Source organism: Engraulis encrasicolus, chromosome 21, assembly GCF_034702125.1.
Source record: "Engraulis encrasicolus isolate BLACKSEA-1 chromosome 21, IST_EnEncr_1.0, whole genome shotgun sequence".
In the NCBI taxonomy this organism is placed as follows: domain Eukaryota; kingdom Metazoa; phylum Chordata; class Actinopteri; order Clupeiformes; family Engraulidae; genus Engraulis; species Engraulis encrasicolus.
In genome coordinates this window covers 29140558-29212646 of record NC_085877.1, presented here as the reverse complement: position 1 = coordinate 29212646, position 72089 = coordinate 29140558, and the positions used below count along the sequence as shown (strand labels likewise).

General features: G+C 43.0%; 3 protein-coding genes and 2 long non-coding RNA genes across 6 annotated transcripts in view; 3 read left to right on the top strand and 2 right to left on the bottom strand.

The window, feature by feature from the left end:
• Positions 1–8359: 8359 nt before the first annotated feature.
• On the bottom strand, positions 8360–12134 carry LOC134437783 (uncharacterized). Its single transcript, XR_010032481.1, has 2 exons — positions 11708–12134; positions 8360–8694 (listed from the first exon to the last, which is right to left on the bottom strand). It is a non-coding gene; the product is annotated as an uncharacterized LOC134437783 (long non-coding RNA).
• A 9594-nt stretch (positions 12135–21728) lies between these two features.
• On the top strand, positions 21729–30479 carry LOC134437781 (uncharacterized). 2 transcript variants are annotated; one of them, XR_010032480.1, is made up of 2 exons: positions 21729–22052; positions 30314–30479. It is a non-coding gene; the product is annotated as an uncharacterized LOC134437781 (long non-coding RNA). The 2 variants fall into 2 exon arrangements; XR_010032479.1 differs by lacking the exon at positions 30314–30479 and adding an exon at positions 22185–22355 and having other exon boundaries at positions 21731–22052.
• A 4162-nt stretch (positions 30480–34641) lies between these two features.
• On the top strand, positions 34642–53960 carry LOC134437780 (serum amyloid P-component-like). The gene is made up of 7 exons (XM_063187311.1): positions 34642–34832; positions 35421–35447; positions 37668–37718; positions 39277–39477; positions 50201–50379; positions 51639–51864; positions 52359–53960. Exons 1-7 carry the CDS (start codon positions 34748–34750, stop codon positions 52514–52516), a joined length of 927 nt encoding a protein of 308 aa, XP_063043381.1. The 5' UTR covers positions 34642–34747; the 3' UTR covers positions 52517–53960.
• On the bottom strand, positions 43795–47352 carry LOC134437997 (uncharacterized). Its single transcript, XM_063187583.1, has 3 exons — positions 46456–47352; positions 44968–45955; positions 43795–44549 (listed from the first exon to the last, which is right to left on the bottom strand). Exons 1-3 carry the CDS (start codon positions 47350–47352, stop codon positions 44440–44442), a joined length of 1995 nt encoding a protein of 664 aa, XP_063043653.1. The 3' UTR covers positions 43795–44439.
• Positions 53961–67497: 13537 nt separating the features above from the next.
• LOC134437091 (serum amyloid P-component-like) overlaps positions 67498–72089 on the top strand; it is a 4815-nt gene continuing 223 nt past the window's right edge. The window contains exons 1-5 of the mRNA XM_063186539.1: positions 67498–67543; positions 68227–68433; positions 69110–69288; positions 70294–70519; positions 70709–72089. The exon at positions 70709–72089 is cut by the window's right edge and continues 223 nt beyond it. Of these exons, the coding sequence (XP_063042609.1) occupies positions 68241–68433; positions 69110–69288; positions 70294–70519; positions 70709–70866 (756 nt within the window). The 5' untranslated portion in view covers positions 67498–67543; positions 68227–68240 and the 3' untranslated portion in view covers positions 70867–72089. The remainder of the gene's footprint in view (positions 67544–68226; positions 68434–69109; positions 69289–70293; positions 70520–70708) is intronic.

The window sequence follows — 72089 nt, the reverse complement described above, 5'->3', positions numbered from 1 at the left end:
ACTATGACAGAATCTTTTTGATGACAATAACAGTGTTCCACTGGTTGAACGGTGTGCATGAAAGGGCTACATGTAGGCCTAACTAATTCAAACTTTCCATGTACAACCTACCATCTTGTATTGGGGTAGTGGACTGCTCATCAACACTATGCCTAGGCTGCTGGCTTGTGTGGGCATCTGCACTGGTGCTGGTACTGGCTGTAGCTGACTCTGACTCTTTTTTTTTCTTGATAAAGAAGCTCTCAATATCGTTTCTTCTCTTCATCTTAATGTCACTCACTGGAGGAAATGTAATCAAATCAATGCAACCAATTAATCATAATTTAAGCATAGTAACTGGCTACAATATCAGAGGGATTATTGTCGAATTGGCAGAGTACACATGTTGTGTTCATGAGTTTTGTGTTCGTGGTTGTGGTTCCCCTTAGAGTAACAACTTTGACTTCATTCAACAATGTCAGAATAAAATAAAAAAAACCTATATTATTGATGTTGACAGTGTCAGATGTCAAAGCAGTGGCATATGGTTTTAACAAAGAAATTACATGACGTGAATTTCAAGTCTGAGGCGCCGTCGGCCTGCAAGGCAATTACAGCTGTGAGCAGTGGCTGATTCTAAAGCCGTGGCTGCAGGGTTTTAGCAAAGAAATTACATGACGTGAATTTCGTTGGTGAACAAACTCACATCTGTACCATGATTTTGTGTGCGTGACGATTTATTTTCGCTACGTTTGAACAAAAGGATTACGATATTGACACATTTGAGGTCAAATATGTTCCGCAAATTTAGCTATTGGGGGGGAGTCATACTCTGAAGTGGACTAGCGCTGTGGGTTTAGGCAACACATCTGTGACTGATGTGAACTTGCTTACTCTAAAGAGGCAGAGGTGCTCTTTACTATGACTTACTCCGACTTTATTTAAGTTTGATTTAAACTCCAAGAAAAGTCAAGACAATCGAAGAAGCAAAGGAGAAGCTTCTCACTGAGAGAAGGCATCACAACAATCATAGTCCAGCTTAGCATTAGTTCATTTCACATGCTAGGTTTCGAGCTAGGTACTGACGTCTGCCTACCGATCCAGACTGTAGATAACAACCGACTACCCTTTCCAATGTGTGGCCAATGGGCCAATGCTATCCATGCCATGTCCCTATCCAAACGGTTTCATATTAACTCCTGTTATCAACAAAAAAATAAACTGACGTGCACGTTAGGATTGTGCTGTGCTACTAACTTGGTTTGCAGCTGCCACAACACTAACTTGCTCTCATTTAGTCATGTTGTTGTTTCGTGTAGCTATCTCGTATTTTGGCTCTTCCTGGCTGCTAATACTTGCATAAAGTTTTCAAAATTAGGTTTTCCAACACATTCAGACAACCAACAAATTATTAAATTGCCATACCTTATTGTCCAAATTAGACTGTCCAGGCAGTTAGTGGATGCGGTCTCTCGTGAAGGAACTGCAGGTGACACAGTGCTCCTCAGCATCGCTGGTGCGGGGTTGCCAGATCTTTCACGATAAATAAGCGACTATAGGAGCAGCAGGCGACACGCAGTGGTCATCTCGTGTAAGCCTACTGATCAGAAATCAGCCTTGTGCAGCATCAGTCCAACGACTGTCGTGTTAGTTAAAGTGTAAAACTGACCCTAGATCTGTCAGCCAGCGATCACCATGGATTGACAGTTTTCTCTTATTTGTTGTTGGGTTGACGAACTTGAATGATTACCTGATAATTACCTATTATTGGTCTTATACTGTTGTTATTATTGTATATTTATTTATTTATTTTTAAAAATATATTTTTTTATTAATTACTTGTCGAATCAAGCCTGGCCAGTAGGGTGGACAATAGCGTCCCAGGGGTGGCCCTGGCCACCCCCTGCCCCCCCCTAGAATCGCCAGTGGACGCCGAACCAGTAAATGACGTCACAATGCCAAAGTCAACAGTTTTGTCAACACCAGACAAAAAAATGGAAAGGGTACGATGACGTCACCCCCCGGTGAGTATAAAAGGTCCCGGCGCACCATCGCTGGTAGATTATTATCAAAAATGGCACGCCGCAGACGTTCTCCTTCCTCCAAGGCCTCCAAGAGGCGCAACAGGCGCACAAAGAAGAGAGCAGCAGGCAGGAGGAAGAGACGCTAAACTATCATGTATAGTTTCCTCGGTGTGTCTTAAAATCTCAATAAAATGTTGAGAACCTAAGCCTCTGTCTCTTGAGTCATGATTTAGATGTTCATCTACAGACATATTTCTTCAAAGACACCAAATAGAATGAAAGAAAATGTAACAATATAACCTGCTGTGGCAAAAAAATAGTGAAGTTAAATCCATCAAGTTGATTAATTTGCCCCAAACTGCCAAAACATCATGCAGTAGATATGACCAACATAGAAAAAGGCCCCAACAATTGCACATATAAGACAATACACACGATAATACAAACAAAGCACAGAAGAATATAATATCACAGCATGGAAGTCAAGATGGTTCAAGTCCAATGTGCAAAAAAGTGCAGGAGTAGCTTAATTTGTGGAAATTCTACATCATTTCTTAGTATTTTTTTTTTAGTATTTTCAGCATTATTTATGGCACTGTACACAAAGTAAAATGTGTTGTGTTAATCCAACACGCTCCTCGATATATGTTTCCATTCGATTTAGTGTTAAATTCAACTCTGGGTGCTGAATTAACACTTGGGGAGTTGAATTTAATACAAAATCTTAGAGCATAGATGGCTCTGCATCAATTCAACACTCAAAGAGTTTAAATGTAAAACTGGAATGGAGTGGGACCACGTGCTCAGAATAGTGTTGAATTACATTGCAGTAAGTGCACAAAGGAGCATTTAGCCCTCCTGTTATCCTTGGGGTCTATTTGACCCCCTTCAATGTTTAACGTCTGAAACATACATGAAACATACATGACCCCAAATTATTGTAGGTGTATTAAACATAAATGGACCATCCATATTTTGCTAATACATGTTCCAATCTGTCTAGACAATGTAAAATACGTTATTTAGAACAGAACGTATTTAGGGATCTGATAACTATATAGCAAAAAGAGAATATAGGCATAAGACTGAGGAACAGCTGGAAGGGAATGACTCAAGAAATATGTGGCAGGGACTGCACATGATTTCAGATATGAAGGGGGAAAAATCCAACATCCAAGTCTCTCATCCCTCACTTGCAGACGAGCTGAACCAGTTCTACACATGTTTTGAGGTCAACACCAAACCTCCAGTAAGAGCCCCCTCCTTTTCTCACTTCTCTGACCCAGGCCTAATGCTCACAGTGGCTGACGTGCAGACATCTTTCAAGCAAGTCAACATTCGGAAAGCAGCAGGACCTGATGGGATTCCAGGCCGTGTCATCAAAATGTGTTCAGAGCAACTGGCTGGTGTGTTTACAGACATCTTCAACTTCTCCCTGTCCATGTGTGTGGTGCCAAGCAGCTTTAAGTCATCTATCATTGTTCCAGTGCCTAAGAAAAAACAAATCACCAGAACGACTGGCGACCTGTGGCCCTCACCCCATCGTGAGTAAATGTTTTGAAAGGCTTGTGAAGAATCTGCGAAATGATTCCACCTACGCTTGACTGTCACCAGTTTGCCTACAGACAGAACAGATCAACTGATGATGCCATCACCAGCGCACTGCACACCTCCCTAACACACCTCCCTAACACACCTGGAGAAAAAAGACACATATGTAAGGATGCTGTTTGTGGACTACAGCTCGGCCTTTAACACCATTGTCCCCAGCATACTCGACGACAAACTCCGGAGTCTAGGAATTCACAGTGGCCTTTGCAGCTGGATATTAGACTTCCTCTCAGCACGGAAACAGGTGGTGAGAATGAGCTCCATCACATCATCCTCCTTGACCATCAGTACGGGAGCTCCGCAAGGTTGCGTTCTGAGCCCTCTCCTCTATTCTCTATATACACATGACTGTGTGGCTATACACAACAACAACACCATCATCAAGTTTGCAGATGATACCACTGTTATCGGTTTAATCAGAAACAATGATGAAACAGCCTACAGAAAAGAAATAAACAACCTCATGGAGTGGTGTAGAGGAAACAACTTGTCTCTGAATGTGTCCAAGACAAAATAATTAATAGTTGACTTCAGGAGGAAAGAACACCAGTTTGAAACCATTAACATCAACGGTAAGACAGTGGAGAGGGTGAGAGAAATCTTGGCTGATCGTAGTCACCCCAACTATGAACTGTTTTCTATATTACCATCTGGGAAACGGTACAGAAGCCTGAAATCTCACACTACCAGACTCCAAAGTAGTTTCTTCCACCAAGCAGTTAGATTACTGAATTCATGCTGATGACAACATCCCCCCCCCTCTCCTTTTTATTTGTATTTTTTAATCTTTTTGAGGACACAAAAAGAAATAAACAACAATGTTTACTCTTTATAGGCTTCAAACCTATAATAAGACGTAATAAACTAATCTTGAATCTTGAATCTTGAATCTTGAATATATATGATGTGGACGAGAGCCAAAACTAATTCAAGGCAACTTTTGGGCAGTTGTGGCACAGTTGTGGGCTGTGTGTGGGGGTGCTAGGACATATATAAAGGGCTTTTTTATGTCCCCAACAGAGCAACAGTATGTATCTGAGGCATAAACCAGTGCAAACGTTTTTGCTTCTACTGATTTTGTAGACATTTAAGTGGCTGGGGTCAAAATGACCCCAAGGATCATGGATGTAACCTAAATCTGAGGATAACAGCCTCCTGTTATCCCGTTAACAACATCCATGGTTAAATTAGTGCTATGGGTTGGAAGTCATATGTCCTCTCTGCCAGATGAGGCTGATGATTTACAGCCCAAAAAATGCTCAAAACCCACCTAGAAGCACAAAATCCCGCCCAATTCTATTGATTTCTATGGCAAAAATTGGGCAGGTTTTTCACCTAAATGCCATTTTTCCCGCACACGGCCATCCTAAGCAGCCCAATTGGGCGGGAAACAGCCCAATCTGGCAACACTGTCTTTGCCCAGAGGGCAGAAGTTCAGACACTTCATAGAGAGGGGATGGTCAGAGTAAAGAAAACAGTGGAGGAACTTTCATTAATTCCGAAGGAAATTCAGATGTCCAGCATTTATTTATATTTCAGCAAATGTAGGCCTAGATACAAAAATACACAAACTATATAGGCTACGTTGCATAACATATTGAACATATACAGCAACACATACTACAGTTAACATTCATTCATTCAGCCAGGCAGATCACACAAACAAACAGACAGACAGACAGACCGACAGACAGACAGACAGACAGACACACACACACACACACACACACAGAGAGAGAGAGAGAGAGAGAGAGAGAGAGAGAGAGAGAGAGAGAGAGAGAGAGAGAGAGAGAGAGAGAGAGAGAGAGAGAGAGAGAGAGAATCACTTAATGTAGAAAGCTATGCACTCATCTTCTTGCTTCAGCAACTCAACCTCATCAAATTTGTGGCTAATGGAATAATAACTGTATGGCTACTAACTCGCGAAAACCACCATGACTTGGTTTTCCCGAGTCAGTAGCCATAAAGTTATTCCATTAGCCACAAATTTGATGAGGATGAGTTGCTGAAGCAAGAAGATGAGTGCATAGCTTTCTACATTAAATCAAACAATCTAATGAAACAAATAGAAACTCAGTAGCTGAGCTTTTTTCTTGAACTTCAATACAAACATTTGATACACAAGGGGCAAAATGCAGAATATACGCTATTCTGATATGTCAGAAAAAGCTACCTGCCATAGTGACACTAAAGTTATTACCAGCCACAACCAAGTTTTACCAGCATTTGACTGGTATGCAGGTGCCAGTGTCAAGCCCTGACACACACACACACACCCACACACACATACTTGCACAGTCCAAAAGCCCAGGGGAGACACACAATCATCACAGTCCATAACTGACAGAGCCTTCGTTAAAACACTGCGTTATATTATTTTCTGTTAGCAGAATAGCAATGACCGGGTCGTGGTGCATTACTAAACCAGTGTTAGTAGAGTAGTACTATGGTAATTAACCTTTCAATGGCTATCACAGCCAGGGTTGCCAGATGAGGCTGATTATTTCCAGCCCAAAAAATGCTCGAAATCCGCCTAGGAGCACAAAATCCTGCCCAATTGTATTGATTTCTATGGCAAAAATTGGGCGGGTTTTTCTGATAAATGCCATTTTTCCCCCGCACACGACCATCCTAAGCAGCCCAGTTGGGCGGGAACCAGCCCAATCTGGCAACACTGATTACAGCGTGCCTCAGATGGTACGGCGTGCATTGGGGCTACAGATGGTAATGATGGTAACACAGAGGAGGGCCGGCAATAGGCATAGGCCTAGGGCACCAAATGCCTTGGGGGCGCCATGGTAATATGCCCAAAATTCCCACAGAAGTACAACTGAGAGAAAACAAACTTAACGCTAATGATTATTCATGGGCAATAAGTAGGCCTATGTACATACATATGGTACGGTACCAAATGTATGTACATAGGCCTACTTATTTGTACCTACAAAATAATGCAACATGTATTTATAAAGCGCAGAATCACAACAATGAAGTTGACTCATGTATATGTAGGTACTAAGATCAGATGTACCTGATCAGCACAACATTGTGTTTACAGATGCCAATTTCTAAAGGCACAGACAGGAAACCAGGGGGTGAGTACTCGTCTAGGCCTAAGGCACCAAATTTACTTGAACCGGCCCTGATACAGAGGAGTCTGATTCTCCCCTACACCCTTCCTCGCAGTGACAAGTTGACCATCCTCTAGCTTTGTGTGTTGTGTGACAGTTTTAGGTCACCAAACCACACACAATGAAAGAAAACAACATGACAGATTTTTTTCTATTTTCACTGATTTGTTGAACCAAATCATCACTTCCATGCAGGCATTAAAAGTGCTATTTTTTCTTTAGAAATAGAGATTAAGCTGAACTTGGATCAGGTTGAAACTCACTATCCAGGACAGTCAAATGGTAATGCACTACCAGTGTCCACCCACCCCATTCAATTGCCACTCTCCTGTCCCCGTGACGGGCTAAGGGGCTAGGTGCCGATTTTCTAAAATCAATATCCGTGCCTTTGTTTTTAGACACATGGAGTTCAACATATGACTCCTTACACAAAATCATTCACCACTTGACCATGCTCTAATAGCCCTTAGTGGACTGATTATGACAGCAGCTATACCTTTTGGGATAATATTTGGAGAAAGTTAAGAACTTTTTAATGTAAACAAAGTCTGCCCCCATTAGAATAGCTCAGATCGCGGAAAGGACTGAGTCGAGAAATGCAGCATCACCAGGTACTGACAAGTCAAGGGTAGGGTGAGCAATACAACAGCATATTGAAATTGGCAGAAGTTATCCTTTAATACTTTGTTTATTGACATACTATTGACTTCTGCAACTGCTTGTGTACATGATGCATAGAAGAAGTAAACACAAACATCCCTCAGGGAATGCAGTGAAAGAACATGTATTTATTTATTTATTTCATACTAGAGAACACCATTGACTATAACACACTATTTCATCTAAGTTATAAAATATAAAATCCAAACAGCAATAGTAAAGTCATGCTTAAACGCCAAGCAGATAAGGCTGTAAGTTATTGTGTTAGAAGGGGAGGAAAAGTCAATGGACAGAAGAGTAGCATGGGCTGTGGGGGTCTCAAGATGGTAACATGACCGTTCAATTTTAAGTGTGCAGATTCCTCACTCTAAGAACCTGTTTACACGTTTGAGGATGATTTTTTGGGAAAACGCATTGCTTTTCGCCTCTTGTTTAGCCTACATGTCAGTTTTAGGCAGCATTTCAAAACTTTGTTTTTAAAAATATCCCATGTGGGGGTTGAAACACATCTGTCAAAATGGAGTTTTTTATTTTTATCCACATGTTGTGTTTACGTGTAGACTGGTGACAAAGCACTTGCATTTAAAAAATATCCACATGTGTAATCAGCTCCCTAAAACTTTTATCAGCCTTTGTCCCTGAACCTTGCACCTGACCTGGGACAAAGGCTTAAGATGGGATCTGCACAATCGTCCTTCATTAAAAGTGAAGCAAAGAAGGGAATCTGGTCTAAGATGATTCACAGCTTTGGGTTTAGGGCACTTCAAGAGTGTCCATTACTGTTGTCAGTAACAAATGGTCTGATTATTATATCAATGAGCCTGGGCTATTGTTCTTCATTTAGTTAATGTCAGTGGACATTTTGCCATCCTTTTTAATCTATTGTTTTAATTTTTGTGTGCGTGTTTGTTTGTACAATTCTAAGTGACAACCAACAATTCAAGAGACAGAAACTTGTGTTAAATTCTCAACATTTTATTGAGATTTTCAGACACACCGAGGGAACTATACCTGATAGTTTAGCGTCTCCTCCTCCTGCCTGCTCTCTTCTTTGTGCGCCTGTTGCGCCTCTTGGCGGCCTTGGAAGAAGGAGAACGTCTGCGGCGTGCCATTATTGCTAATGATACTCTGACAGGTGCGGCGAGACCTTTTATACTCGCAGGGCGGTGACGTCATCGCAGCCTGAAGATTTTTGGTCTGGTTTTCAAAAACTGTTGACTTTGGCATTGTGACGTCATTGTCTTGGTCTCGGCGTTTCACTGCGCATCAGCCATAGCCGACACAGGTGACTGTGAAGTGTGAACAATCGAGAAAATTCAAATTATAGATAGTCTACCGGTAGTTTTCGCAAAGAAAATAGGCTTGTAGCCTATATTTCATTGGGAATGATGTATGAAGGTATTAAAAAATGACCACAATTGCAACTTAATCTGTAGTCCCAGACAAGGACAAAGCATGCAGACTCAAACAACGGGAAAACGGGAAAACTCAAACAAAATAGGCCTACATAAAATTTAAAAAAACTATGATAACGACAATAGACATTAACCTTTTTGCACTATTAGGCCTATACCCAATGATATGTGACAGTTAATTGGCCTATTCCTCTCCGGTATTTGAGCTTTACTAGCCTATATCAGACTATCAGGTAGGCTATGTTTTCCCCGTGGCTTGATTTATTTAGGACACAAATTATGTGGAAGAGGCTAGCTCAATTTCCATGTGTAATGCTACTTTCTTGCAGATTGTTTATTTGTGGAAATTAGGCGACAGCTGACGACAGTAGGCCTACAGACGAAACTTCTGATCTTCTGGCTGTAGGCCTACGGGCGCGCGTTCGTGCCACTACCTTTGAATAATGGGCCAGAACCTCATTATAATGACCACTATGCCACGAGCTTCTTAACACTGCCAACACACGGTGAAATTGCTCTGTGACTTGTTTGCTGAACTGTGTCTCCGATTTCAGGTGTGTCTCTGATTTCATGATCATATGTCAAACACATTGTAACGGGTTCAGCTGTCAAGCAAGGTGAGCGTTGTCCCTTGCCAGCTCCCGTATTGTTATGACGTCACAGATTCAGCTAGCTGCTGAGTGGCTTCGCAGCAAGTGGCGTCTAGGTTATTTTTTTATAAAAAGAGCCGAAAGCAGTAGGGCCGCTGGAGCTCTACCGGGGTTGGTTTCGGTGTTGTTGTAGGCCTGTGCTGTGATCCGGTGATGCCCAGCTTACCGTATCCATGTCAATGTGGAGGTGAGCCAGGGATCCTCCCCAGGTGCTCGGGTTGTCGCTACCCCAACTTGTAGCATTCTGTCCTGTTTGAGATGTGCTATCGAGGGTCGGTGGTACAATTGTTCACTGCTGTTTTGCCCTTAGATAATTAGTGTTACCTTTCTGTTATTTGTTTTGTTTAATTTCGCTCCGACCGCTCCCCCCCCCGCTCTCTCTCTACTCCGGGCTTGGCTATTTAATATCACTGTTGTTTGTCAACTACAGTTGATCTGATCTGTTAGTATAACCTTTCTTCAGGGCAGGTTCCCGTGTCCAGTATGCATTAGTATTAGTGGTGAGGTGCACCCACTGTTTGAATCACTTGCTTGACGTGTTAAGTCTTACCGATTGAATCACTTGCTTGCAGCGCAAAGACTTATTGATTGAATCACTTGCTTGGCGTGGTATGCCTATGCGCATGTGCGTGTAAACATAGGCATCTTTAATTCAGACACGGTTTACCTGCCCCGATAGTTTGATGGTGTGCCAAGTTAATTTCATGTAGGCTACAGCCATCTCGGATCCGAACTCCCTATTCTGCTCAACTTGTCCCCTCTTACTTTATGCGGTGCAGGAGTTTTTAATGTCTGTTTATTTTCTTATTTTAAATATGTATTAATAAAGAAATATTTTATTTTGGAACTGGAAATACACGTCTCTGTCTACGTCTATCCGAACCTGTTGTGCCTTATTGGTTGAAATCAAAATATATTCTGGGGTGGCAGTCCCCCAGTGGCGTAGTCGTGCAATTACACATAAAAAGGGGTAATTATTATTTTAAGGATAATTACCAGTAAAAGTCCACTTTGCTACAATAGCATAGCCTACGCCCTACATGTGGGCCTACCACTAAAATGTTGAAGAATATTGTCTGCAGCACATGCAGCAGCAATTGGTTGCTGTGACAGAAATTAACCTAGCCTACGTGACCTGGGTTAAATTACATGTAAATAGTCCGGTTGGAGTGCTACGTGTAGGCTAACTTGTGCTTTATGACAACCAGAATGACGATTACGGCTTCTAGTTTCTGGAGAGAAAAAAACAACAACTTTGAAAGAGAATGAAGTTGAACACCAGCGTTCAAAGTGTAGCCCCCCTCTTCATCACAAAATAGGTAAACGTGCGTTTTGACACCGGGATAGCAGGCAGCCGCTTGAGGGACGCAAGCCAGGGCCTAGCTCACACATTACTACACTAGCGATTTTGTTTCATGTTCTGTTCATTCCTTTGAATGTTCGCTTTGGGCCCCAACTGACCTAGAGTCAGCTTTGAATAGCTTATAGTGTTTCTTTCAATTCAATTCAATTCAATTCAATTCTGATTGTCCAAATCTTAATGCATCATGTAAAAACTGAGGAACGCGCTACAGGAGGCTTCTTTCTCAGGAGGCCAAAATCACATCTGATTTTGGTCGCTGAGAAAGAAAGCCCCAAATGAAAACCCACATCACCCACTATACTTGGCTACAGCTCCACTTTTGTCGATTCAGGACGAAGGTCAGCGCCAGGTAGACCTGAGAAGGACCGAGGCCAGGTAGAGAAATGGAAATGAATGAAGAAGGAGGCTCACCTCTGTCAAAAATGGCATAATAATGTGGAAATGTCCATCAACACATTATACAAGGAGGACAGTAGTTGAAGTGTGCTGCTAAATATCTACATAATTATTATTATTTGATCTGTAAATGCATTTTATCGACTCATATGATTTAAGTTAGCCTGGCATTTCAAATCTGGTCTTTGATTAATGTGTTACTTCATATTCACACAGTTTTAGTAATTTTTTTGACAGAGGTGGGAGTGTTTTCCATTGATTTGCATTGACTGACGGAGACTACACTACCTACACAAGATGGGAGGGTGCATGTGCCGTTTCCCAGTGCTGTCGTGATTTTGCCGTGGCAACTCTAGTGTTAGCCCATGTTCTACCCATAGATATCATATTTTATTTTATTTTATTTTATTTTATTATATTATATTATATTATATTATATTATATTATACATTCTATGGTTCTACCTCTATGTACGCACCCTTTACTGGATTAAAGTGATTCCCATGTGTTGTCCCATCGATCATTGTGACGCCTACCCCAAAAAATGTCACAATGCCAAAGTCAACAGTTTTGTTGAAACCATGACCAAAACTGGATAGGGTGTGATGACGTCACTGTCCTGTGAGTATAAAAGCCCCCGACGCGCCTGTCAGAGTATCATTAGCAATAATGGCACGCCGCAGACGTTCTCCTTCCTCCAAGGCTGTTAAGAGGCGCCGCCCCAGGCGTATGCGCAAGAGGAGGGCCGGCAGGAGGAGACGCTAAACTATCATGTAAGTTTCCCCAGGTGTGTGTGTTGCCTTAAAATCTCAATAAAATGTTGAGAATTTAACTGAAGCTTCTGTCTCTTGAGTTGTGATTTTGTTGCTCACCTACAAACACAAAGCATGCAATAGGCGTCCATGTAAAACTTTATGGTGAATTCAAGTAAATTGGGTCAGTTTGGGCCATTCACTTATATGCTAAAAAGTGACCCAATTCACCTGAATTCATACATTCCTACTTATATGTGTGGCCTGCGTTATCTCTTTACCGTAATATTTTTTTAAGATTTTTAATATTTTTAAGATGTTTAGTGACTACGCCACTCTCATTTGTTAGGGTGAGAGAACCCAACCATCAAACACTTGATTTGACTTTCCCCGCAACAGGTTAGTGAATAACAAGAGATACAACTGTCATACAATTCAGAGTTCTTTTTATTTTCTTTCTTTTCGTAATGAGTCTCTGCATCTGGAAATATGCCTCACGGGCTCAGTCAATTATAACAAATAGAATATGAAGCTTTTACAGTATCCTTAGGCACGTCATCTCAATATAGGCTACAAAATTGTGCAAATGTGCTAGTTGCACGAGAGGTAGACCAAATAACAAAAATCACGGCAAACAAGTTAGTAAATCAAATTGTAAAAAAGAAAAACTGCCAAAAGGGCAAGATTTGTAATGGCCACCACACACACACACAAGCCTGTTAGACACACGTCTTTGGTCTCCCCCTACAGCAAGTATAGGTTCCAAAAGGAGTCTGAGATTTAACCCTATACTGCACACATTATTATCCCATTATGGAAAAAAATCTTACTGTGGTTTTTGTCACATAAAATGAACTTCTTAAGACATTTTTGCAATTTTTTTCAAAAAAAAGTTTTTTGGGGGGGTACTTTTAGGTTTGTTGCCATATGGCAACATTGTGCAGTTACGGAAAGGATCCAGTGTACATTTTCCCACCAAGACCAAACAAGGGTCATACAACATTATGGATTATTTTATAGAAATATAATTGTTTTTATCTCAGAAAAACATTGAAAGTTTACCCACAAGTTCAAGGGAGTTATTTAACACATTTTTGCCACTGAGAGAACAAGTGAATACTGTTTATTATATCCCCGAAAAACAGTATTTCAGTGGTATTACTTTGACCAACCACCAATGAATATATTAGGTATTAACATAATATCTGTGCATAGATTTGCACAAAAATGTGTATGGTAACTGTCTATAATATGTACATGAACTGATTTAATTTTGGGAGCCAACACTTTCAAGATGGCCGACATTCAAGATGGCCGATTTGCGGGCCAGGCATCTTTCAACATAACCGACAGTTTATTTGTCATAACTTTTGAAAGGATGCTTGGATTTACACTAAACCTTGTGTGATAACACTCTATAATGAGTAAATAAGTCATGTAAAATTGTGAGGCCAGTGTTTTCAAGATATCTGAATTTCAAGATGGCTGACTTTGAAGTTGGCAATCTTTCGAGACGGCCTACCTTTTGTTTACGCCACAACTTTTCAATGGGTGCTTGTATTTGCAGTACATTTTGTGTGTTAATAATATAATTGGTTTATGAGCTATTTGAAATTTCGAGATTATGCTTTTGAAATGGCTGACTTTCAAAATGGTTGACTTTGTACAATAGTTTTTGATCGGGTTGACAGATTTGCACAAACGTTGTGTGCTAATTAGCCTAATTATAACAGACACATGAAGTCAAAACATTTTGCAGGCTTGAAATGGTCAAGATGACAGTTGTTTTATGCTCTAATCTGGGGTTTGGGGATTTTTGTGGTATACCTCTGGCAGTCGGGGGAGGCTGCATAGGCCTTGTTCGCTCTTCTGCATGTACTCAGTGAAAGCTCATAAAACAGTTATGTACCCCTATTATAACGTTTTTAATGTTCTTTACAGACAGCCATTTACACTAATTATAAATATTATCAGTTATCAATCATTCAATCAATAATTAAATCAATTAATCAATCAATTAGAATTGGGTATTTGTATCAATACACTTTCCCTATTGACCGCCTTGTTCCATTACCGCACAATGTTGCCGTATGGCAACATACCTATTTTTCAACATCAAAAGGAAATCATTTTAGTTGAAAACAAAACAAAATGGTGAAAACAGATCATGACTAACTATAGATCATCCCAATATTTTTTTACATTTTGTAAATATTGCAAAAAGTGTGAAAAATCTTGGCCAATGCCAGAGTAATCTGTCAAGGACACACGCTCAAGTACAGTGAGGGAAAGAGCGAGCCTGGGGCAGTGTGTGGTGTCAGGTGATTTCAAGAAACCACATAATTGGATAAAACAAGGCCACAGTTTCAATATGAAAACCAATCAGTGTCTATTATTTATATTTAAATACCAGGAAATGCCAAAAGAATGGTATGTTGCCATATGGCAACACCGTGCAGTATAGGGTTAAGATACGTCTCCCAGTAATACTTAAGTGTTCATACCCTAATCATATACACAAGCTCCGTCTTGGCGGTTACTAAGTAGAAACTTACACGAGCCCCTTCGTCTCGGATGTTAGAGTGAAACTTACACAAGCCCCTTCGTCTTGGACGTCAAAATGAAAAGGTTGCACAGGATGAATCACTCACACAATAGGACAAAACAAAACAAAAAGGTTGGGAAAAGAACAGTGATGCCCCCCTTCTCTAGTGACACTGCATCAGTGTAGTCGAAGGCACCAACTCCTCCTATGTACATTTAACGAGAAAGTTACCATTAGGCACGGCATTTATAACTCGATTAAACAGGAGTTGTGTATTGTGGAGGTGTGGGCGCTCCCACAGGTGCAACCACGACACCACAGCGCGATATCAAAGGCACCACGCCGCCAGTCCCGCCATCGCACCTGCGGAGCACCCCCACTCCCACCCCACACAACTCCCTACACAAGTCAAGTGCTAAGCGTCGAAACTCTTACAGAAAATGCCGGCATTACCTCTGGTTCTCTCGAAGCGGCATGCAAGCAGTCAACCACACAGGACACAAAGTGGAAGAACATCACCAGCGACACTGTGATAGAGTAACACTACATCAGTCACAACAGAGACTACGTTCGCACACACGAGAGAAGCGTACAGAACGCATCTTTTACCTTGAGTTTGCCCAGCTCAGCACACCATCCCAGAACAGCAGCCGACCCCACGCCAGCCGCCGATGGACAGGGCTACAATTAAGTTAAATGGTGTCAGTAACCAACAACTAAGTACATTACAATGCACCAAAAAGAGCAATAAACCAACCGAGAAGGACGCCTACCTTTCCTGTACGGTGGCTCAACCACAAACAGAGGGACAGAGAGAGCGGTGTGCCCACGCTACACTCGACAGCATCAAAAACACGGCGTCTTTGCTAACTAGCTACCACCGCAATGATTTATGCTACACACCTGAAGGAAAGGGGAGTGTCGTTACCCCGTCAGAATAAAAGTTCGGGATAACCACCGGTTACATACACCCCCACTTTAAAAGGTCACCGTCCCGGTGACACTCCGCACTCGCACACATCCCCGCACACACCCAACAAGCGCGCACGCACACACACCCAACAAGCGCGCACGCACACACACACACACACACACACAAGCACGCGCATCGCACGCGCATCCAACGAGCGCAACCACACGCACACTAGAGGCCCCCCAGCACATTAACCATCAACAAAGTACACATGCACATAATCATACACAGACACTGCATTATGATCCAGGATGGAGTCACGCCAGGCTGGATGGACATGGACGTTCTTCTGGGACGGTTACTCTCCAGTCCACTACATGACAGTCTGCGGTTGGAGGCCTGCCCATTGCCCCCTGAGTGGGCTGTCGGCGAAGGCTGCCGCTGCGCACCCACAGAGGCCCGCTGCCCATTGCCCCCTGAGTGGGCTGTCGGTGAGGGCTGCCACTGCGCACCCACAGAGTCCCGTTGCCCATCACGGTCTCTCACTGGGTGCCCCAGATGCTGGCTCCCCCACGTGAAGCCAGCCTCATGCGACATGGACGTTCTTCTTGGACGGTTACTCTCCGGTCCACTAAATGACAGTCTGCGCCTGCGGTTGGAGGCCTGCCCATTGCCCCCTGAGTGGGCTGTCGGCGAGCGCTGCGCACCCACAGAGGCCCGTTGCCCATCACGGTCTCTCACCGGGTGCCCCCGATGCTGGCTCTCCCACGTGAAGCCAGCCTCCTGCGACTCCGGTTGAGGTTGAGGTTGCTGGGAAATGCCCAGCCACCTTGACAGCACATCCAGCTGCCCTTGCCGATGCGCTACCATCTGCTTCAACTCAGACAGTCCTTCCATGCTTCTCTCGCAGCTTGGCCGTCGGCTATGCCAGCACCCCTACCGGTGATCATCGGTGGGGCCCTCCGCTGGCTGGGGGTAATCACTGTTCCTTTCCCAACAAAACAAAACAAAACCAAATGCATACAAAACCCACCACTAACAATTGTAGACAGCTGTATCCACTTAGTTATCCTTTGCCGACTACTGCCAAATGTGGCCTGCGTTATCTCTTTACCGTAATATTTTTTTTAATATTTTTAATATTTTTAAGATGTTTAGTGACTACGCCACTCTCATTTGTTAGGGTGAGAGAACCCAACCATCAAACACTTGATTTGACTTTCCCCGCAACAGGTTAGTGAATAACAAGAGATACAACTGTCATACAATTCAGAGTTCTTTTTATTTTCTTTCTTTTCGTAATGAGTCTCTGCATCTGGAAATATGCCTCACGGGCTCAGTCAATTATAACAAATAGAATATGAAGCTTTTACAGTATCCTTAGGCACGTCATCTCAATATAGGCTACAAAATTGTGCAAATGTGCTAGTTGCACGAGAGGTAGACCAAATAACAAAAATCACGGCAAACAAGTTAGTAAATCAAATTGTAAAAAAGAAAAACTGCCAAAAGGGCAAGATTTGTAATGGCCACCACACACACACACAAGCCTGTTAGACACACGTCTTTGGTCTCCCCCTACAGCAAGTATAGGTTCCAAAAGGAGTCTGAGATTTAAGATACGTCTCCCAGTAATACTTAAGTGTTCATACCCTAATCATATACACAAGCTCCGTCTTGGCGGTTACTAAGTAGAAACTTACACGAGCCCCTTCGTCTCGGATGTTAGAGTGAAACTTACACAAGCCCCTTCGTCTTGGACGTCAAAATGAAAAGGTTGCACAGGATGAATCACTCACACAATAGGACAAAACAAAACAAAAAGGTTGGGAAAAGAACAGTGATGCCCCCCTTCTCTAGTGACACTGCATCAGTGTAGTCGAAGGCACCAACTCCTCCTATGTACATTTAACGAGAAAGTTACCATTAGGCACGGCATTTATAACTCGATTCAACAGGAGTTGTGTATTGTGGAAATGTGGGCGCTCCCACAGGTGCAACCACGACACCACAGCGCGATATCAAAGGCACCACGCCGCCAGTCCCGCCATCGCACCTGCGGAGCACCCCCACTCCCACCCCACACAACTCCCTACACAAGTCAAGTGCTAAGCGTCGAAACTCTTACAGAAAATGCCGGCATTACCTCTGGTTCTCTCGAAGCGGCATGCAAGCAGTCAACCACACAGGACACAAAGTGGAAGTACATCACCAGCGACACTGTGATAGAGTAACACTACATCAGTCACAACAGAGACTACGTTCGCACACACGAGAGAAGCGTACAGAACGCATCTTTTACCTTGAGTTTGCCCAGCTCAGCACACCATCCCAGAACAGCAGCCGACCCCACGCCAGCCGCCGATGGACAGGGCTACAATTAAGTTAAATGGTGTCAGTAACCAACAACTAAGTACATTACAATGCACCAAAAAGAGCAATAAACCAACCGAGAAGGACGCCTACCTTTCCTGTACGGTGGCTCAACCACAAACAGAGGGACAGAGAGAGCGGTGTGCCCACGCTACACTCGACAGCATCAAAAACACGGCGTCTTTGCTAACTAGCTACCACCGCAATGATTTATGCTACACACCTGAAGGAAAGGGGAGTGTCGTTACCCCGTCAGAATAAAAGTTCGGGATAACCACCGGTTACACTTGTAAAAGTATATATTATTGAAGAACTGAAATCAATAGGTTAGCCTACAGCCCATGAACGTGCCTAAGTAGCAGTAAAACTGCTGGTCGCGTTTGTTTGATGTCTCTTTGTCTGTCTGTATGCTTGTCTGTCTGTCTGTCTGTCTGATAACTCAAAAAGTTATGAACGGATTTAGATGTAAATTTGTGGCGTTTTTGGAGATGACAAGAAGCAAGTGATCAGGATGCAGGATTTGTTTCAAGATTCTTCTCCATTGTGAGATAGGGCGAATTTTGACAATTCAGTGTCTAACTCCACAAAAAGAAGGCAGAAAGACTTGGGGGCAAGGGTGTACATAGTCACATAGTAGTAGGTTACATAGTCAAATGTTCTGTCAAACATTTGATACAAAGTACATGGTCAATGTTCTATCAAACCGCTTCCTTGGCGGAGGTCTGTTCATTCATCTGATGCTTCGCTGTGGGAACCAGCTGAGCGGACCCAGAGTCGCCTTTGAATAGCTTACCCAGGCCTAGCCTATATCATGCAGCATGTTAAAACACGAGGAGCGCGCTACAGACTACCTATTTCTCTGCGGCCAAATTCACAAATGCCAACCACATTGTCTGTGATGCACTTGGCTACCAAATGAAAGCCGACATCATCCACTAGATATCCACTTCTGTCGAATCAGTACCACGGCCAGCGCCATGCCAAACACGCGCACACGCATTTAAGCACTTTCCCAACACTGCATACGGGCCCTGCCCTTTTGTCTCGGATGAAAAAGTGTCCCCAAGAGTCGCGATTGTGCATTCTGCTGTCGGGAGAGTGGGGTTGGCTGTCACTGGTTGTCACAGTCGTCATATCTGACACTCAAACATGAACAATTTGAGAAGTCTAAAGTTTTTCCTCACACTTCATTATGGGGCTGACATCAAAATCAGAACGGCCAATTGAAAGTGTAAAGACTAAAAGGTCCTACTACAATAGTTTTTTCTATTTTTCTAAGCTATGGTAATCCGTGTGGGAGCTAGAGCCTCCAAAATACTTTCTATAAGACTTTCCATAACATAGACAGGCTGTCACACTATTAAGTGATTACTTTTTTCATTGATAAAGTTAAGGTTACTTTCCTGTGACTTTTGCTTCAATTCTATTGTGTAAAAAAAGAACACTAACATCAGTTTTTCGTTGTAGGCACACGCGTTAATAACTATAGCTTTAGGTTAATCATGGTCATCATGTTTCTTATCCAATGTCACAGTATGGAGGTCAGTATTCTTATCATTATCATTCTATCATTATCCTACACATTTATAATAGGTGCCTCACCTTCCCACATATACTCAGTAAATAGTGAGGTATCAAAATTCAGTCCTGGCTCAAGCAGTTAGGGCATTGGCCGACGCTGGAGACCCGTGTTCGATTCACGGAAGAGGATATTCCCTGATCCTCCCTTTGATTGTACTCTACTACTCTCTGGATCCTCCCCCCCTCTCTCTCACTCGCATACAGTCACCATCTCACACTGTCCTATCAAATAAAAGCCCCTAAAATATATAATTACAATTTCTAAATTCCTATTTGCTCATCAGCTACTACTTACTCATCAGCTTCGTGATTGAATTGGGGCGCAAAGATTTGTATGTGATTTGTCATTCCGACATTGTTTCTCTCAATCCACAGAGGGGCGCTATGCTCAATATTCTTTGTAGAACGCATTTGGGAAAACTGAAAGCAAAATTCAACCACAGTGGATAAGTTTTACACCCCATTTTATTTATTTAGAAAGATCAATAACCACCTGCATTACAGGCGGAGTCTCTCATAGGGGTTGAGGGTTGGGGTCGGGAAAGGGGATCATGATGGGGTGAGGGGGGGTAGGGGTGAGGGAACAGGGAAGTTACTTAACAACACCTCTTCCTGCCCATCCTTGCCTTCCTCTGTCTTCGCCTCCTACGGACAGGGCGAGAAGCTGCTCTACGTGCTCTGCGCGCCATTTTTCAGACTGATGCTTTTGAGTCCGCCCCCCTGATTTATAATGTCAGTGCGGTGACGTCACAAGACAGGCGCAAGACGTCATCCTGCTTGTAAATTTCCACTGGAATATTCACAAGGTCGGCAAAAGTAACGGGCAAGTTACGAGCACAGCACGACATTTCCCGTACCTTTACCCACACTGGATTGATTACCTATCCACAATTGCGCACGGAAGAGCGCACAGCGGGCCACTGTTGATTAGGCGTAAAAAAAATACCTATGGGTCGGTGTCACTACAACGTTCTCAAAACATTCCAAAACACCCACTTCTGTGTCCACTCTCTGTCCAGAAATGGACAGCGACTCCCTCCACGCGTCGCCCTCGTGATGTAAGAAATTAATCAGATATATCCATTCTCACCTCTCAGTCAACCCATTCTCATCGCCTCTGTATTAAAAAGCGCACACTATTTTGATGACGTGTTTTCACCAAAACGCAGAAAAAAGAAAATATTAAAAACAGGATTCCGTGAATCGTGGTTGGCATATGGCTCGGAGATGTTAAGCATAGGTCAATAATGCCCTTTTCTCATATCATCCAGTTTAATTGACGAGACTATCTCCAATGCTCGTATCATTTCTGTAACTGTTATCAACGATGAGCGACAAATAAAGCAGAGAATATCTGCTCTGAGAATATCATTAGGCCTACTCGTCCACTCTCAGTGGTTCGAGAGATATTGTGCTCTGGTCGAACAATATGCCTGAAACCTGCTAAGAAAATAACACGTGCAGTTACTTGACGCGGTGTGCTTCCCTGCTGTGCGTATTTGCCTGTGCGTAAAATGTGTAGTTGTTCCAGGAAGTGGTGATAAGTGGCGACCTGGCTCTGGCATATCTTGAAAACGACATGCCCCATCTCAACTGGGTTATCCTGATATAATTTCATTCAAAATAATTGTGTTGGAGTTCAGATTGCAGTTTGATGAAACAACGGGGCGTCGTCGTGCAAGCGTCTTTGTGTCAAGGGTGCAGACATTCCCTAGGCAAATCTTGAAAAAGAAGAAAGAAAAATCAGCACACCGGGTGCGATAGACGGCCAGAGAAATGCGTCTGCTACGTCTGGGATTACGTGGTGGCCACTACAGACAGCCAGAGCAAGAGTGGCCCAAAACGTTGAGATGCCAACAAAACTTTCCGTTACACTATGACGTCACCCCGATGACGTCACCCATGTGCTGTCGCTCCCTATAAATAGGCCGCGTTCGTTGATCAGTGCATCAGACCCATGATGGGTCCGGTAAGGTAAGGTAAGGTAAGGTCTTCCAACTTCCTTGGATATCCGAGACGGATGGATAACGAATTCGCCCAGCGTGAGGAAATGGGCGATTTATCTCAACAGGATGGCCGATGACCGATGGTGGGAATTCATGTGTGAATTACTCCGCCGTTTGAGGTGAAATTATGGACGGCACTGTCCTACAATGGGCAGTGGTACACCTCTCAGCAGTGGCGGCGCTGTCCTACAATGGGCAGTGGTACACCTCTCAGTGGCGGCTCTGTCCTACAGTGGGCTGTGGTACGTCTCTCAGTGGCGGCGCTGTCCTACAGTGGGCAGTAGTACACCTCTCAGTGGCGGCGCTGTCCGACAATGGGCAGTGGTACGTCTCTCAGCAGTGGTGGCGCTGTGAGGACTTTGCCTCCCCCTGGTGGACATCTCATCTCCTGCACCAAAGACCTGCTTGGCGAGCGCAGAAGTGCATCTTACAGTAGGCCTACAGCCTATGTGAATGCAGATCTTCTGATGAAGCTCCAAAGTGTTCAACTTTGCAGATTTGAAAAACACAATGTTGTACTTGTCTTGTTCTTGGTTTATGCAGCACTCTTTCCTACCACCAGGTTGGCATGTCTCCATCTGCCGTGGGGTTAGCTGTCCTACAGAGGAAAATGGACAACTCTCAGAGCTCCAACTCACAGAGCTCCAAACAAAGTAAGTAGATTGCTAACCTCAATCAACAATCATTTTATTTAATTTTATATTTTGATGTGTAGTATGTCATTAAATCACAATAACCCATTTACAAACAACAATGTCTAACGGCCTTTTTGCTTTGTGTTGCAGAATTGCGGTTCCTTTTACACTCGGATGCCAGAGGAAGGCTGGACCAATCTGAAGAGACCTGCGCAGATCCACTGATGCAAGACCCCGGACTGATGACTGGGACCAGCGCCGAAGGATCCCTCATTCCTGTTGGATTATTCTGTTTAAATAAACAGCCTAAATCATAGTTCACACTCGTCTCTCAGGGTCTTTTTTTGCCTGAACCCAATGTTTCATGCACTACAAGAAGCAAAATGAACCAAATCCAATGTTGCAACGTATTCACTGAAGGTGATACACTTACTTACCAAAGAGTGAAATTCAAACAATTTTGAAGTGGGATCAAATCAAATGTTATAAACTGTGTTAATTTTTTTCTTTTATTTTTTAATAAACCCAACCACCACATATGGAGGACTTAATTTGTGTTTTTCTTTCTTTCTTTTTTCTTCTTTCTCTTTAAATTCCTTTCATTTTTTTAATAAAACAATACAATAAACCAAAAAAAAACTGGGGTTAACAACAAAAAGGACAATAATAAAAAAAGAAAAAATAAGAAGGAAACAAAATATTCAAATCTGAGATCCCCCTGTCAGACCGTATATTAAGTAGCCACCCACGACCCTCATATACAAACTTCATAAAGTTACAGTTTGCATGTTATCCTAATGCAATGAGAAGTATTACATTAAATGAGAGATACTAAGAACGAAAATGAAAAAACAAGAACAACAAAAAGACCCTAAGGCCACCCCTCGCCATATTTTAATTCTAACCATTTGCATAGCTCATCATTCCTGTCTCATTAGCAGTTACACATTCTATTGATATAATTTTTAAAAGCTCTTATTTTCAATTTCTCTATATCCATCATTCTATATATGAACACTTTGTCCAACATAAGAATAATATAATCGCTTGCCAAGTTGCCTAGGAGTATAGGAGATCTAAATGCAAGTTTACATTATACTTTAGCAACCAGTTTTCTACTTCAAGCCAGAATATAGCAGTTGGAGAGCATTACCAAAGTAAGTGTCCTGTTGTATCTTCTTCTTCTAAACAAAATCGACAGAATGGTTTTCTTTTTAACTGTGTTAATTTCAAACGGTTAGGAGCTATATTAACAGTGGTAGTTTTACTGTGTACTGAGGGCCATTGGTGGGAGAAGAAAAACAAATGGCAGGGTCACATGCCACTTCATTTTGGATTTCCCAGAACATAAACACATCTGTTAAGACTCACAGATGTCTTCAGTACATTTAGCAGTGTTGATTCAACATCTCCTCCAGACTCTGTCCAGAGTACGACCAACTTAGTAGAGTGTTGAATTCGATTCTCTCTGTGTTGTATAAATACAAACATTTATCATCTGAGTGTCAAGTCCCCTCCCTGCAGGCCCGTTTCTAGGATTTTGGGGGCCCTAGGCAAAGGGGCTGTCGGGGCCCTAGAACATTTTTTGGATGGGGGGCACCTGACAGGGCAGCCACGGCGCCAGAATTTCTGTTTTGGATGGGCCAGACCATTTTTAGATGCGTCTCACGCATCTCTGTAAGAGGCTTTGTCCGTCCGTTGGTCCGTCCGTGACGCGTTTCTGATCCCCTCCTGTGTCCATAAGGTGGCAGAGTTGAGTAAAAAGGGTTGAGAACCACTGGCATAGACGGACGCATCTGTTGTCCGCCTGTCGGACTTGTTGGATGGCACTTCAGTCAGTGTCACAAAGCCTACCATTACAACAGAATCCATATAAACCTAATGGAACAAACAGCAAATTACCCTAGACCATGTTGTGTAGGATATGCAGGGCGAATGAAGGGCAAGGAATGCATAATGAGCAAGAATAGGCCTACACCTGCATTTTTTAGATGCGTCTCACGCATCTCTGTAAGAGGCTTTGTCCGTCCGTTGGTCCGTCCGTCCGTCCGTGACGCGTTTCTGATCCCCTCTTGTGTCCATAAGGTGGCAGAATTGAGTAAAAAAGGTTGAGAACCAATGGCATAGACGGACGCATCTGTTGTCCGCCTGTCGGACTTGTTTCTGTCTGTCTGATAACTCAAAAAGTTATGAACGGATTTAGATGTAAATTTGTGGCGTATTTGGAAATGACAAAAGAAGCAAGTGATCAGGATGCAGGTTTAAAAAAATTATAATAACTAGATTGCATTCTCACAGAAAATGCTGGAAGCGGGCTTGCCTTTTGGGGCAGAGATGAAACAAAGTACTATTGAGAAAACAAAGCTAAAAGAAATCTTGGAAAAACTCCATCCACCCAGTCAGAAGTTATGGGCCAAACAATTCAGCCATCTTGGATTCAGCCATCTTGAAAGTGTTGTAGCTCTGCGTTTTGGGGATATACTAAATGACATACATGGTATTTTAAGTTGGCTAAGGAACACTGCATATGATATAATTTTGAAAATCAACATGGCTTCGAGCGGGATTCGAACTCACAACCTCCATATCTGTAATCCAGCCCCTTTGCCATTGATATTAAATGACATACAATACATGATATTTGAAGTTGGCTAAGGAATACTGCATATGATATCATTTTGAAAATCAACATGGCTTCGACTGGGGTTCGAACCCCCAACCTCCATATCCCTAATTCACCACATTTGCCATTCATACTAAATGACATATATGGCATTTTAAGTTGGCCAAGGAACACTGCTTATGATATAATTTTGAAAATCAACATGGCTTCGACTAGGATTCGAACCCCCAACCTCCATATCTGTAATTCAGCACATTTGCCATGCATACTAAATGACATACATGGCATTTTAAGTTGGCCAAGGAACACTGCATATGATATAATTTTGAAAATCAACATGGCTTCAACTGGGGTTCGAACCCCCAACCTCCATATCCCTAATTCAGCACATTTGCCATTCATACTAAATGACATACATGGCATTTTAAGTTGGCCAAGGAACACTGCATATGATATAATTTTGAAAATCAACATGGCTTCGACTGGGGTTCGAACTCCCAACCTCCATATCTGTAATCCAGCACATTTGTCATTGATAATAAATTACATACATGGTATTTTAACTTGGCTAAGGAACACTGCATATGATATAATTTTGAAAATCAACATGGCATGGGTGGAGTTCAAACCCTCAACCTCCATATCTCTAATCCATCAGCATGCATTCCCATTAAGCCAAGCAGCTACCTGTTATGCACAGTCCAGCAAGACTATATCACATTGCATTGAAGAGCTGAACAATAGACTTCTAGAATGGTTGCTCGCACCTGCTCATTAAGAATAGAATCTTGAGAAAGTGACAGTTAGTATTGAGCTGTAAACAGGGGAGAGAATGAGAATGAGTTTTTTGTCTTTACAACATCGTTGTAAAAAAACTAAAAGGAGTTGGCACGTGTCCTTTTCACAGATCGGAGTCATGCTTGTGATCTCTCTAACAGTCTTTGAATGAAGTTTATAGGTTAAATGGTTCAGGCACAAATGGACCTCTGTGTGGGACATGCGCTGATCTCTTGAAAAATGCACTTATGGATTCTCCATAGACCCAGGCCTGTTTTTTTTAACAAACCTGCCATTTAAAAAGTATTGGGAGTTGGGAGATGAAACTTTCACAATTTGGAGACATCCCATAGAGCTCGCTAACAACGCATGAACTAAACTTCTAGGTGAAAGTGTTGATGTTTTATGACCGAAAAAGCCTCCTACACTCTAATCTCTAGAGTGGCGGAACCTTGGTTCATGAAGGTTCCACCATTGTTTTCAATGGGGACCCAAGCTTTCACAAAATCGCCAAAAACGGGAAAACGACAAGAGACACGGAAAAGCCTATTAGTATAGGCCTACGCGACCTCCAAGCCGAGCCGGTCGTTTTAGTGTTTGAACGGTGGCTCTATCTCGAAAAGCCTAGGAGGAGATCCATTTTCTATTTTTACTGCTGCCCTGCACAAGAGAACCAATAATAAAAGAAACAGGACTTAGAGATTACTAATAATCGGGCCTTGCTCTGCAAGGGCCATGCTCTGCATGGTCCTTGCTCCGCAAGCCCGCTTAAATTAAAGATTCTTCTCCATTGTGAGAGCGCGAATTTTGGCATTTCAGTGTCTAACTCTACAAAAAGAAGGCAGAAAGACTTGGGGGAAAGGGGTGTACATAGTCTCACATAGTAGTAGGCTACATAGTAAAATGTTCTGTCAAACATTCATACAATTTGATACAAAGTACATGGTCAAATGTTCAATCAAACCGCTTCCTTGGCGGAGGTCTGTTCATTCATCTGACGCTTCGCTTTGGGAACCAACTGAGCGGACCCATAGTCGCCTTTGAATAGCTTACCCAGGCCTAGTCTGTATTTATCATGCAGCATGTTAAAACACGGGGAGCGCGCTACAGACTGCCCTATAGGCTATTTCTGTGCGGCCAATTTCACAATTGCCAACCACATTGTCTGTGACTGGGATGCACTTGGCTACCAGATGAAAGCCGACATCATCCACATCCAATTCTGTCGATTCAGGACCACGGCCAGCGCCATGCCAAACACGCGCACACGAATTTACGCCCTTTCCCAACACTGCATAGGCCTATGGGCCCTGCCCCTTTTGTCTCGGATGAAAACGTGTCCCCACGAGTCGCGATTGTGCATTTTGCTGTCGGGAGAGTGGGGCTGGCTGTCACTGGTTGTCACAGTCGTCACATCTGACACCCAAACATGAACAATTTGAAAAGTCTAATGTTTTTCCTCACACTGTATTATGGGGCTGACATCAAAATCAGAACGGTCGATTGAAAGTGTAAAGAGTAAAAGGCCCTAATACAATTTTAGTAAGGTAGGGTAATCCGTGTGGGAGCTAGAGCCTCCAAAAGACTTCCCAAAATACTTTCCAAAACATAGACAGGCTGTCACACTATTAAGTGATTACATTTTTCATTGATAAAGTCGTGACTTTAGTTTCAATTCTATTGTGTAAAAAAACCCCACTAGCATCAGTTTTTCGTTGTAGGCACAGGCGTTAAACTATAGCTTTAGGTTAATCATGGTCATCATGTTTCTTATCCAATGTCACAGTGTGGGGGTCAGTGTTCTTGTCAATATCAGTCTATCATTATCTTACACATTTATAATATGTCAGGTGCCTCACCTTCTCACATATACTCAGTAAATAGTGAGGTGTCAAAATTCAGTCCTGGCTCAAGCAGTTAGGGCATTGGCCGTTAAACGCTGGAGACCCGTGTTCGATTCTAGCCTGGCGAGAAGCCAGACTTTAATACTTCTTTCCATTGATTGTGCTCTACTACTCTCTGGATCCTCCCCACCTCTCTCTCACTCGCATCCAGTCACCACCTCACACTGTCCTATCAAATAAAAGCCCCTAAAATATATTATTACAATTTCTAAATTCCTATTTGCTCATCAGCTACTTACTCATCAGCTTCGTGATTGAATTAAGGCGCAAAGATTTGTATGTGATTTGTCATTCCGACATTGTTTCTCTCAATCCACAGAGGGGCGCTATGCTCAATATTCTTTGTAGAACGCTTTTGGGAAAACTGAAAGCAAAATTCAACCACAGTGGTGGATAAGTTTTACACCCCATTTTATTTATTTAGAAAGATCAATAACCACCTGCATTACAGGCGGAGTCTCTCATAGGGGTTGAGGGTTGGGGAAAGGGGATCATGATGGGGTGAGGGGGGATAGGGGTGAGGGAACAGGGAAGTTACTTAACAACACCTCTTCCTGCCCATCCTTGCCTTCCTCTGTCTTCGCCTCCTGCGGACAGGGCGAGAAGCTGCTCTACGTGCTCTGCGCGCCATTTTTCAGACTGATGATTTTGAGTCCGCCACCCTGATTTATAATGTCAGTGCGGTGAGGTCACAAGACAGGCGCAAGACGTCATCCTGCTTTTAAATTTCCACTGGAATATTCACAAGGTCGGCAAAAGTAACGGTTACGAGCACAGCACGACATTTCCCGTACCTTTACCCACACTGGATTGATTATCTATCCACAATTGCGCACGGAAGAGCGCACAGCGGGCCACTGTTGATTAGGCGTAAAAAAATACCTATGGGTCGGTGTCACTACAACGTTCTCAAAACATTCCAAAACACCCACTTCTGTGTCCACTCTCTGCCCAGAAATGGACAGCGACTCCCTCCACGCGTCGCCCTCGTCATGTAAGAAATTAATCAGATATATCCATTCTCACCTCTCAGTCAACCCATTCTCATCCCCTCTGTATTAAAAAGCGCACACTATTTTGATGACGTGTTTGCACCAAAACGCAGAAAAAAGAAAATATTAAAAACAGGATTCCGTGAATCGTGGTTAGCATATGGCTCGGAGATGTTAAGCATAGGTCAATAATGCCCTTTTCTCATATCATCCAGTTTAATTGACGAGACTATCTCCAATGCTCGTATCATTTCTGTAACTGTTATCAACGATGAGCGACAGATAAAGCAGAGAATATCTGCTCTGAGAATATCATTAGGCCTACTCGTCCACTCTCAGTGGTTCGAGAGATATTGTGCTCTGGTCGACCAATATGCCTGAAACCTGCTAAGAAAATAACACGTGCAGTTACTTGACGCGGTGTGCTTCCCTGCTGTGCGTATTTGCCTGTGCGTAAAATGTGTAGTTGTTCCAGGAAGTGGTGATAAGTGGCGACCTGGCTCTGGCATATCTTGAAAACGACATGCCCCATCTCAACTGGGTTATCCTGATATAATTTCATTCAAAATAATTGTGTTGGAGTTCAGATTGCAGTCTGATGAAAAAACGGGGCGTCGTCGTGCAAGCGTCTTTGTGTCAAGGGTGCAGACATTCCCTAGGCAAATCTTGAAAAAGAGGAAAGAAAAATCAGCACAACGGGTGCGATAGACGGTCAGAGAAATGCGTCTGCTACGTCTGGGATTACGTGGTGGCCACTACAGACAGCCATAGTAAGAGTGGCCCAAAACTTTGAGATGCCAGCAAAACTTTCCGTTACACTATGACGTCACCTCGATGACGTCCCTCCTGTGCTGTCGCTATAAATAGGCCGCGTTCGTGGATCAGTGCATCAGACCCATGATGGGTCCGGTAAGGTACGGTAAAGTAAGGTAAGGTAAGGTAAGGTACGGTAAGGTACGGTACGGTACGGTACGGTAAGGTAAGGGCTTCCAACTTCCTTGGATATCCGAGACGGATGGATAACGAATTCGCCCAGCGTGAGGAAATGGGCGACTTATCACAACAGGACGGCCAATGGCCGACGGTGGGAATTCATGTGTGAATTACTCCACCGTTTGAGGTGAAATTATGGACGGCACTGTCCTACAATGGGCAGTGGTAAACCTCTCAGTGGCGGCGCTGTCCTACAGTGGGCAGTGGTACACCTCTCAGCAGTGCAGTGGCGGCGCTGTCCTACAATGGGCAGTGGTACACCTCTCAGTGGCGGCGCTGTCCTACAATGGGCAGTGGTACACCTCTCAGTGGCGGCGCTGTCTTACAATGGGCAGTGGTAAACCTCTCAGTGGCGGCGCTGTCCTACAATGGGCAGTGGTACACCTCTCAGTGGCGGCGCTGTCCTACAATGGGCAGTGGTACACCTCTCAGTGGCGGCGCTGTCCTACAATGGGCAGTGGTACGTCTCTCAGCAGTACAGTGGCGGCGCTGTCCTACAGTGGGCAGTGGTACACCTCTCAGTGGCGGCGCTGTCCTACAATGGGCAGTGGTACGTCTCTCAGTGGTGAGGACTGTGCCTCCCCCTGGTGGACATCTCATCTCCTGCACCAAAGACCTACTTGGCGAGCGCAGAAGTGCATCTTACAGTAGGCCTACAGCCTATGTGAATGCAGATCTTCTGATGAAGCTCCAATGTGTTCAACTTCGCAGATTTGAATTAAAACAATGTTGTACTTGTCTTGTTCTTGGTTCATGCAGCACTCTTTCCCACCACCAGGTTGGCATGTCTCCATCTGCCGTGGGGCTAGCTGTCCTACAAAGGAAAATGGACAACTCGCATCCAACTCGCAGAGTTCCAAACAAAGTAAGTAGATTGCTGACCTCAATCAACAATCATTTTATTTAATTTCATATTTTGATGTGTAGTATGTCATTAAATCACAATAACCCATTTTAAAACAACACTGTCTATTTTGCTTTGTGTTGCAGATTTGCGGTTCCTGATACACGCGGATGCCAGAGGAAGGCTGGATGAATCTCAAGAGATCTGCGCAGATCCACTGATGCAAGACCCCGGACTGATGACTGGGACCAGCGCCGAAGAATCCCTCATTCCTGTTGGATTATTCTGTTTCAATAAACAGCCTAAATTTTACTCCTTTCTCTGAGGGTTTTCTTTTTGCCTGAACTCAGTGTTTCATGCTGCATGCACTACAAGAAGCAAAATGAACCAAATCCAATGTTGCAATGTATTGACTGAAGGTGATACACCTACTTACCAAAGACTAAAATTGACACTATTTTTGAGTGGGATCAAATGTTATCTGAAACAGCATTCATTTCAACTGGTTAAGAGTTATATTAACTGTACTGATGGCCAATGGGGGAAGAAAAACAAATGGGGTCATATGTGACCTCAGCCTGGATTTCCCGAAACATAAACACATCTGTTAAGGCTCACAGATGTCATCTTCACAGTAAATTTTGCTGTGCTGATTCAACACCTCCTCCAGAGTAGGATCAACTTAGTAGAGTGCTGTATTCGACTCTCTCTGTGTTGTATAAACACGGCGGCAGATAAACATTTATCTGCGTGTCAATTGCCCTCCCTGCAGCAGAGCATGTTGTCACCAGGCTAGGCAGGCAGCCGCTTGGGGCCCCTAAGCCCCTATGGTATAGTAAACAGCTCACAATTTACTACAGTCGTGCCAATTTTGTTTCAAATGTTTATTCCTTTTATTTGGATTTCGCTTGGGGGCCCAGGCTAGCTGACCCTCGCGTCGCCTCTGCCTCTCTGCACTGCATACTGGAACACTGAAGGAGAGAGAGAGAGGGAGACAGGAAGTCAGCACTTGGGTTGTTGCGAAAACACATTGACATAAATGGTCACTCACTCAAGAGTCCTGTCCACCAGGCTTAGAAAGGGCCAGTCAGGCAGTGTTACCGGATTGGGCGGTTTCCCGTCCAGTTGGGCTGCTTAGGATGGACGTCTGCGGGTAAAAATGCACTTGGAATCAATAGAAATCAATAGAATTAGGTGGGATTTAGTGCTTCCAGGCTGGTTTTGAGCATTTTTTGGGCTGGAAATAATCAGTCTCATCTGGCAACCGTGCAGTCAGTGAAGCTGGCAGGGGGGAACGACCCTCGTTGCCAGATGAGACAGATGATTTCCAGCCCAAAAAATGCTCAGTACCCGCCTGAACGCACACTACTGCCCAACTTGAAATTCCATGCATTTCTATGGCCACAAATCTGCAGAAAATTCCGCCCAATGCCCTTTATACCCTTTTTTACTCGCCGACGGTCATCCTAAACAGGGAAACTTCTTAATCTGGCAACACTGTGGACAGATTACCCAGTGAGGGGGCACCACAAGACACAAACTTTATTGTTCACAAATGGGGCACCAGTGAGGTGCATATGGGGCCACCCCAATGGCTTAATACCTAGTCCTGCAGGGAGCTGATCAGTTGTGCCAGGCCCGGCCAGGGTTAGGGAATGTGTGGGTGGGGGAGCAGAATCTGGACCCTATTACAACAATATGTGTATTGATATTCGGGGTGCCTTTCAAATGACTTTGTCCCTGGCCGAGGAAAAGCAGCAAGTGACTCTTAGCCCTGAAGAAGGTTGCACCACATGACCGAAACACGTTCTATGGCCAAAAATTGGGCGTTTATTTTATTAATTTTTTTGCTAAATGCCATTTTTCCCCACAGATAGCCACCCTAAGCAGCCCAATTGGACGGGAAACGGCACAATTTGGCAACACTCGGATCTCTTATAGTCAAGACAGTTTCCATAGCCAAGAATTTAGTGCCAAACGAAAGCATAGGTCGTAGACTGCTGTTGCACAATTTGAAGCAGTGACTTTTTGGCCTAGTTAGACATCCTCTTTCACAACCTCAGGTTTTGGTTTGGTTTAGTTTAATTGCAAAGCAGTGTGTGAGTGTATTACCGAAATACAACCAAACACCTGAGTGTCATATTAATCTTTCTATAAATTCAATAGATGGATGAATGAATGAATGAATGAATGAATGAATGAATGAATGGTGTCTCTTTGCTGTTGTTGAGTGTTGCTTTTTATTACTTTAATTTCAAGCATGAGACAATTATAACATACACAATTTAAAAAAAAAATGCACAGTTTTTGCTAAATTTAGGATTATTTACCTGATTAAGGTCTAGGATTGAAAAGTTGTTTATTAAAGAACAGCGAAACAGCAAAATGGTCAGTGTGTGGGAGTTTTTTCAAATTGTTTGATTAATTGACCCATGGGTTAGCCTATCTCCTATGCACCTGCCAGCTGAGGTGTGCAGAAAAAAACACAATTTCAATTTGAACCATGATAAAGGCTTTTAGCGCCTTTTATTGTTCATTACATATTGATTTCCATAGCTTGAAATGTCTGGATAAGTGGAGTGTGCTGATTGAGAATTTGGTGCCAGGCAATCACAAAGGTTGTCAGGGCCATCTGGCATAGCGGACATTTCCCAGTGGGCCCCGCACCAGAGACGGTCTATTAAGATACAATTAAAAGAACCTTTGCCTGTACCCTCGTGGATGGGGCCCAAGGATAAGGGGGCCGACCGGTGAGCCAGTTCTGCACCGCTAAATATGAGGGGTCCTTTTCAGCCAAAAGTGCCCGGGCCCTATATCTCCACCAGCCAGCCCTGTAGGTCGTAGACTGTTTGTTGTACAATTACACTGTAGTAAAGGGTCCACTTTCACAACCCTTTTCCCCATATACAACCTCTCTGTTACCAAACCATACCAAACACATCACTGACATTGACATTAAAGGGACACTGTGTGAGATTTTTAGTTGTTTATTTCCAGAATTCATGCTGCCCATTCACTAATGTTACCTTTTTCACGAATACTTACCACCACCATCAATTTCTAAGTATTCATTATGACTGGAAAAATTGCATTTTTCATACATGAAAAGGGGGATCTTCTCCAGGGCCCACCATTTTGAATTTCCAGATATAGCCATCTTTAGCTGCAAAAATGAAAGTGCTTGGACCATACTAGAAAATATTAGTTTATTACTAAGTAAACTTTCATGCAAAGATCAAATTTGGCAATAGGCAGCCCAGTTTCAATGAGCAGCATAGTTGCAGTACCTTTATTGACCATTTCCTGCACAGTGTCCCTTTAAGGAGAAGTGAAGAAGAAGAAATGAAACCACATTCCCTGCTGATGAGTCTTGTTTTCTAGAAGGGTTGTTAGGACAACCAAGTGCACTATGAACAAGTATCCCCTCTTCTGAATCGTCTGCATAAAGTTGAGTGGTCCTCACCCATTTTTTATGTTTGCTGATTTTTTTTATGTTGAGAGTAGCCCACCTACGAGGCATGTGCCAAGGGTAAGGAGTGAGGGGGCCAGCCAGGGCTCAATGGACATGTTTCGTGTGACAATATTAATAGAAAATATAGCCTAGCACAGGGGTTCCCAAACGTAACCCTGACTAGGCCCCCCATATCCGGTAGATTCCAGACAAGGCCCCCCTGATATGAGCCATGCCACACTATTTTTTTGTGCACCCGGTTTCACAACTCGGATGAAGTTGCTGCATTCCTAAACCCACTCAAGTACTACGAAAATCATAATACAGAAACAATGTTAAGAAGAAAAGGATTCCACTGAGATTGTTTAGCTTATTTTTGGTTTATTTTGGCCTCTTAAGTTATTCATTTTATTTCACTATATTTTTCCTGCCAACCTGCCGCCGCCCCACTGGCATCCCCCTCTCGGCACCCACTTTGAAAACCACTGGCATAGCAGGCCTTGCGATTGTTTGAAACAGGGGGAAAGTGGTTCAAGTTATTTGTTTGGCTTATAGACATTTGGAGAGAGGCTGGTAGCCAGTCTTCCCCTTCCCCACAGGTAGCCTATATCTCCCCTTTCATGATACAGCTACATGAAAGAATTTGCGGGGGAAAGTGTTCAAAGATTTGTTTTTGTTTTATTAATTTATTTTCTTGCAGTCAGCGGCAGCGTCATTCCTGCGCAAGAATGACCATATGCCGAGAGACACCTGCGTTCTTCAAGCAACATCACTAAAACAGCAGGCTAAAGTCTAATTTATGCTTCAGACGCGTACCCTCTGCGTCCATCACACCGCCCGCTCTACACTACATTACACTCAAAACACACACACACACACACACACACACACACACACACACACACTATACAACACTCAGCACACTCACAGTCACACCGTCGAGCGACAAAATCACGAATGGACGCGAAGGACGCAGACAAAAAGGCGCGATAGTGTTTGCTGAGAATGCGGCCGATATAGTCAACGCAAGTCGGAAACGAAACTTAACTAGACGACCAGAAGTGCACAGGAGGTCAGGTCACACACCATTACATATTCGGCGGCTGAGAAGAGAAGAGCAGTTGTTGCAATGGCGTTGGCTATGATTTACAGGTTGCTTTTGGTCTCTATGCTGTTGATGGTTGCGGGCACGTTTACGACTTTGAAAACAACAGGTAGGCTCGGGTTTGTTGCTGTCACAGTTGCCGTTTCAACGAATAGCCTATCTTTCTTCTTTCTTTCTGGTGTTTCATAAAAAGAGCTGCAACTTTTGAGTTAATAATCCTTGCTCTTCTCCGAACTTGAACGTTTGTTTCATCAACTTGATGAAAGCAATTGGGCGTGACAGACCAATTTAGCAGAGTCATGCTCGCATAGCCTATTTCAGCCTTCACAGAAAATATCGTTGGATTATATAGACTGAAGTCGTCATAGTTTATTTAGGGAAAAATTCTCATTCTTTTGTGAAGTTAGGGTCTTAATTTCCCTTAAAGTCCTACAAGCTAAACAGACCTACATACAGTCTTCAGCTTCTATCCAGTAAAATACAGTTTTTATTCAACACTTAAGAGTACCTGGAATCAAATAGAATCTAAGGGGTGTTAAATGTAGGCTAGACTGTGGCACAAGAGTCGAATTATTCACAAGAGTTGCATCTTGTTATCTTCTATCCTACTTATTGTGCGTTCCGTTGTGTGTCATATAGTAGTCTAGCTATTGAAGCATAAACAAAACACTGGACACAATGCCTTTCTTTCTTGCAGATGGAAGTACCACGTATCAGTGGACAGGTAATGTATGCGTGCGCCCATTCCGCATAGAGATTGAGCCCATTCTACAACCTGGACTACGATAAAAAGCAGTGTTCATTCAACACTTTACACTAGAGTAGCCTACCTGGAATCAAATACAATATAGGGTAGGGGTCAGGAACCTTTTTTTTGGTGGAGAGAACCCTAAACGCCAAATTTTAAAAAAGAAATTTTCGTGAGAGCCATAGGCCTACCATTTTAAAACACTGAGTACAATAAGAGCATGTATTTCAGTTAAGCCCAACAATTTTAGAGTGTACTGTCAAGTTTTTAAGTTTTATTGATAATAGGTAGCCCAAGTATTGAGTTGCCAACTATCAACTTCATTATAGAGGGGGTCTGGGGGTCCGCCCCCCCCCCCCCCCCCCCAAAGGTAACCCTAGGTAAGTAAGAGCCAGACACGGTTCCCAAAAGAGCCACATATGGCTCCAGAGCCAAAGGTTCCCTACCCCTGATCTAGGGGGTGTTAAATCGTGACTGTGGATTTGAATTAACTCTGCATTTTACTGTAGAGGCTATCCTACTTCCTTGTATTCCACTGTGTGTCATGTAGGCCTATAGGCTATCCATTGAAGCGTAAACACAATGCCTTTCTTTCTTGTAGATCGATCCAGTACTGATATGCCTACTGTAGGTAAAGGGTGATACATAGTCATACTGTGCAGACTTTGGGTAAAGCATAGACGTACTGTCAGCGGGGGGCATTCCCTCATAGTCGTCCTGCATGCGAATGCAGGACAGGGCGTGTTGTTTTTTTCCAGCCGAGAATTCAACGACGTCGATGACGTCAATTCACCTCCGTGACAACAGGGGGCGAACTAACTCATTCAGATGAGCCCAGTCCCTAGAATGAATCACAAAGCTAGCCAGCTGGAAATCTAAAACGTTATATTCCACCAGTAGCCTACTTCTAAAAGTTGGGGCATAATTAGATGGTTCAACATCAGTTTCTTTTTAGTCAAGTATTACATGAGATTAAATGCCAAACAAACGCCGTTTTAAAAGAAAATAGACAGCCAATAGGCGCCCATTCCACGCAGAGAGAGAGAGAGAGAGAGATCTGTGTATTTTTTATTTTGGTGAGGAAATGGCGTGAAACAATCCCACTGTCCACACACTGTAGTCACTTATTGCATGCCTTGTTTACCCTCCTCATCTTCCGTACTTGGTGGCCATAAAACTGCCTCTCTCATCTCCAAAAGAAAAGAGCAAGGACAATTCAACAGCAGTTGGCTTATAGCTGTCTCTCTCATAGCCGTATATAAAGATCTTTATATACGGCTCTGGTCTCTCTTGTCTTTAGTCGCCCCCTAGTGGCTAGTAAAGACACCACTCTTCATTTGACCACTATTCACTATTTTTTTTTATAATTCAGTTTTTGTAATAGTTTGCTTATTTTTTATTTTTACCCCCCCACACACATTTTGATCCATTCATCCTCATGACTTGAGTAATGTCAGATTGATAGAGAAAAAAAACGAGATGCTGGAAATGAAAGACAATTTGCCTGATGAAGGTCTAGACCAGTGTTTCCCAACCTTTTTTGTCCTGCGTACCCCCTAAGCAATTTTGTCACATGATAAGTACCCCTTCACTCATGCTCTATATCTGTTCCTCTATCCAAATGTGACTACACTCCATACATTTGTTATTATTACATTTTTCCAAGTACCCCCTGAGGTGTGCTCACGTACCCCTAGTGGTACACGTACCCCTGGTTGGGAAACACTGGTCTAGACTAGGACCAAAACGTTGTTTAGGGTATTAAAGTAGAACAGCGAAATGGTCAGTGTGGAGGAGTTTTTTCAAGTTGTCTGCTGAATGACCCATGGGCCATCTCCGATGCATCTGCCAGCTGAGGTGTCTGAAAAAAATCCAAGTTTAACACATAGTTCACTGTACATAGCCTACAATTGCGTTTTTTCACTATTTTACATAAACTATCTGGATTGCATTGTCAGTTTTAAAATTGGGTTTAAGTAAAGTAGGATTTAAGTAAAGTAACGATACTTGTACCTAATTACATTCTTTAGTAGTCCTTCCACCCTTGGTGGTAGGATACATATTGTGATTTCTTAGTGATAGATTGTGAAATCTGGTGGGTATTCCAAGGAGGTTCTGTTAGAAACCATCAGGGATTAACAGTAAAATGATGACTGTAATTTTTCATTAATTCTCTGTGTTTTCTGTCAAACACAGATAACTCAAACTCGACATGGTACTGGACATCAACCCCCACTCCCGGCCAAGGTAAAAAGACAAAGCAACACCATGTCCATATCAAGAATCATTTATATAAAATATATATTCCATGTATGATTTACTCCTGAAAGTGGACCCTTTTGGTCTATTCTCACACATAATAATGATATGAACAAAACACTATATGAAGCATAAAAAGAAAGTAATTGTATCATACATATCTGTAAATGCCAGGCACAATTTGTACTTTATTCATACTAGTTTCACCTAATAATTCTGTATGAGAAAAGGGTCCACTTTCAGGAGTAAGTTTACAACAAAAATCATATCTGTTCTCGCTCTCACATAAAAATCTTGTAGAATTTGTAAAACTTGAACAAAGCTTGTGCTTGTGGCCTCATGATGAAGTTGCAAGAGAATTATTTGTCAGAATTTTTAATTCAATATCTTTCAAAGGTAATTTTCTCTTTTGCATGTTGGATAGGGAAAAGTCCCCCAAAAGTTCTTGGTGGCTAGGTTGACAGTAGGGAAACTTAATAGTTTTCTTGATAGTTGCCTCTGAATTCCTGCAACTGTGAAGCATTTGTATATGTTTTTTGTCTGTGAAAAAGCACTATATGTAATGCTATGTAAAATAGTAAAAACATTTTACTTTATAACTTAGAGCTACTTTTTAGACTGCCTGCTTTTGATAGCCTGCAGTGGATAGGGTTGCCAGATGTAGCCAAAGATTTCCAGCCCATCAACACAAATTGCCAGGACAGGAGGCACCAATACATGTCCAACCTGAAGAAGGGCTCAGAAAGTCCCATGTACTGAATTGAATGTTGAAGGTTCACTTATAGATAAATGCACCCATTACTTTTTTTTGTACCTCCGCCAAGGAGGTTATGTTTTCGGTCGGGTTGGTTTGTTTGTCTGTTTGTTTGTTTGACTGTCAACAGGATAACTCAAAAACTTATGAATGGATTTTGATGATATTTTGTGGAGATATTGTCAAAAGGAACATGTGATTAAATTTTGGTGATCCGGATCATGATCCAGAAATTTTGTGAAAGATTCTTCACCATTGCAGGATAGGGTGAATTTTGACATTCCAGTTTCTAACTTCGCAAAAACTAACTCCACAAAGACAGGAAGACTGAAAAATCGTATATTATATTATAGGCATAGGATCCCACAGTGTGGCTTGCTATTGTTATTGTGGATTATGGCAAATTTTAGCTGTGCATGTGTGAAAGTACACATACAGTATACAAGTAAATGAAATGGTGAGTAAAATAGTTCACTCTGATGCCCCCTCAAGCTTTTTCCTAAAAAAAAAGAAATCAAAAACCACACCCATTTTTTAATTTAGAATCACCTATCTACTTCTACTTAATACATCTCTGTCTGTATTAGGAACTGAACACTTTGTATGTGTAGATGTGGTAGCTATTCCTCCTCACCTGCCCCCTCTATATACTCTTCCTGACGTGTGTGTGTGTGTGTGTGTGTGTGTGTGTGTGTGTGTGTGTGTGTGTGTGTGTGTGTGTGTGTGTGTGTGTGTGTGTGTGTGTGTGTGTGTGTGTGTGTGTGTGTGTGTGTGTGTGTGTTTTCTTCACAGACCTGACCGGGCGTATGTTCAGCATGTCGCCCGACAGTTCCGTGGCGTTGCAGGGCTTCAACTCTTACCAAAACACCTACGCCTTCACCGTGTGTCTACGTGCCATCTTCGAGATGTCATCAACACGAAACATCTTCAGCCTGAGCATCGGGACCAGCGTTGCCCTGTCTCTGACCACATCACCATATGCTGGCATGACAGGTTAGTAGTCTTTATTGTCATTATAATAGTAATAACAACAGAAACAGCGATGATTATAGTAATAATAATCATCATCATCATCATCTTCACATTATATTACATCACATATTATCATAAAGACAATAACTGTATGTTTGTAGCATAATTCATGCAAAATGTTGTTTAAAATGCTTTAAAAGGAACTCCACGCAGGAAGACATGTTGGCCTTAACCCCTTAGCGCAGCACCTATGTTATAACCTTACTGTTACCAAAACTGTAATGTCTATATTTTAATCTCCGCTTGAGTTAAATAGTTGAGTTTTACCTTTCTCCTGTACTTTGAACCATTCTCTGAGTATGGCAATGCATATTGTACCTCCATGCTAGCAGTTAATGTCGCAGGTAGGAGGCGCTCGTGTTTTCAAACGGCGCCCCCATTTACTAACCAAACAATTACCCTGGGGAACATGCTATGAGCACCAAGTATGCCAGGACACCAATTTCAATGTTGACACAATCATATTTTATTTATTAAGACAAGCCTGTAAGGCGGGGGGAATTGTCCACGGTCTGTCCAAATCTCAGAGAGGCTTCAGCATCAAGTCCATGTCAGAGTCCAAGCATAGTGGCATCCAGCTGGCTGGAGGGAGACCACGGCACGTCCGAGCGCAACTCGAAGCGAATCTGTGAGGCACATGAAGGGGAGCACAGTCAACTGTTCCAAGTCAGGTTTCCATTTAATATAAGAAGAAGCACACAGCTCAGGTTGTCCCTGTGGTGAATCACACGCGAACACTGCACATCGTAGGCTACACTTCAAACCAGGTGATGGGTGGGCACTGCACACTATATCACGGCACACTGTAAAATTAAGGGGACGACCACCATTGCTGGCGCTAGGGAGAGTTAGCAATCCTGACCAGAGTTCATCAGTTCACTTGCCATTACCGGCCTGGAGCGAGAGACAGTCGGTGCGAGAGAGAGAGAGAGGTAAAGGGAGAGTGAGCTGGAGAGAGAGCAAGAGCCTGGGACAGCATGCTTTCCGGCAGGGGGTAGGCCACGGACACCAGGAGATAAAAGGGCACTTAACTTCAGCGAGGGAGGGAGCGTCCTCACCCCTCCTCCTGTCATCACAGCGGCAGATCTACCTGCACCCGGGTCGCGGTCTTCGGTCCATCCACCGTCACGCTTCCGCCCGTCCATTCGCAGGCTGCCGTGTCCAGATCCGTAGGATCATCTGTTCCGTTCGGTCTCGCTCCTGGTCCCGCACCGGCTACCGGCACACGTCCATCTCCTCCTGCAGCAGCTTCCCAGCGTGGATGGCTCGTTCTCCAGGCTCTCCAGGCTCTCTCGCGTCTCCGTCCTCCACCGGTCCTGTTGCAAGCTTTCTTCCTGTGCAATAAAAACATTCCCCCAACCAGTGTGGCCCAATCACGATTTCCCTCTTCCCACCCCACACCTGTAGTTAATTATGTTACTTATCCCCAAGTTAATTGTGTCCAACCCAAAGTATTTTCCTTCTGTTTACATCCCCATTGCGCCACTGAAATGCGCCCCTAAGGGAACAAGCACAATATTTTTAGTTCCCTCCCCGACCAAACCTTGTCACCCCGTGACATTGAGTCCTATGAGACCAGCTGGCGGCTAACTGGTCTCATAGGACTCAATTTTAACTGCTAGCTTGGAGGTAAAATTTGCACCGCCGTACCCAGAGAATAGTTAAAAGTATAGGACAACGATAAAACCCTATTATTTAACTCAAGGGGAGATGTAAAATAAGCTTATTTCCAAAAATGGGACAGTATCACGTTAAGGCTCTCGGCGCTGTCATAGCAATGTTGTTATGATGTAGTAGCAAATGTAGCAGATAGTGAATAGGCCCGCCGGCGACCCCATCTGCAGTACGAGGCTACAATACTGACATTGTTGTGTCATAAGTAGCTTGGTGTAACAGGATAGCTTTCTTTTTCATGTTGTCAAAATTCCCTACATTTTCAGAACATAAGCTGTCAGCTTGATGTCTCTGTGCATTCTGGGAAAAGGTGACATATGGTTGCCATTTCTATTAGACGTGTTCAGGATTGAATTTTGTCAATCGACGACTGTAGACGAGAGAATAGAGAGCGAGAATTTGCTGTCACGGTGTGGGTGGTACTAACACAGATTGTTAAAAGTCGAACACAAATTTGAACGAGAAGATGAGGTCGCACCATTTTGATCTACGTACGTAGTAGTGGTGTGCATTGGCACTGCCCTCATGATTCGATTCGATTACGATTCGGGAGGTAGCGATTCGATTCGATTCAATTCTTCGATGCATTGCAATGCATTACATTTATACTGAAAGCAAAGCAAATATTTCATGATGAGGCAATACAAGTAGTCAGATACTGAGCAACATTGTATTGGCTGTTTTCTGTATCAGTCTTGCAGTTTTCAATGCTTTGAAGTGCTTTTATTTAATTTAACATTCATTTGCTCCTGACATATCCACAGAAGTAATTGAAATGTAAAAAAATTGCCGCATCGATTCTGGAACTTGCCGCATTGAATGGAATTGTCCATGCCACGCATTGCATTGCATCGCCGAATCGATTATTGTTGACACCACTAGTACGTAGCACATGACATGCAAGGTATGGGAGGACAGGTGGGGAGGAGGAGTTGAAGTGGGGTGCAGTGCAAACTTTTTATAAGCAACTGCAGGAGTTGCATCGTCTGTCGGCAATTGCTTTGATCCTGTGAGAGTTTGACGCAACGTCACACGTCTTCATCACAGCAGGACTGAATTTGGTCAAGTCAAACAAGACTGGCCTGAAGAAAGCTAGGGAACCCAGGAGCAGACTGGAGACAAAAATTCAATCAAAGTGTGTTTATTTCAAGGCAACGGTGCAGACAGGGGTGAGGCAATTTCAACATCAAGGGCAGGCATGGGTCGAGGCATAGGCAGTTCACAGGCAGAGGCACAGGGGGCGTAGGCAAAAACGTAGTCAAAAAACGGTCAGAGTTCAGATCACAGGTAGGCAAAAATGGAATGGGAAACACAAAAATCTTCAAAACATAGGACAGGCACACGTGGCAAAAGGTTTCAAAAAATGAGAAAAACCACAGGCATAAAAAGGGGCAAAAATCCCAAAATTGTCCAAAACTGAGGAAAAGCACACGTGGCAGAATCTCACAGCTCAAAAACTCAAAAGCACTCGTGAAGCAGAAAAAAGTCAAAATGCACTTCCAAAAAGCAGAACAAAAATTCAGAAAAATACGAGGCAGAAGTCCAGAAAAATACTTCAAAAGCACAGACAAAACTCACGTGGCGTAATGAGGCATAGAACAGGAAAAACTTGGCAAGACATGAACATGATCAGAGCAGAGAACCATTCGGAGTTGTAGGCAACAATCTTGCACTGACAATAGTCCTTGGCTGGGTTTTAAAGCAGAGTCTGATGAGTGAAATGGACGCAGCTGTAGCGAGGCCATGGTTGGTGATTGGCTTCTGGTGGTGAGGTGAAGTTCAGAACATGGCCACCAGATGGCAGCAGTACAGGGAGAAAGTCGGCTAGTATACGCTGGGCCAGTCACAGCATATCGGACTGCAGGGCAGGTCAGGGCTGGGTTGTGACAGGACCCCTCCCCTTACGGACGCCACCAGGCGTCCCAGCTCGGACCTCAGGGTGCAGCCGGTGAAAGTCAGCTATCAGGGTGCGGTCCACCACAAACCGGGCAGGGACCCAGCTGCGCTCCTCTGGACCGTAGCCCTCCCAATCGACCAGGTACTGGAAGCCTCTGCCACGCCGCCTGGCCTTCAGGAGCCGCCTCACAGCAAACACCTCACCGCCGTCAACAACCCTGGGAGGAGGAGGGGGCGCTGGAACAGGGGACAGGGGGCTCGAGACAAGGGGTTTGAGTTGGGAGACATGAAACGTGGGATTAATGCGGCGCATAGTCAAAGGTAAACGAAGACGGACAGAGCATGGGTTGATTACCTTGGTTATGGTGAATGGGCCGATGAACCGGGCATGCAGCTTGCGGCAAGTGGGAAGGTCCCGTGTGGAGAGCATCACTCTCTGGCCCGCCTTGTACCTCGGAGCAGGGGACCGACGCTTATCTGCCTGGTGCTTGTAGGCAGCCGCAGAACGCAGGAGTTGACCTCTGGCCCGGGCCCAGGTTTTCTTGCAGCGACGCACAAAGGCCTGAGCTGAAGGAACGGCGACCTCCTCCTCCTGTGAAGGGAACAGCGGGGGCTGGTATCCCAGACAGCAGTGGAATGGGGAGAGGCCGATGGCAGACGTAGGCAGGGTGTTGTGCGCATATTCGACCCAGGGAAGGGTCTTGCTCCATGACGTGGGGTCTTGGGAGGTCATGCACCGGAGTGCAACTTCCAGCTTTTGGTTTGCCCGCTCTGTCTGTCCATTGGTCTGTGGATGGAAACCTGAAGACAAGCTGGGAGAGGCACCGATTAGTTTACAAAAAGCTTTCCAAAACTGGGCAGAAAACTGTGGGCCACGGTCGGAGACAATATCAGAGGGTAGGCCATGTAGGCGGAAGACATGGACGATCAATAGTTCAGCAGTCTCCTTAGCAGACGGCAACTTGGGCAGAGCTATAAAGTGGGCTGCCTTAGAGAATCTGTCTACCACAGTCAGAATACATGTGTTGCCCTCAGACTTGGGAAGCCCAGTCACAAAATCCACAGCAATGTGTGACCAAGGACGATGAGGGACAGGGAGAGGTCTCAGGAGGCCCGCTGGGGGTCTGTTACCTGACTTGTTTCTGGTGCAGACGTCGCAGGCGGCCACAAATGTTTGAATATCGCTCTTCATGGAGGGCCACCAAAAACGCTGTTCGATCACTGCCAGAGTTCTCTCGGCCCCTGGATGGCAGGCGACCTTAGAACTGTGTCCCCATTCCAGCACCTGAGAGCGAACAGTTGAAGGCACAAAGAGACAGTTAGGGGGTCCATTACCTGGTCCGGGTTCCTGGTTCAGGGCTTCCTGGACGACGACCTCAATCTCCAGCAGGGCTGCACCCACCAGGCATCTTGGAGGAAGGATGGTCTGCAGGGAGTGGGGTTCCGTAGCTGAGGAGAATTGTCTGGACAAGGCATCAGCTTTAGTGTTCTTGGACCCAGGGCGGTAAGAGAGGGAATAATTAAACCGTGAAAAGAAAAGAGACCATCTTGCTTGTCTAGCATTCAGACGCTTGGCAGTACGGAGATACTCTAAATTCTTGTGGTCTGTCCACACAATAAAAGGAGGGCTAGCCCCCTCCAGCCAATGCCTCCACTCCTCTAATGCCATCTTGACAGCTAGTAACTCCCGATCCCCAATGTCATAATTTCTCTCTGCAGGAGAGAGGCGGTGAGAGAAGTAGGAGCATGGATGAATTTTGTTGTCCTTGGGAGACCTCTGTGACAGTATGGCCCCTACACCTGACTCAGAGGCGTCAACCTCCACTACAAATTGGACAGACGGGTCAGGAATGGTCAGAATGGGTGCAGAAATGAACCTACTTTTTAGGTCTGCAAACGCCTTCTCAGCCTCCCTACCCCAATGGAAGGAGGTCTTGGTGGACGTGAGTGCGGTGAGAGGTCCAGCCACGGAACTGTAGCCTCTGATAAACCGCCGGTAGAAATTTGCGAACCCCAGGAACTGTTGGAGGGCTCGCCTTGTGGTAGGTGTGGGCCAGTCCTTAACTGCCTTCAGCTTCAGGGGGTCCATCTGTATCCTGGAGGGGGAGAGGACAAAACCCAAGAAGGATACAGTATCTCTGTGGAATTCACATTTCTCAGCCTTTACAAAGAGTTTGTTCTCCAGCAGCCGCTGTAGAACTTGCCTGACATGGTGCCTATGGGCTTCAAGGGAGGGTGAAAATATAAGGATATCATCAAGGTAAACAAAAACAAAAACATTCAGGAAGTCTCGCAGTACATCGTTGACAAGAGCTTGAAAAACAGCTGGGGCATTGGTCAAACCAAAAGGAACCACCAGGTATTCATAATGACCAGTAGGGGTGTTGAAGGCGGTTTTCCATTCGTCACCCTCCCTGATTCTTACTAGGTGATAGGCATTCCTTAGGTCAAGTTTAGAAAAAACAGAGGCTCCCTGGATGAGTTCAAAGGCAGTAGACATGAGTGGTAAGGGGTACCTGTTCTTGACTGTGATGTCATTTAGGCCTCGATAGTCAATACATGGGCGGAGGGATCCATCCTTCTTCCCCACGAAAAAGAAACCAGCTCCAGCAGGTGATGACGATGGGCGGATGATTCCCGCAGCCAGAGAGTCTGAAATATACTTCTTCATGGCGTCTCTTTCAGGGGGGGAGAGAGAATACAGACTGCCCTTGGGTGGAAAAGAGCCAGGAAGGAGTTCAATGGCGCAGTCATAAGGCCTATGCGGGGGTAGGGATACAGCTTGGGACTTGCTGAACACAGGCTTAAGGTCAAGATACTCCTCGGGGACATTAGACAGATCAGGAAACTCATCAGGAGCTAAGGAGGGCTGGACAGTGGTGAAAGCAGAGCCCAGGCATGAGGATAAACAGAATGCACTCCATCCCAAAATGCTGTTGTCAGACCAGTTGATATGGGGGTTATGCACAGACAACCAAGGGAATCCGAGAACTATGGGAACATGGGGATTTTTCATGACATGGAAGGAGATCAACTCCGAGTGATTTCCTGAGATTCTTAATGTAACAGGGATAGTTCTATGGGTGATTGTGCCCAAGCTATTGCCATTGAGGGTTAGGACAGAGAGGGGGTTCTCAAGACGGGATAGTGGAATTCCCAGTCTTTGTGCTGTAGCCAAGCAAATTAAATTACGGTCAGCACCTGAGTCAATGAGAGCTTGGAGAGCATAACTCTTGTCCTCATGTAAAAGGGAGATGGAGAGGTAGGTGCGTTGGACAGGGGATGGGTCGGTGGTCGTGCCCGCCAGGCCCCCTATTCTCACTGGCGGGCCTTGTCTTTTAGGGGGCAGGTAAGAGCAAAATGACCCACCTTTCCGCAATAGAAGCAGGCACCTGTGTCTCGTCGGCGTTGGCGCTCCTCAGGAGTAACCCGAGCGCGATCAATTTGCATTGGTTCAGGAGGTGGAAGTTCAGGTGGAGGAGCCTTCACACCCGGTCGAAGATAGGCTGGAGTCTTCTCCCGGTTTCTCTGTCTGATACGAGCATCAATGCGTCCAGCCAGGTCCATTAGTTCTGTAAGCTCAGAGGGTAACTCCCTTGGGACAAGTTCATCTTTCACTGCATCACTCAGGCCATTCAGGAAAGCATCATACAAGGCGTCATCATTCCATTTACATGAGGCAGACAGAGTGCGGAACTCAATGGCATAATCAAAGACAGAACGGGTACCTTGACGGAGGGCCATGATCTCTCTTGCAGCCTCCCTGCCTGCGTGGGAGCGGTCAAATACCTTTTTCATCTCATCAGTGAAGGTTTTGTAGGATGAGCAGCAGGTGGCATTGGCGTCCCAGACAGCAGTTCCCCACTCCCGGGCCCTGCCAGTGAGGAGGGTGATGAGGTAGGCTACTCGGGAACGTTCTGTTGGAAAAGCAAGAGACTGGAGTTCCAGGGTTAAAGAACATTGTGAGAGGAATGAACGGCAGTTGTTGGGGTTACCATCGTAGGGTTGAGGAGCAGGCAGCCTGGGTTCTCTGAATGGAGAGGGTGTGGCCGGAGAGGGGGGAGCTGGGCTTGCCTGTGGGGGGGTCGGCTGGGGCTGAGAGGCATTGGACAAAAGTTGTTGCACCTGTGCAGAGAGGGAGTTAAGTTGCTCAGCAACAGTCTCCAGGTTACTGTTAACTTGAACAATGCCTTGCTGGTGAGTTCCTAGCATGGCTCCCTGTTCCTTTACTGCATTCTTCACCATTTCCAGGTCTGCTGGGTTCATGTTGGCAAGATTGTTCTGTCAGGGCCGTGTGGCCTGAAGAAAGCTAGGGAACCCAGGAGCAGACTGGAGACAAAAATTCAATCAAAGTGTGTTTATTTCAAGGCAACGGTGCAGACAGGGGTGAGGCAATTTCAACATCAAGGGCAGGCATGGGTCGAGGCATAGGCAGTTCACAGGCAGAGGCACAGGGGGCGTAGGCAAAAACGTAGTCAAAAAACGGTCAGAGTTCAGATCACAGGTAGGCAAAAATGGAATGGGAAACACAAAAATCTTCAAAACATAGGACAGGCACACGTGGCAAAAGGTTTCAAAAAATGAGAAAAACCACAGGCATAAAAAGGGGCAAAAATCCCAAAATTGTCCAAAACTGAGGAAAAGCACACGTGGCAGAATCTCACAGCTCAAAAACTCAAAAGCACTCGTGAAGCAGAAAAAAGTCAAAATGCACTTCCAAAAAGCAGAACAAAAATTCAGAAAAATAGGAGGCAGAAGTCCAGAAAAATACTTCAAAAGCACAGACAAAACTCACGTGGCGTAATGAGGCATAGAACAGGAAAAACTTGGCAAGACATGAACATGATCAGAGCAGAGAACCATTCGGAGTTGTAGGCAACAATCTTGCACTGACAATAGTCCTTGGCTGGGTTTTAAAGCAGAGTCTGATGAGTGAAATGGACGCAGCTGTAGCGAGGCCATGGTTGGTGATTGGCTTCTGGTGGTGAGGTGAAGTTCAGAACATGGCCACCAGATGGCAGCAGTACAGGGAGAAAGTCGGCTAGTATACGCTGGGCCAGTCACAGCATATCGGACTGCAGGGCAGGTCAGGGCTGGGTTGTGACACCAACTGCATTTTTAAATCACATTTACGTAGCTGACACCAATGTTAATCTTATAAGGGCAACATGACCAAGGAGCCAGAGATCCTTTTTAGACGGCATGGAAATAGACGTTTTCTGATTTATAAGCAAAGATATTCAATATTGTAACCAAGATCAAGTGTACTATGTTTCACAGTACAAGTGAGATCAAGTACAGTCTCCTAAATGGTCATGACTTTCCCATTGAACTCCGTTCATTGAACCCCTACTGGACTCCTAAAGTCTCCTAAAGGGGCATGGCTGCCATAAGACAAAACTGTTTGTCTCTCTATATTATTTTTTTAATATCCTCCTGACTACCAGCAGTTCATTTTTGTCCTCTCTAGAGGACATTTGTAAACCGCAATATCTCCCACCCCATACACACTACTGTGCTAACTCCCAATGGTCTTTGAAGAGGACATTCAGAGCTTTCCAATGATACCATGTGTGTAGGGGTGGGGTTTTGGGAACTTTCTATTTCTTTGCAAGGAAAATGGTGTACATTAAAAATAGGCCGCTTTTGGCTAAAGGGAAAGTAAATGCATAATACTTTAAAGTGGGCAATTATTGTCTTAAAACATCAGCTTTATATGTTATTTCAATCTCTTCAGAGCACAATTAAACCATTTCTAAATGAATGTAACATTATTTAATTCCCATATTTAGGCGTTAAAGAAATGTCCTCTAAAATGGACATTGGTAGTGACATCTTCCATTTTGTTAGTATTTTTCTAGTCAGAAAGTCAGAATCAGAATCAGAAGGAGAGACACTTTACATCACATTATTGATAAATAATCCTAGATTTGATGTTTGAGGAAGATGCTGAAGATTCAGAGACCTCTTAGGATTCATTTCAAGCAGGAAAAGTAGAATCAGAACAAGCAGAACGTTTCCTATTGATGCATTTGTCGCCCCATGTGGAGCATGACTCTGATGTGTGTCTGAACTTTGCAGGACAATATTTCAACCAAAAATTAAATTAAGACTAAATTAATCCTATAGACATGAACACATGTTGGTTCCAGAGATAATAACCCATATTTCACACATCAGAACTATAAAATTAGTCAACTCTGGTGAAAGTTCTCAGTTGAGGGACCACATGTCATTCAAGCTTCAACTGCAAGTCCAGTTGCTTAAAACAAAACTACTTTGACTTGAGATGACCTGCATGAATGATAATGGTCACAGACACATCCAGTTTCCACCTCAAACCAATAAAACAATCATTATAAACTCATAAATGCTCAAATTTACTAATTATTAAACTGATTGTTATGCTTTTGCATCCAGATTGATTGATGGCAATTGAGGTACATTTTCAATGTACGGCCTTCCAATGTCCACTGTAATGGACACATTAAATCTTTAAAATAAAAAATAAAAATTCGAAAAAAATGTTGTCAATCTCATTTTTTGCCTTCAAACAATTGGGGGAGTAAAAAAAAACAAAGATTTTTGAACTTTTTTTCCCCTGGTAGTCAGGAGGATATAGCGTTTTGGACAACACACCTTTCAGCAGATGTTACAAACACATAAACACAGTCCAAACGGCATCATGAAAATAAATAAATAAAAATAAAAAAAAAACTTAAAGAAGAACAAAATCCAAAGAAGTTTTTTAAATAAGAACGTCACTTTTTTGTTCAGCACCAGGGATTGTACCCAAGCAAAGCTACAAGTGAACTCTACCTATGGCATCATGGGAGTTAAAATTATTGACATGGGTTTGACATACAGGTGTGTTAATATGTTTGTAACATCAGATGAAGGTATGCTGCCCAACACATCATGTTAAAAAAGGGAAATGGGAGCCTGATGTTGCTGTCTTAATTTTTGTTGTTCAGTTGATTTTGCTGACCCAGGACCCATTTGAGATGGATGTGCGTGTTTTCCTAGTTCAGCTTAGAGCCTTATGTCACATTGATTCTGAAGGAAATTCCCTTATTATGAACTGTGTCTTCCTTATCAATTGTCTCTGCCACAGGTTACCAGCTGACCCTGGGTCAGGCCTCTAAGGCCTTCAAGATGGTGTCTAAGGTGCCCTCCGTGGGCAAACTCTGGCCTTGGACCAGCCTGTGTGTGACCTGGGATTCCACGACGGGCATGACGCAGCTGTGGGAGGACAACTCCATGAGCGTCAGGAAGAGCATGTGGAGGGGGCAGGTGAGGGGACGGACACCACACACACACACACACACACACACACACACACACACACACACACACACACACACACACACACACACACACACACACACACACACACACACACACACACACATCAGGAAGAGCATGTGGAGGGGGCAGGTGAGGACTCTCTCACACACCCACACACACACCCACACACACACACACACACACACACACACACACACACACACACACACACACATGCAGAAACACACATGCGGCTACAATCCAGCCATACCCATCCTGCAGCACAACACAAACGGTTTTCCTCATCAGTATCAAAAAGTTCCCTTAAGCCCTCCTCACACAACCTCAATGCAATTCAATATAGCCACTTGTACTGTATTATTGGCTAACGTATGAATCATATTCTAAACTTCTACCGAACATGAGAATTGTACCCTGTTACCTCTTTAAAGTACAGTAATATACAAACACAATTAAAGAATTCAATAGTTGAAGGATCCATGCACAGTTTCTAGGTGCTGATAGACGCAAGACTGTTTAACCAGCCTGATCTCCAAAAATTCTGTGCTCCTGGACACGGATGTTAAGGACACAAAATCCGTGTCTATGAGCACGGATTTTGCCAAAATTCCGTGCTCCTGGACACGGAATTGTTTTCCGTGATGGGCACACGGAAGTGCTTTCCATATACTCACAGCACTGTGTTAACTCTATCATTAGAAAATACATACCAAATGCTAATCCTAAGCAAAATAATGCTATAGCAATTTAAGTTGTGCCCTGACCAAAACATTCCCTAACCTTAACCTGTCATTAAAGACATTTTTTGAGAAATACCTTTTCCAGTTGGTTGATAGGCTATCAAATTCATATAATGAATGAAAGAATACTAGCTGTGGCCAGACCAAAACAATCCCTGACCCTAACCTGTCAGTAAGAAATGTTCTTTTTTTAGAAAAAATATTTGACTTAGGTCAAAGACTGTGGAAACATAGAGCTGTGGGAGTATAAAGAGAGCACTTCTGTGTGTCCATCAAGGAAAACAATTCCGTGTCCAGGAGCACAGAATTTTGGCAAAATCCATGCTCCTGGACACGGATTTTGTGTCCCTAACATCCGTGTCCAGGAGCACGGAATTTTTGGAGATCATTTTGGTTTAACACTTAAAAAGAAAAGAGTTTACCGCACACAAAGTCAAACAAGTGTGCGGTAAGCTCTTTTCTTTTGAATGCTTAACTCCTTTCCCCTTCCTGTCCTCCTCATAGAGTTTCTACGGCACGCCGGTCTTGTCCCTGTCCGGGTTCGAGGGGCAGGTGACGGACATGCACATGTGGAACCAGGCGATGCCCGTGTCCGTGCTGCGCTCCTACAACCAGGGCTGGGGCTACCCGCAGGGCACCATGCTCAGCTGGGCTCGCACCAGCTACAGTGTCAGGGGCTCACCCATACTGGAGAAGGCCTACGAGAGCCTGGGAGCAGCTGCGTCTGAAGGTATACTGTACATACCAGGGCCTGACACTGACACATTGGCCAAACCAGCCAAATGCTGGTACAAACTGGCTGTGGCAGTGGCTGGTAATAATTTCAGTGTTACCAGCCACTTTGGCAGGTAGATTATTCTTTGTTGGATGCATGTATATCAGTTGGAATAGATAGGTAGTATCTATTAATATGAATGTATTCATGAATATCTATCTATCTATCTATCTATCTATCTATCTATCTATCTATCTATCTATCTATATACACTGTATGATGTGTACACTACACTAAAAATACCATATTTATTCATATATTGATATGGATGGTAATATTGGCAGATGTTTTGATAAATACAATTAGCAGTTTTAACATGTAAAATATTTTGGTACAGCTTCATTAGGTCACCTCCCATGGGATTTTTTAAATGAAACATTTCCTCAAATAGACGAAGAACAGTAACAGAGGAAATATGTTTTAACAAATTAACTTTTCTTGCCTTGCAGAGAAAGACGAAAGCGCTGAGGAGCAGAAGAAGGGAGCGCCTGTGAGGCGAAGCTGGAGGAGGAAGCAGGGGAAGATGGGTAATGTAGTTCAGGAGGGCGCAGAAAACAAATATGGCTGCCTGGGCCAACGCAAGCGCTGTGGGAGGAAGACTCTGTAGAGGGGCGATCAGTGACGTGTGCAGAGGTGTCAATCATCTGAAAGTTTAAAAAACTACAAAATATCCAACCTTATTCAAATATTCAACCTTAAAATAGGGTTTCCAAAATTGTTTCTGTAGTACTTGGACAACAGAACACCCAGCATGAGTTGGAACGGCATAGCTCGGATTTGCAGTGTGCGAAAGATTGGCTTATTGTTTGCTTTTCATTACTGATGGTTTTTTTTTAAAAGAATAATCATTTCTTTTCTGTATTGTGATTTAAAAAAAAAACATCCTTGAAGGGCACTTCAGAAGCTCCTGGGGGTTAGGCTACTTGGGGCCCATGGGCACCACGTAAGTGATCCCTGCTGTAGGGCATTCTATTTAACTGTCTTGCTTAAACACAGATGATTCGACTCATAATGTAAATTACTGTACCTTTCCAAGACTGGCATGCTTGTTAGATGCAGTTGATTCAGAATAATGTCAGAATCTGACAGTCAGATGAAATTTGCATTTTCTAACTCAAGGATTGGCACCTCTGGATGCAGCACCCAGAAGATTCCACTGTCATGTTTAATCAGCTCGCTCAACTATTGAAATTAATTTGTTTTACTGTAACTGATTTTGATGCCATTTCTATTGGCCACAACAGGCCCTTTCTGAGGAATCAATTTATTTTATGTTAATCATGTTTTTAGTCAAAGCATTTCAACATTTTCTTCTCTGTATTTTTGAAATATCAACCTCTTCATCATTTAGCTTGATTGTATTTGTATTATTATTTCATTGTATCGTATATTCAAAATTTCACTATAGGCCTTAGCTGAGGCTCAGATGGCTAAGGCACTGTACTGTTACAGTGGGGGGGTACCATCCGGGTCCAGTTTCGAATCTGACCCAAAGTCATTTCCTGATCCTCCCCGTATCTCCCTGTCACCATATCACACTGTCCTATCAAATAAAGGCATGAAAGCCCTTAAAGGTGGACTGAGTATTATTATATTTTTTAGTTTCCAGAATCCATGCTGCCCATTCACAGATGTTCAATTAACAGCATTATCGCAATACCTACTCTGGCCACCATCCTACACAGTGCACCTTACAAAAACTTACAAGGAATGTCCCTACATAAATCATTGCATTCATTGTCATACATAAATAAGACATTGGCATTACTGTGCACATATTTAACCTGTTGCACTGTGAGCACTAACTGCTTAAGAATGTAATAAAATTGCACTTTGAAAAGGTCTGCCCCCTGTGTCCTTACTGCAGGCGGACAGCACAATGTGTTACAGTATGACATCATACTCCTACTCTGCCCTACAAAGCAAAAAGGCAGTAACTGCGCAGAGCTCCAAACTGAGTAACTTTAAAATGATACTGCAATCTAGTCTAAGTAGTTTTGTGGAGATTATTGACATGCAGCAGTTTTGTTACTTTATTTTACCACCTTTTATGCAGATGAATAATTTTGTTTAAATTTAAACTTTGATATATATGTCATTAAAGTCATAGTAACTAATTTTCCACAACAACGCAGTTACTGCCTTTTTGCTTTGTAGGGCAGTACTGTGCAGTAGCAGATACTGGAATTCAGGTGTCAAAAGTAAAAGTTGAAGTAAATGTCTGATGTAAGTACTGTACATGTAAAAATAGGTGCTGTTACTGGAAAAAAAAAATGAAATCTACCCCAAAGATGTGATCCAACCAGCACCGAATCAGCTGATTGACAGTAGATCACTTACTCAGTGAAGTTAGCTGTGCTAAGGAAAGTGGCAGAGTTTGTTAGTTTTGCGATGTAAGTACTGTACATGTAAAAATAGGTGCTGTTACTGGAAAAAAAAAATGAAATCTACCCCAAAGATGTGATCCAACCAGCACCGAATCAGCTGATTGACAGTAGATCACTTACTCAGTGAAGTTAGCTGTGCTAAGGAAAGTGGCAGAGTTTGTTAGTTTTGCGATGTAAGTACTGTACATGTAAAAATAGGTGCTGTTACTGGAAAAAAAAAATGAAATCTACCCCAAAGATGTGATCCAACCAGCACCGAATCAGCTGATTGACAGTAGATCACTTACTCAGTGAAGTTAGCTGTGCTAAGGAAAGTGGCAGAGTTTGTTAGTTTTGCGATGTAAGTACTGTACATGTAAAAATAGGTGCTGTTACTGGAAAAAAAAAATGAAATCTACCCCAAAGATGTGATCCAACCAGCACCGAATCAGCTGATTGACTTGGCAGATTTTGTTAGTTTTGCATTGTTTATCTTTTTATTATTATTATTATTTTTATTTTTTTTACTTCTGACTTCGCTGCCTTTACACTAGAACTACCACGGAGGGGTCAATTGACCTTTTTACCTAAAAGCCCCACAAGAGGGTCATTTTACCCTTTGGACCCCCTGCGGACACTCCTTTTGTTGTGGAAATGTGGCTGTTAGCAGCTCACAGCTGTCACTTGAGACACAGAGTGTGTGTGTGTGTGTGTGTGTGTGTGTGTGTGTGTGTGTGTGTGTGTGTGTGTGTGTGTGTGTGCGTGTGTGGATCATTTCCAATGCCTGTTGAGTGCTGTATCTCTGCATCTTCGTTCCATGGAGAGGAGCTTCTTTCACCACAAAATTCTTGAGGGAAGTGAAGCAGTAGTCCACATGCACTGGTATTTATCCATCTAACAATTGCCAGGTTACATTCACATGAGTCGTTATGGTCACATGGCATGGGAGATTCACACGTTACAGTTTTTCTCGATTGGTTTGGCTAATTTCCGAAACTGAGATGACATTCTCAAAACAACACACGGACAAATCCCCAAACCAACTTGCAATTTCCCAAAACAGAATGGCATTTTTCATTGCTTTCATCAGATATCAAATGCTTTGTACATGTCTCAAATGTTTAGTACATCTCTGCAGATGGATATGTACAAATACCCTTCAGTTGACACATTCAGCATACATTTAGCACATTTTCCAAATAAATTGACCTTGCTTATCTAAACGAATTAGACAATTCTCAGTCTAATGGTTGCCCTCTCCAAAACACGTCAGCATTATTTCATTGTGTAAGTCATCATATGCAAAGTGGTCTATGCAATTCCCAAAACAGTCAAGGACATCATATTTTAAGAATTTCATTACATAGTAAATTCATGACAGTGTTCAACAGGTCAGATGGTATTGTAACTTTACTAGTTAGTAGAAAATAATTTTACAACCGTGTATACTACAGTTTCCTCTGTTATTTGGCCAATTTCATGACACTTTTTCAAACAACATTCTGTTTTGAACAATTGCTAGTTGCTTTGGCATTTGTCCATGTTATTTTGAGAATGTTATCTCTGTTTTGAGAAATGAGCCAAACCCATAAGAAACCTGTGCTATATGGGCATTACTTTCTGTATATGAATTTACAGTAAAGAAAGTTACTGATAAATGTCCTTGGTAAATTATACGTGTTGTCAAACTTCAATGGTTTCACTCACTTTTTCATTTTTATACATAGTCGAAATCTGTTAGCTGAACGTAGATAAAACACCTAACCATTTTGACTGGCAGTGCTTACACAATGGCAAAGGGACAATGTATTTTGGGGGTACTGATGATATATGTGGGGAAGAAATTTAGTTTTGACACATGGGTAAACTGTTTTTGGGGTGATATGAGCGAGTGATGAGGATCCATGTAGTTATGCTGAACCATCCAGTTTATTTTGACAGAAGGACTAAATGAATGCAAATGAGCCAAAGCAATTGAGAAGGATCTATGCCATTTTGATGGTACTGACTATTTATATGTGAGACGGTTTAGTGCTGATGCAAGAATGAGGTGTTTTGGGAGGTATATGACATTTTGCTAGTTATCTGAACTGTTGGGCAGAAGTGTAAGAATGTTTGGCCAAATGACCCAATGGTTATAGGAATGTCATCTCAGTTTCAAGAAATGAGCCAAACCAATCGAGAAAAACTGTAATTCAACCATTATCTGGTTGCAGTCATATGATTCGTCATGATCACATGGGACATTCACACGTTCATTGATGACTTATATGAAGAAAATGTGCTGACATATTTTCAGGACAACCATTACACTGAGAATCAACCAATTGGGATAGATCAGCAAGGTACATTCATTTGAAAATTCTACTAAATGTAAGCTGATTGTGTTAACTGTAGGATACTTGTACACAGCCATTTGCAAGAATGTACTAAATGATTGAGACATTTACAAAAGCATTTGAAATTTGATGAAAGCAATGCTAAATGCCATTCTGTTGTGAGGAACTGAATTAGTTTTGGGATTTGTCCATGTTTTGAGAATGACACTATTATCCAAAGCCACTTATTTACTACTGGGTATTGGTTTAGTCCCTGGAACAACGTGGGGCCAGGTGTCATGTTCATGACTGCTTCAGGCACCGATGGTAAGGGGATTCAAACCTGTCACCTTCCAATTCCAAAACCAACTCCCTAACCATTAGGCCATAGCTGTAGTATTTCATAGGTTTAGATTGATGCGCAATTCTTCTTACTACCACTAGGCCACACTGTTGGCATCACAGACATCATATATGAAGACTAGAGCACAGACCTGTATTAACCTAGACTGGCAATGCCCCTCGAAATTTTCGGATTTCTCAGAGCCTCAGAATCGTAGTCCGCCATCTTAGTGGAGACTCCCGTAATTACGTAATGACGTCATGCACCGATGGGTGTTTTTAAAAATATTTTTTTTGCAACACTGGTTCACTGACCAGGCCATGTGTAACGTCTTTAGAACAATACCTCTAGTATAAATTAATGTTCTAGAAAAGTCTCGCTCTCAAGTGGCTCGTTATTTTCACAGCTGCAATGTGCTGTGCCGTGTTGTTGCTAGGTTACCTTCAGCGTCCTTGGTGGTGGGGGGGGGGGTATTAATAATAGCACAGTTACCGGTAGCTTCACTGAAAACGTACGGCTTATTTAAGAAATATACATACCAATATACACCGTTGTCATTACATCTGAGTTAAGTACATAAAATAAGCTTTACACACGTAAGCATGGCCGATTCAGTGTCACAAATATCCACAAACCTGCATAAGCGGCAACGAAAACAGTCGGCTTCGGGGTTGCCAGATAACACTGATTATTTCCGTCCATTTTTACCCACAGACCGCCTTCCTCAACGGCCCCGATTGGGCGGGAAAACGCCCTATCTGGCAAGACCGCTCAGCTTCAGGCTCTCTAATAAAACGTTTGGAGGTAGTGAGGGTTATTTCATTATTGGAGTGGGAATTTAGACGTTACGACTTGTCAAAATCTTACAAAAAATGATTGAAACCCACTTTGATAACGTTGTAATCACCGTTTGAAATCGTATGCATTCCTATGGCACACAGCTGCGATAGTCTCCACTAGGCGGGGCTACGTCTGTGGGAGGAGCCCACAGGGCGCGAAAAAGGCAAAGATGGCTGCGCCCAGTCAATCCGAAAAGCTGCCACTGGCTAGAACCGCCCATTGCCAGTCTAGGTTAATACTGCCCTACAAAGGCAAAAGACTTTAACATCAATTTTGGTCAAAATTGAGTTAATGCCATTTTTGGGGTATTTCAGACCACCTTTATCATGTGAATAAATATAGTGAGCCAATTTGAATGTTTTTAATGTCAAAATAAAGAAAATAGGAGGTTAAGGTAGGTTGCCTTGGTACGGCTCCTTATTTTTCGCCCATGATTCAAAGGCAGAGAACCTTAACTTCCAACTGCCATTTTATAAATATAGCCTTTCATTCAATTTTGATTATATTTTCTTCAATTTCAAAGTATGTTGTGTATTTATTCATGATATATTAGTCTTTCTACACAGTAATTTGTCTGCCAGGCTGTTTATCTGAACAATTTTGAGATATAATGAAATGTAATGTAATTCAATGCAATGTAAAGACATTCCCGCCATATCCTAATCTCACTAAATAGGACTTCTAAATGTCATCTATGTAATTTAAAACAGACATTATGACCAGACCTTGCTTAAAGTTTCTTATAAAATTTATAATTACAGTTAAAATGAGAAAAAGGGGGGAAAATATGGCAGTTACTGCCTTTTGGCTCAGCATGACTCCTCACTGTTGGCCCATGATACAAAGGCAGAATACCTTAACTGCCAAATAACTGTCAAAATTCACATTTGAAGTAAATATTTTTTGCTATACATATATATCTCCTTTATAGTAACCAACTGTCAAATTTTGGGAGCTATAACTATTATACTTTTATCTGGACAGAGGATAACAAAACAGAAACTTTGAAGCCACTTTTCTCAGTTTCACACTCTGGTGAGTTAAGGTTCTTTGCCTTTGTAGGGCAGAATACAGGTCTGTGACTAGATGCGTCGTCCGCGTTCCCGTCATGCAAGTCAAACGTCCGCGCATGGCGGCCATGTTAAAGCAGCCTTCTGGCTCAACCAGTTGCAGTGAGTTTTGGGTGTTGTATACTCTTCAGATGGCCATAATTCCCTCAAATTTAAATCGAATTTTGAAAGGGTTGTTTTTTTATTCAGTATAAAAAATTCCAAACGAACGTATATGTTGATACTGCATAGTGATGGTTATTCACAATATTATTATATTATATTACATTATATTATTATGTGCATAGGTCTAAAATCATGTATAATATAGTTCGGTAGGCTTATTCATGTAATTAAATAGATCCCATAAACAAATGCACAACGTAATCTTTTATATTTTCAGTAATATAACAAATAAACGTTCACTTGTAGTATATGCTTTGGTTTCGACAGCTCCACCTTGTGTTCAAAATGAGTCATGACGCTAAAGCCATCCAGATAGAATGAACTTGTTGCGCTGTACATCTCTCTTCCAGTTCGTCATCTCTGTCGTCTTTAATTTGGTGCAATGAATATATCCATGCCGTCAACGTAATGCACAGCAATGGTTAAAATTTGTATTTGCTGTAGGTCTATCTAAGTGTTTGGACAATAGGCTAAGTGGGATGCATCTCTTGGGCGTTTTACCCCAGTCTACACTTAAGTTTTAAGGAGCCCTACCATTTAGCCTATATACACGTGTCAATATTTCAGCGAAGCAACAGTAAGCCTATACATTTTAAGTATCTCGACGTTTCAATTCTTCAGTTTACTTCAGGTGTAACGGGGGTCTATGGAGAGTTTAGGCTGCTCTAATATGGCCGACCTGTGCGGACGTGCTTGAAATACGCGATGACGTATCTAGTCTTCATATATGATGTCTGTGGTTGGCATAATTTCAGGCAGAAGAGAAACAGGAGATACTGCATATAAAAGGGTGATTAGTGAGTACAGGGCTGCATTACAAAATGCTGAAAGAGTTGAAAACCTTCCAATAGACTATTGTTTCTCAACAGGGGCTCTACAGCCCCCTGGGGGTGTTGGGGAGCCCTAGAGGGAGTGTTGAGAAGGATACAGCTGAGAGTGGTACACTGCAATAGACGGTACTCCTATGAGAGAGTGTGTAAGAGTGTGACCTTCCAATTGAGGGGTCCCTTCTGTGAGTGTGTGGGTACAAGTCAAACTGCTTCATCCCTTTTAATCATGATAAAGGCTTTCGATACATTTTAGTGTTGATTATACATTGGCTTCCATAACCTGCACTGTCTGGAAAAGTGGAGTGCCTGAGAATTTGGTGCCAAGCAAAGACCTGATGGTACTGTTTGTTGTGCAATTACACTGTAGAGGGTTTTTCAAATGCAATCTCTGTGTTACCAAACCACACCAAACACATAACTGACAATGACACTGAGGAGAAGAAATGAACCCATACCGGTATTCCCAGTTGTTGATTCTTGGTTTTTTTTTCCCGAAGGTTTACTTAAAGGACAAGTGCACTATTTTGAACATTTAGCCCCTTTACTGAATTGTTTGCAAAAAAGTGGCCCTCACCCTTTTTTTTTGTTTTTTTTTGCCAATTTGGATTTTGTCTTAACTGGCTTTAGAATGGCCGCCTATGGGCATGTCCATATCTCAGAGTGGATTTAAGAAGAGATTTGGACATGCCCACAGCCACATTTGGCCATTATAAAGCCAGTTGAGACTAAATCCAAAATAGCCAAATAACAGAGACAGCAGCAAACATAAAAAACATGGGTGAGGACCAGACTATTGCAGACAATTCAGAGCAGGCTAAATGTTCAAAATTGCACTTGTCCTTTAAGATCAGGGCCAGCGCTAGGCATGGGAAGACAAGGCAGTCGTCTAGGGCAGTGATTCCCAACCTTTTTTTGGTCCTGAGTACCCCCTCCTTCATGCTCTATACCAATGTGAGTACACTCCATATATTTGTTATTATCACATTGTCCACGTACCCCCTGAGGTGTATACACATACCCCTGGTTGGGAAACACTGGTCTAGGGTGCCAATGTCTTCAAGTATGTTCAACTGCAGTGTGCAATGCTACTCAATGTCTTGGGGGCGCCAAGTCCCAGAATCAAGAACCGGCCTGTGATGGTGGTTAAAGGCACCATAGTAGGCTGCAACAGGGAGTCATATTGGCCCACCTACGTGAGCCGTGCCAAGGGTAAGGTGGCCATCAGGCTTCAATGGACAAAATGTTTCAGAGTAGCGTAACATAATCTACAGAAAATAGTATTAGTTATCGTTTGTTAAACAGAGGGAGAGTGGTTCAAGTTCCTCTTTGTTTGGCTTGCCATTTGGAGAGAGGCTGTAGCCCCCTACCATGGTATCTAGTAGGGAGAGTCTTTCCCATCCCCAGAGGGTAGCCTAGTGTATCCCCTTCTTTCATGACACAGCTAGGCTTAGCCTTTTTTTTTCGTTTTGTTTTTTTTTTGTGGTCAGCGGCAGCGTTATTCCAGCGTTTGAATGACCACATTAGGCCGAGACAAATGCGTTTTTCAAACACACATGCTTTTTAAGGATAGCCTACCTATATTGTTTGGGTGAAAAATGCTCCCTTGATCTTAGTTTGGCTCGCATCACTTTGCCGTATCTTTACTTCCGTGTAAAATAATATTTAGCTGTTTGCTGAGAAGGCTGTCAGCTGTCATACAGTCAACGGGCTGCTCGACGCAAGGCAAGGCAAGGCAAGGCAAGTTTATTTGTATAGCGCATTTCATACACAGGTGCAACTCAATGTGCTTCACAAGATTAACAAATGCAAAAAAAGAAAGGAAACATGGAAGAAAGAAGGAATTATATTAGAGTCAAAGAACATTTAAAACATTAAGATAAAACATAAGGTAAAATGATAGTATAATAAAATAAAAATAAATAAATAAACATGACAAAATAAGAATTTGAGCTAGGGGAAAGCATCTGAGAACAGCTTTGTCTTGAGTCTAGATTTAAAGCTATCAATAGTGGGTGCATTTTTTATGTCATCTGGAAGCTGGTTCCAAAGCTGTGAAGCATAGAAGCTAAAGGCTGCCTCTCCACACTTTGTTTTGACTTTTGGAATGACCAGCAAATTCTTCTCCGTTGACCTTAGTGACCTGGTTGGTGCATACAGCTGAAACATATCCAGTAGATATGTGGGTCCCATTCCATTTAATCTTCATTTAAACACAAGTAGCATTGCCTTAAAATCAATTCTGTAGCTTACTGGGAGCCGATGCAGCGATCTTAACATTGCAGTAATGTGGTCGAACTTCCTTGTTTTTGTAAGAACCCTTGCTGCTGCATTTTGTACAAGTTGAAGCTGTTTGATGGTCTTTTTGGGGAGGCCTGTAAAAAGACTGTTACAGTAATCAACCTTACTAGAAATGAAGGCATGTATTAGCTTCTCCAGATCATGTGTAGACATGTCATGTCTGACACAAGTCAGAACCGAAACTAAACTAGACGATAAGTGCACAGGAGGTCACACACAAACTGGTTCATCATTACACTACTTGTTTGGTGGCAGAGAAGAGCAGTTGGTGCAATGGCGTTGGCTCTGATTTACAGGTTGATTTTGGCTTCTATAGGCCTACTGTTGATGATTGTGAGCACAACACCTACGCCAACAACAACAACAGTGACCACCACAGCGCCTAGTACTTCGACTAAGGCAACAACAACAACAACAACAACAGGTAGGTGGTTAAATGAGCTGCAACGTTTGATTTAACAGACTAAGGGGAAGGGCCAGTGAAGTTAAAGTCCATATGCCTCTGTGAATAGATGTGATTTCAGGTGCTTCTTGAACGTAGCCAGTGTTAGAGCCTGGCGTATGTTGGGAGGTAGACTGTTCCAGAGCGTGGGGGCAGCAACACAAAAAGCTCTGTCACCAACAGTACGGAGTCTGGCTCGGGGGATGATGAGATTGTCCTTTTCAGAAGACCGCAGAGACCTGGACTGGGAGTGGGGTTGGAGGAGTTCAGAGAGGTACTGAGGAGCAAGAGAGTGAAGTGATTTGTATGTCAACAGGAGAATTTTGTACTGAATGCGGGACTTCACTGGGTTAGACTGGGTCTGAGTGTGGGAGTGATGTGTTGCCACCGCTTCGTGCGAGATATAATTCTGGCTGCTGAATTTTGAACATACTGTAGTCGTTCCAAGGCTTTCTTGGGTAGGCCATACAGTACCCCATTACAGTAGTCCAGGCGGGAAGTGATGAAAGCATGGATAAGTGTTTCGGTCACAGAGTCGGAGAGTGAGGGCCGGAGTCTGGAGAGGTTCTTGAGATGGAAGAAGGCAGATTTGGTGATGTTTTTGATGTGAGACTGGAATGAGAGGGAAGGGTCAAGGACGACACCTAGGTTTCGCACCTCTGAGGATAATAGCATGCCACTTCCGCATGCCACTTCCGCATGCCACACATGCCACTAAATCATCTAAGCCCTACTGGCTATAGCATCTCCAAACTTCTAGAGATGGGATTTCTGGCTCTTTGACGGGATCCTGATCATAGTGGCTCGTTCCTTTCAAAGAGCCGTTTAAAAAACTGGCTCTTTTGAACCAAGTGCAATATTTTGAACATTTAGCCCCCTCATGGAGGCAACAAGTTCTCGCTCACGTGCTTTGTCAACATCGATCAACGGCAACAAAGTGAAATGAGCCTAATTACGAGGTCACTATTACGTGGTCAGCAATTGTGTGGCAATACCAAGTTAACACAGCTAACACATTAACACAATTAACAGTGTGTAGTGTAGTCATCGTGCCCGCATATTTCAGCCTTCACAGAAAATGTCGTAGACAGTAGGCTCATTTGACTTTGTTGGCAACGGTTGATGTTGACAAAGTATGTGAGCGAGAACTTGCTGTCATGATGTGGGTGGTAAACACTGCATTTAACGTCGGCCACAAATGTGCACAAGACAATGAGCTCGCACCAGTTTGATCTGCTCGCACACCACGTGTGAGGTGTGGGGGGACAGGTGGGGGGAGGAGCTCAAGTGGGGAGCAGTGCAAACTTGTGTAGACAAGGGTGTGATTCGATTCGATGCATTCGATTAGTCATCAACGCATGCATGTGCATTTAGACAGCAATGCACTCTGGATGAAAATGCTGCATGACGGTTAGATTTGCTGTCAAACTTCAAAATTTCGGTGATGTTGCGTCAACGAGGTGACATGTCACATGGTGTCAAACTATCGCGGGATGAATGTGACTGTAGTCAGATCTTGCAACCTCTGCAGTTGCTTATCCCCTTCAACGCTCGCTTGCAGACTGCCTCTGAGGTCACGCGCCCATGAACTGGTTGGTCAACAACTCACTCACGTGTGTGTATAGGAGTCTTGTCTCACACCTCTACACACCCAGGTGAAAAACCCATATACTTAAAGTGTACTTTTTTTGACCGTACTTAGTACAAAGTGTACTATTTTCGGTGATTTAAAGTGCGCTTCATTGCACTATTAGTGCGCTGAAGCACTACTAAAGCAGTACTTCAGCACATTTGCTGCACACTGAGGATGCTAAATTGGCACCGCTTTTGGACAACTTTAAGTGCACTACAAGCATACTTTTGAAAGTATGCTCCAAACACGCTTTTCATGCATTCGTATGGCATTAATAGTGTGCTTGAGTACACTTCTATAACATTTTATTGTTACTAGAAGTACAATAAAAGTATATTAACTTCATGCTTCTTTGGACTACATTGGAACATTTTAAGTCTGTAAAAAGTATATCATATTAAGTATTGTAAATATATAACAGGTATGCTTGAAGTATATTTACAGTACACTCCCAAGTACATGAAATAATATAAATGTAATAGTACAATCCATGCTGGTCCTCAGAGCTTGTACATTACACACAGCAGTGATACAGTATGCATTCCTAGCACGGACTGACATTTACAATCATTGCATTATTACAGAGATTTCAGATACACATTTCACTTTATTTCATTCTTGTTCCACCTTCCTGCAATTGATCATTTGAATTGATCACTGATGGTGACCCTTGATTCTTTGTTTGAACAACTAGTTCCAACTTACCTCTCACCATGATGTCATGGGAAGTGTGAGCCTATATATACCAGAACATATACGTGACCATCATAATGACGGTGGGAACATGGTCATTTTTTGTGTACCACTTTAAAATTTTAAAACTCCTACAATAAACGCAGAATATAACAATGAGTAATATTTTCATGCAAACCAAAGATATTCCTTAGAGGTCAATGGCTTTCTGTTTGAGAAATTGAGCTCCAAGAAGTGCATTACATGATGGTACATGCATGATGATGCATGATGGGTAAATGCACTTTGTGTAAGCACACTTTGAATATATTTGGATGAAGCACAATCATGGTGCACTTAGAAAAAGTATACTTCCAATATGTTTAAGTGATTTACTTTAAAGCGCACTATAGAAAATCACACTTCGAAGTCACTTGGGTGAAGTATAATCAAAGTGCACTTAAAAAAAGTGCAATTGCAATATGTTATTAAAAAATACACTTTTAGTAAGTTCACTATTAGAACACTATTAGTATATTCCTCTAAATACACTTTAGCCAAACATCTTCTAAGTGCACTTTATGTATGGTTCGCAAAGTGTACTTTCTTTGAGTGCAATTTAATTACATCTATTTTTATGTACACTGTAGATGCACATATTGTAAACATACTTTTTCTCAGCACAAAAAGTGAGAGTGCACTTTTAACATGCTAAGTACACTTCAGTTGTGCTTTTATTGTACTAAATTGAACCACTTTTTCACCTGGGCAAGTTTGCGCAGGTCCCCACTTCAGCTCCTTCTCACTGCCTGTCCCCCCACTCCTCACACGTGGTGTATTAGTAGAGCAAACTGGTGCGAGCTCATAGTCTCGTTCATATTTGTGGCCGACTTTAAATGCCCTGTTTTAATAACACCCACATCGTGACAACAAGTTCTCGCTCACGTGTTTTCTGTCCATCGGTCGACAAAATTCTAAGTCGATCGCACCTACTGTGGGAGTTGCAAGGTCCGTCTGCAGTCGCATTGATCCCGCGATAGTTTGAGACCATGTGACATGTCACCTTGTCTGTGCAACATGACAAATTTGTTAAGTTGGACAAGAAATCTAACCATCATGCAACATTTTCATCCAGAATTCATTGCTGTCTGTATGCGCATGCAGCCATTACGGAATCTTAATTCCGCCTAATGTGATGAACCGCATTCGTCATAGTTTAGGTGACATTGTCAATCTGTTGTGAAAGTGTTGTGAAAGAAGGTCTGACTAGCTAAACACTTTAGATTCTAGGCCTACAGCCTTCAGCATCTAGGCTAGCCTACACAGTAAAAATGCCGTATTAATAGGCTACCTTTGCAGACGAGCATCAACAGGGATAAGCAACTGCAGGAGGTCTGTCTGCAGTCGCATTGATCCCGAGATAGTTTGGCACCATGGGGGAAAAAAGAGACGCTACTGGAAGTGAAAGAAAATTTCACACGTACTACGTGGTAGGCCTACAGTACATACTGTACATACAATTGCGGTATTTTTGCCATTTTACATGAACTTCTCTATCTCGGATCATTGTCAGTTAAGCTATATCTTTAAAATGAGATTTTATCACGTTACTTTAGATTTAGATCGACACTTTTGCCTGAGTACGGTTTAAGTACAGTAAAGTAATGATACTTGTACACAATTCATTTTTTTAGTAGTCCTTCCACCCTTGGTGGTAGGATACATAGGCCTATTATGATTTCTATGTGATAGATTGTTTCAAGAAGGAGGCCGCACCTTGCATATTAGTGTTTTTTTATTGCACAGACCTGTGCCTTCCTTGTGATGTGCAATAAAAAAACACTACTATAGTATGCAAGGTGCGGCCTCCTTCTTGAAACATTGAATTTGAAATTTGGGCCAGCACCGTCAGAGACTTAAATAATGAAGAGTGACGCCTGCTCCAAGAAGAAAATTGACATACAGCTCCAGGCCACTTTATTAGAATAGCATGAAAAAGTAGATTTATTTCCATAATTCCATCAATAATGTTAAACTGACATGGATTATAGATTCATGGCCCAGTTTTTTAACTATTCCAATCATTAAATTGTTTATTTTTACACATTTTGGTCTTCCAGCTCATAAAAACCATGAATTGGGGAATTCTAACTAATTAGAGTCCTAACTAAGTTAGAGTCCTAACTAAGTATTGAACATTGCATGTTATGTAGAAAGTACCAAATTTCAACTGATTTGATGTGCACTGATGTGAAACGAATTTTGATGAAGAAAATTGTGATTTTATTACAATATTCTAATAATGCGAATTTCCCAATTCATGGGTTTTTTGAGCTGGAAGGCCAAATTATGTAAAAAGAAAAACTTGAATGATTGGAATAGTTAAACAACTGGGCCATGCATCTACAATCCATGACACTTTAACATTATTGATGGAATTATGGAAATAAATCAACTTTTTCATGCTATTCTAATAAAGTGGCCTGGAGCTGTATGTGATAGATTGTGAAATCTGGTGGGTATTCCAAGGAGGTTGTTAGAACAGTTATTAACAGTGAAGATGATGATTGTCATTTTTATTCATTCTATATGTTTTCTGTTTAACACAGAGAGGACGACAACACTGTACTGGACATCAACCTCCTCTCCTAGCCAAGGTAAAAAAGGAAAAGCAACCCCATACCTCTCCACACACCCGGGTTGACAGATCTAGCCTAATCATTTTCAGTAGATAAACAAAATAACACAAAAACCTTCCACCACTTTGTAGTAGTTTTACCAGCGTTTTATTTACGTTGTTTTATTTATGTGCTTTGTATGGCTGGCTATGACAGCTACAATAATACCCAACCAACGTGGATGTCTCAATCTTTCTATAGCAGGGGATGGGAACCATTTTCATTCGAGGGGCCACTTCAAATTCAGCCGAGGGCCGTAAAAGTCCTCAGAGGGATGTACTATGAACACAAACCAGGATTTCGCAGCCACCTGTAAAACAGACCCCACCTTCTCTAGGTCCCCTGAATATAACTGCTTTGTATTGCAAATGTATTTTCTAAGATTCCTTTACAAAATATGTCATATTTTATGTAAAGCTGCATGACATTAAAAATATATAAAATTATATTATATAAAACGGCCCTCGAGACATAGGTTCCCCAACACCTGCCTTAGACGGTTAGGCCTGTTATATAGGCTATGGCTTTGGTGATGTGGGTGGGGAGGCAGGTAATGACTTGTTGTGTGGATCATGGCAAATATTAGCTGTGCATGTGTGAACATATGCCTATGCATACAGTGCACACTACAATGTGTGGGTGTGTGTGTGTTTTCTTCACAGACCTGACCGGGCGTATGTTCAGCATGTCGCCCGACAGTTCCGTGGCGTTGCAGGGCTTCAACTCTTACCAAAACACCTACGCCTTCACCGTCTGCCTACGTGCCATCTTCGAGATGTCATCAACACGAAACATCTTCAGCCTGAGCATCGGGACCAGCGTTGCCCTGTCTCTGACCACATCACCATATGCCACAGAAATTCCACCAGGTTAGAAGACTTAATTGTTACAATTATAAGAGGAAGAAGAGCAGAAACAACAAAAATATAAAACTCTTGCTTTTGTTAGTATTTTATTAGCTCAGCATCATGGATATGAACACTAGATGCTGTGTTCAGCCTTTTGTCGTGACCCAACCCCTCCCATTGCCATCTTGTATTCTGTTTTTCATAGATGCTATTATACCGCCACCTACAGGATAATGTGTGTATCGTATATGAATAACATGAAAGGGATCTGACTTTCCAATATAAAGGAGTGGTCAACACTGTTTGATCCTCACTTGCTCATGTGTGCTAATGTTCTTACGGGTTTAACTGCCACTGCAAAAGTGAGAAGTTAACTGTTTACCGAACTCTACATTCCAATTGGCTACTTGCTTACTCACCTCGCTTAAAGTTCAAATATTTCTGTCTCGGAATCCGCCCACATCACATAGCTTGTACTCTCCTCGCCTGTCCCCCAGACCTCGCTTTGCTGGAACACATAAACATTGTATTGACTTCTCTAGCTGAGTGAGTAACCAGTAGCGATGTGTGTGAATGTAGCTCAAGGGTGGCAATCGGCGTAACAGACAGCATTATTTTGCATTCAGCCTTGAATATGATATCCCTGACCTATTATGATATCCCTGACCTAGTATGATATCCCTGATCTGATCTACAGGTTACCAGCTGACCCTGGGTCAGGCCTCTAAGGCCTTCAAGATGGTGTCTAAGGTGCCCTCCGTGAGCAAACTCTGGCCTTGGACCAGCCTGTGTGTGACCTGGGATTCCACGACGGGAATGACACAGCTGTGGGAGGACAACTCCATGAGCGTCAGGAAGAGCATGTGGAGGGGGCAGGTGAGCGGACGGACACCACACACACACACACACACACACACACACACACACACACACGCGCACACACACACACACACACACACACACACACACACATCAGGAAGAGCATGTGGAGGGGGCAGGTGAGCGGACGGACACCACACACACACACACTCACTCACTCTCTCTCACACACACACACACACACACACACACACATCAGGAAGAATATGTGGAGGGGGCAGGTGAGTAGAGACACACGTACACACACACACACACACATACACAACACACACGTCAGGAAGAGCATGTGGAGAGGGCAGGTGAGGACACGGACACACACACACACACACACACACACACACACACACACACACACACACAGAAACACACATGCGGCTACAATCCAGCCATACCCATCCTGCAGCACACAAACGGTTTTCCTCATCAGTATCAAAAAGTTCCCTTAAAGGGGTATGCCACTATTTTGGGGCTTAATACAGTTAAAATCGTTGGCCAGAGTTTATAAAGGTGGTTAAGTGTCTTATTTTTCATGTAAGCCGTTGTCTTGCTTTAAGACAAGTTAAAAGAGGGAGCATGTTGCTAAGCTAGTGGCGACATACTCTCTCTTTTAACTTGTCTTAAAACAAGACAACACTTAACATGAAAAATAAGACACTTTACCACCTTTATGAACCTTGGCCAACGATTTTAACTGTATTAAGCCCCAAAAGAGTGGCATACCCCTTGAAGCCCTCCTCACACAACCTCAATGCAATGCAATATAGTAACGTTATAGGCTAACGTATGAATCATATTCTAAACTTCTACCGAACATGAGAATTGTACCCTGTTACCTCTTTAAAATACAGTAATATACAAATAGAATTCAATAGTTGAAGGATCCATGCACAGCTTCTAGGTGCTGGTAGACGCAAGACTGTTTAACACAAAGTCAAACAAGTGTGCGGTAAACTCTTTTCTTCTGAATACTTAACTCCTTTCCCTTTCGCGTCCTCCTCGCAGGGTTTCTACGGCACGCCGGTCTTGTCCCTGTCCGGGTTCGAGGGCCAGGTGACGGACATGCACATGTGGAACCAGGCGATGCCCGTGTCCGTGCTGCGCTCCTACAACCAGGGCTGGGGCTACCCGCAGGGCACCATGCTCAGCTGGGCTCGCACCAGCTACAGTGTCAGGGGCTCACCCATACTGGAGAAGGCCTACGAGAGCCTGGGAGCAGCTGCGTCTGAAGGTATACTGTACATACCAGGGCCTGACACTGACACATTGGCCAAACCAGCCAAATGCTATTTATTTATATTTATATTGATACGGATGTAATATTGGCAGATGTCTTGATAAGCTCAGTTTTTGATCTTCTAGACAATTAGCATTTTTTTTTTAAATCTTAACTTTAAAATGAACTTTTCTTGCCTCTCAGGGAAAGACGAAAGTGCTGAGGAGCAGAAGAAGGAAGTGCCTGTGAGGCGAAGCTGGTGGTGGAAGCAGGGGAAGATGGGTAATGTAGTTCAGGAGGGCGCAGAAAACAAATATGGCTGCCTGGGCCAACGCAAGCGCTGTGGGAGGAAGACTCTGTAGAGGGGGGATCAGTGACGTGTGCAGAGGTGTCAATCATCTGAAAGTTTAAAAAACTGCAAAATATCCAACCTTATTCAAATTTTCATCTTTAAAATAGAGTTTCAAAACAAAAATTCTGCAGTACTTGGATTGAAGGATACTACACACCCAGCATAGAGTTGGAACTGCATAATCCGCATCCATATTTGCAAATGATTGGCTGATTGTTTGCTTTACATTATTTATATATTTTTTTAAAGAAATAACAATTTCTATTATTTTAGAAAATAATTGTATTGTGATAAAAAAAACATCCTTGAACGGCACCTCAGCAGTTCCTGGGGGGTTAGGCCCACGGGCACCAAGTAGGTGATCCCTGCTGAAGGCCAACTGGAAACCAAAACTAGTCTATATTATTTGCTTAAACACAGGTGATTTGTCTCATAATGTAAATTACTGTACCTGTCCAAGACCGGCATGCTTGTTAGATGCAGTTGATTCAGAATAATGTCTGACAGTCAGATGGAATGTGCATTTTCTAACTCAGGGATTGGCACCTCTGGATGCAGCACCCAGAAGATTCCACAGTCAAGTTTAATCAGCTCACTCAACTATTGAAATGAATGGTATTTGTCTGAAGTGATTTTAATGCGATTTTTTATTGGCCACAACAGGCCAATTCTGACTTATCTTTTTTTATATTAATCATGTTCAGTCAAATCATTTAAACAATTTCTTCACTGTATTTTTTAAAATATCAACCACTTCGTCATTTAGCTTGATTGCATTTTTATTATTATTTCAGTGTAATGTACACTCAAAATGTCACTATAGGCCTTGACTGTGGTTCAGACAGCAAAGGCACCGTACTGTTAAGGTGGGGTGATTCCAGACCAAGGTCATTTCCTGATCCTACCCCCATCTCCCTGTCACCATCTCACACAGTCCTATCAAATAAAGGCTTGAAAACCCTGTGTACGGTGCACTGTGTAGGATGGTTGTCAGAGCAGGTATTGCAGATATGCTGCTCATTGAAACTGTGCTGCCTATTGCCAAATTTGATCTTTGCATGAATATTTACCAAGTAATTAAGCTAATATTTAGTAGTATGGCCAAGGTACAGTGTGTTTTGCATCTAAAAAAGTCTATTTCTGCTAATTCATTATGGCGGGCACAATTTTCCAAGTCATAATGAATACCTTTTTTTACTAATTTGATGACGGTGATAAGTATTCATAAAAAAG

What these genes read in the sequence shown, in the direction of transcription:
- LOC134437780 (XM_063187311.1), top strand. Translation starts at nt 34,748, where the DNA reads ATGGCGTTGGCTATGATTTACAGGTTGCTTTTGGTCTCTATGCTGTTG. An exon ending in ACCATATGCTGGCATGACAG is followed by an intron (nt 39,478 to 50,200) that starts GTTAGTAGTCTT and finishes TCTCTGCCACAG; the next exon opens with GTTACCAGCTGACCCTGGGT. An exon ending in AGAGCATGTGGAGGGGGCAG is followed by an intron (nt 50,380 to 51,638) that starts GTGAGGGGACGG and finishes TCCTCCTCATAG; the next exon opens with AGTTTCTACGGCACGCCGGT.
- LOC134437997 (XM_063187583.1), bottom strand. Translation starts at nt 47,352, where the DNA reads ATGAACCCAGCAGACCTGGAAATGGTGAAGAATGCAGTAAAGGAACAG. An exon ending in CCTGCTTCTATTGCGGAAAG is followed by an intron (nt 45,956 to 46,455) that starts GTGGGTCATTTT and finishes ACCACTGTCCAG; the next exon opens with CCCTCCTTAGCTCCTGATGA. An exon ending in GGCGTTTGCAGACCTAAAAA is followed by an intron (nt 44,550 to 44,967) that starts GTAGGTTCATTT and finishes TGCCTTGTCCAG; the next exon opens with ACAATTCTCCTCAGCTACGG.